This window comes from Lactuca sativa, chromosome 5 (assembly GCF_002870075.4).
Source record: "Lactuca sativa cultivar Salinas chromosome 5, Lsat_Salinas_v11, whole genome shotgun sequence".
In the NCBI taxonomy this organism is placed as follows: domain Eukaryota; kingdom Viridiplantae; phylum Streptophyta; class Magnoliopsida; order Asterales; family Asteraceae; genus Lactuca; species Lactuca sativa.
The window spans coordinates 359,885,070-359,957,158 of record NC_056627.2 but is presented as its reverse complement, the minus strand read 5'-3'; the positions used below and the strand labels follow the sequence as shown (position 1 = coordinate 359,957,158).

At 34.0% G+C, this 72,089-nt stretch overlaps 4 protein-coding genes and 2 non-coding genes across 7 annotated transcripts; 3 read left to right on the top strand and 3 right to left on the bottom strand.

Moving 5' to 3' along the window:
• Positions 1-7,139: 7,139 nt before the first annotated feature.
• On the bottom strand, positions 7,140-10,349 carry LOC111902488 (uncharacterized). The gene is made up of 8 exons (XM_023898314.1): positions 10,221-10,349; positions 9,124-9,432; positions 8,826-9,025; positions 8,379-8,729; positions 8,112-8,312; positions 7,969-8,039; positions 7,764-7,903; positions 7,140-7,698 (listed from the first exon to the last, which is right to left on the bottom strand). The coding sequence occupies exons 1-8, from the start codon at positions 10,261-10,263 to the stop codon at positions 7,331-7,333; spliced, it is 1,683 nt and encodes a 560-aa protein (XP_023754082.1). The 5' UTR covers positions 10,264-10,349; the 3' UTR covers positions 7,140-7,330.
• Positions 10,350-20,180: 9,831 nt separating this feature from the next.
• On the bottom strand, positions 20,181-21,005 carry LOC111902500 (uncharacterized). The gene is made up of 2 exons (XM_042902189.1): positions 20,749-21,005; positions 20,181-20,667 (listed from the first exon to the last, which is right to left on the bottom strand). Exons 1-2 carry the CDS (start codon positions 21,003-21,005, stop codon positions 20,181-20,183), a joined length of 744 nt encoding a protein of 247 aa, XP_042758123.1.
• Positions 21,006-25,853: 4,848 nt separating this feature from the next.
• Positions 25,854-27,408, top strand: LOC111902501 (uncharacterized). Its single transcript, XM_042902188.1, has 3 exons — positions 25,854-26,373; positions 26,566-26,861; positions 26,947-27,408. The coding sequence occupies exons 1-3, from the start codon at positions 25,854-25,856 to the stop codon at positions 27,406-27,408; spliced, it is 1,278 nt and encodes a 425-aa protein (XP_042758122.1).
• Positions 27,409-41,125: 13,717 nt separating this feature from the next.
• On the top strand, positions 41,126-41,211 carry LOC111902512 (small nucleolar RNA Z102/R77). The gene has a single exon (XR_002853845.1). It is a non-coding gene; the product is annotated as a small nucleolar RNA Z102/R77 (small nucleolar RNA).
• Positions 41,212-41,384: 173 nt separating this feature from the next.
• Positions 41,385-41,470, top strand: LOC111902513 (small nucleolar RNA Z102/R77). The gene has a single exon (XR_002853846.1). It is a non-coding gene; the product is annotated as a small nucleolar RNA Z102/R77 (small nucleolar RNA).
• A 5,000-nt stretch (positions 41,471-46,470) lies between these two features.
• On the bottom strand, positions 46,471-51,056 carry LOC111902489 (transcription factor EMB1444). 2 transcript variants are annotated; one of them, XM_023898315.3, is made up of 10 exons: positions 50,360-51,056; positions 49,651-49,803; positions 49,469-49,553; positions 49,244-49,285; positions 48,910-48,969; positions 48,069-48,806; positions 47,356-47,457; positions 47,116-47,256; positions 46,905-47,030; positions 46,471-46,820 (listed from the first exon to the last, which is right to left on the bottom strand). In XM_023898315.3, exons 1-10 carry the CDS (start codon positions 50,455-50,457, stop codon positions 46,740-46,742), a joined length of 1,626 nt encoding a protein of 541 aa, XP_023754083.1. In that variant the 5' UTR covers positions 50,458-51,056; the 3' UTR covers positions 46,471-46,739. The 2 variants fall into 2 exon arrangements, with proteins under 2 accessions (XP_023754083.1, XP_023754084.1); XM_023898316.3 differs by having other exon boundaries at positions 49,651-49,756.
• Between the last annotated feature and the right edge of the window lie 21,033 nt (positions 51,057-72,089).

The window sequence follows — 72,089 nt, the reverse complement described above, 5'->3', positions numbered from 1 at the left end:
GAAGGAACCTCAGACACTAGCAATCAACCTGAGGAAGAAACTCCTGTTGATCCAGCTGACGAGTCTGTACCTCCGAGACGTTCCACACGGGTTAGGAACACACCTTCGTTTTATTATGGTTTTCATATTACTACGGAAGGTGATACGTTTATTAGTGATAGTACACTAGTAAATTTGGATGAACCTAGCAGTGTTAAGGAAGCCATGGCAGGCCCGGAGTCTGCTAAATGGAAGGAGGTTATGGACAGCGAGATACAGTCCATGTATGACAATCAAGTTTGGAACTTGGTTGACAATGTACCAGGCCGTAAAACAGTCGGGTGCAAATGGATCTTCAAAAAGAAGACCGACATGGAAGGAAAAGTGCATACTTATAAGGCTCGACTGGTTGCGAAGGGTTTTACTCAAACTCAAGGTATTGATTATGATGAAACCTTCTCGCCGGTGGCCAAGATTAAGTCTATTAGGGTTATGTTAGCCATTGCAGCATTTCATGATTATGAAATATGGCAAATGGATGTCAAAACCGCTTTCCTTAATGGAAAGTTGGCTGAGGATGTGTACATGAATCAGCCAGAGGGTTTTGTCAATGCAGAGCACCCTAATAGAGTATGCAAGCTTAAGAAATCCATTTATGGATTAAAACAAGCATCTCGTAGCTGGAATCTTTGTTTTGATGAGAAGGTAAAAGAGTTTGGCTTCTTGAGAAGCGAAGATGAGTCTTGCGTGTATGTCAGAGCTAGTGGGAGTATAGTTAGCTTCTTGGTACTGTATGTGGATGACATACTACTCATAGGAAATGACATCCCAACCTTGCAGGAGGTTAAGTCCTGGCTTGGGAAGTGCTTTGCTATGAAGGACCTAGGGGAGGCTACCTATATCCTAGGGATAAGGATATTAAGAGAAAGGAGTAGAAGACTAATTGGACTTAGTCAGAGTATCTACTTGGATAAGGTGTTGAAAAGGTTCAACATGGAGAATTCCAAGAAAGGAGATTTACCGATCCAAAGCAATACCAAACTGAGTAAGACTCAGAGTCCGAGTACAGAGGCTGAGATAGCTGAGATGAGCCAATTACCATATGCTTCCGCAGTTGGCTCGATCATGTATGCTATGACTTGTACCCGTCCTGATGTGGCATTTGCTTTGAGCATGGTCAGCAGGTATCAGGGGAACCCTGGCAAGGCTCATTGGACCGCGGTAAAGAACATTCTCAAGTACCTGCGGAGGACTAAGGATTGGGTCCTTACCCTTGGTGGCAGTGATGACTTGAGAATATTAGGGTATAGTGATGTTGGTTTTCAGACTGATAGGGATAATTTCCGCTCTCAGTCGGGCTGGATCTTTACCTTAAATGGAGGGGCAATTTCTTGGAAGAGTTCCAAGCAGGAGACGGTGGCTGATTCGACTTGTGAATCAGAGTATATAGCAGCGAGTGAAGCAGCGAAGGAGGCGATATGGCTAAAAAACTTCATCGGAGACCTTGGAGTTGTACCAGCTATTAAGGAACCTATAGAGATTTTCTGTGACAACAATAGTGCGGTTACCTTAGCCAAGGAACCAAGAGATCATGGCAGATCCCGACACATTGACAGAAAATATCACTTCATAAGACACAAGATTGAAGAAGGACTCCTTGTGACAAGGAGGATATCGTCAGATGAGAATCCTGCAGATCCCCTTACGAAGGGACTGACGAGGGTTAAGCATTTTCAGCATGCGAGACGCATCGGGCTGAGGGACGATATTAGTTTTACAGATTAGATAGTTTTCCTGAAACTTGTAAAATGTAATCGACGTTTGATGATGAATAAAATTTGTGATTTATTTATGAGTAAAGTGTTACTATCATTGTCAATTATTTACTATTGTTTCAGTTTTGCATGTTTTGACTTCCAGAATAATTAATTTGTTCAAACCTCCACAATCGATCATACGTCGGAAGTAGGTATGAATCAAGATTGTCATGAATTGGGTTTGTAGATGCCTTAAAGGTGTTTAGGCATGGCAATGGTTGCTGCAACATTCATGAGTACTCATAAGTTATGAGTATTGGTATAAACCCACGCTCACTTGTATCACTTCATGGAATTTATCTCGAGTGATCGTGAGACGATAACATCATATAAATCTTTAAACCTAGAGATATGAGTTGTTACCTATGAGTTGGTTGTGCATTGATTGCACGTAAACGCATCAGTAACTTGATGTTATAAAACGTGCCTTTGTGTACAATTCAATAAGTAGTAGAACAAGCATATCAGTCGAAGTTTATCTGTTCCTTCTAGAAATAGAAGCGATATCCGGGCCCCTCGGTGATTTTGTGTTGACCCATATACCAGGCCTGGTCAGAACTAAACCGATGTGTTCAGTGAAGTTCTTCGTCAAACAAATCGGATAATCGAGAAACAACTGCTAGACAATAAGCAAGACATAGTTCCATGTGTTTGTCCGGCTGATATCATGAGAACAGAGGATTATGTGATCACTTATCTAAAATGGCGCTTCATAGTTCGACAGAGTCTTCATTGTTCGAGGGAGTTTTCGAGAGCTACGATTGTTGGTTGGTTCCTGAAGTTATAGGCAAATATAGTTATTAGACTTATCCAAGTGGGAGTCTGTTGGATAAGGTGTCTAAGTCCATAACTTATTTGGTATATACTTGACCCGACCGGCATGGTCCATTTGGGTTGCATCTCATCCAAACTATTATGGATAATTTTATGAGAGTTATACACATATGTTTATTAATATATTATGAGTTATAATATATTAATATGAAGTTACGTTATTTAATTAGTTTTAGTCTTAAATTAATTATGGATTAATTTAGAGATTAAAAGGAATACTAATTAAATTATAGGCTATTTGTTTTATATAGTGTGGGCTAATACTCATTTGTTAATGGGCTAGGCTTATGTGGAAGTCCATGGATGATCCATGGAGCTTTTAACCCATGGATCCTTGGAATAGGAAAAGACATGGGTTATTAGGGTTTCACCCTAACCATGCATACTATATAAGCATGCTTATGGAGCATGAAAGAGAGCCTAAGATAGCCTAAGAAAAAGCTAGTGTTCTAGTGTGTGTGTGCATGTGTGTGGCCGAAAATACAAGAGTGTGTATACTCTCTCAAAGTTTTCCAAGAGTTTGTGGTGTTTGTGATTCCATTTGAGGCATTCACACTATTGGTGCTTGGCCCTCAAACTCCTAAGAACCCAACACAACAAAGGTATGTAATCTCTTCTAACTCTTTTATGTTGAAATGTTCCCCATGCCATGTTAGATAGGTTATAAACCTTGGAAAATTATTATTTTGCATGTATTTAGACAAACATAGATCCAAGGTTTATTAGGGTTGCATGCACACTTAGGAAGTGTTAGATTGCTCAAAACCCAACAGTTCATAACAAGGCTTTTTTTTGTAATAATTTCTTTGATCGGAAGATATGTATATCTGATTAGGTGTAGCCTGAAAAATCATATTTTAATTTTTATAAGGAAAAAATATTTTAGAAATTGACCAAATTACAATGTCTGAGTTTGATGTTTATGGCTATGGCAATGCACTTTAATTGTAATGTTTATCAAATTTCTTTACAGAATTTAGCGTTGCTGGTACACATAGCAACTTATTGTTGCTTTTGGTTTTACATGATCAATATGAAAAGTGTCATATGAGCCTCCATGGGGTTTGTATACCGAACAAAGTAAATTTATAAAGCTACTACACAACATGTTTTAATCAATGAGTCGCATCGTGTTGTGATAAAACAAATATCACGTGGATCATTTATGTTAAAAATTACTATATTAAAACATCAAATTGCTCTAATACAAATATTAAATATTTTTATTTAATAAATTTGGTTCAAAAACTCAAAATGAATCTAACTAACATTTTTTATTAAAATTTCACCTAAAACAATACCATCTATCAATGTGATGTGTATTTAATTTATATTATACGCGTTTAACGCAGGTCATAATCTAGTTGCTTACTATTTGCCTTCAAATAAACAAAGTATAAAAACTTATTTATTTATACTTTCATCATTTTATTAATTTAACAACTTAACTATTGTCTAAAATGACTAAACAGTTACTCTTTTTGAGTTTTTGACCATTTGGAAAAACCATTTTCTCAATATCTAATTTTAATATCAAGGCAAAATACAAAAAAGAAAATCTGTGTTCACCTTTTTATCGATTTTGACATTGAAAGACATTGAAGTATTAATTTATATCAATATATTCATTAAACTATATTTTTTTGGTTTGCGATAAATAAATATAAACTACTTGTTCTTTTACAGAATGCCATTGATTTAAAGAAAAAAAATACACACACATTAATAAGTTGAGAAACTGCAAATTTGTGTTCACAAAATATCAATATTTCCATAGTTTATAATGGTATTTTGTGAAAATAAAAACAAACAATATAGTACTTATTCATGGTCATTTCTAAAAAACAATGATATTTTGTAAAAGAAAAGAATAGTTTGTTACTCAATTATAACATTGATCCTATTCATTATCGACTGAAGTATTGTTTTATTGATTTATCTTACAGATTTACTATAATAATAAAAAGAATTCAAACGGTAAACAAAAATGGTAAAAATATGTTGCGTTTTTGTATGTTGCCATTTTCTAAACATGGTGGGAAAAATGGTTTCTTTAAAGATGTTTTCGGGTGCTTTTTAAGGAAAAAAGTTAAAGGGATTTAAAATAAATTAGAAATAAATAGTGTTCTCGTTTTTCTAATGGAAAAAAAAAATTGAAAGAAAAGAAATGGACATCATTGATAATTTTCTTTTCTAACTTTTCTCTCAAAATGGAAAATTTTGGAGAGAAAGTAATCAAATACAAATATAAGAGTTTTTCATCATCAAACAAATATAGACCTTTTAATAACGATTATCTTCAACGCCTCACGTACTTAATTTATGTTCTCCATCATCAAACAACTTCATTCACCTTCCTTTCTTTCAAACTTGTGAACACGAAAATAAAAGACGATTTTTTTTCTTTTCTCTTCTTATTTTTTTTTTCTCTTTTTTTCTTTCTTTTATTAAACTGGAGAACACATAGTAAATGATCAAAAAAGATAACAATAGTTTCATTACTACAGAAAAAAAAAATTTGTGAAAGGCTACAGATGAGCTGGATATTGTATTATGTCCATATGAGATTGACGTAAACATTGTATAAATTCTACAACCAAACTTACATGATGATCATGATGGAAATTTTTTTAAAAAGCCACCGACGTGAAGGACCATGACTTGAGAGTTGAGAGTGGTGATAGAAATTGGAAAGCAATCTCAATCATTCACAGGTGTAATCCAGATTAGAGAAGACTAATCCCAATGATTTTTGGTCTAACACACATATACATGTTTTAATTAATATTATCTCCATGTGAAGGAATGTTTGACCAACTTTTAACACTTTGCATTTTGGAAGTATATATTGTCATAAAAATTATATCTTTGTTACTACAATAATAGTACAGTTATTATTATTATTATTTTATTTTTTACATACTTAGGCAAAATTATTCTCCCAAATAATGAAATCTTATAAATCAACATTAATGACTAATTCTTGAATGTCAAGAATTTAGTTTCGAAATAATGAATGAAATATGATAAATTTTTTCGAAAGTATTTTAATGTAAACATATGATCTACCGTCTAGTTCACATTACACACATTCAAACGAGACTAAAATTACATAAATGTCCTTGTATTTTTGAAACAACAACCAATCATCATATATTAATATATGGTATAAAATAAATAAATAAAGTGCAACAAACAGCTAGATGTTAATTTTTCCAGTTTTTTCAATTTTTTCGATTTAGATTAACAAACAAACTCAGTTTATATACCACGTGTGCAATAACACGAAGTAATAATTAGGTTTTTACCCACAAAAAGAAAAGTGGATGTATGTTTTGTTGGACTTAGAAGGAGCATTGTGTTTCATATTTATGATACAAGTATCGAAGGGCATTTTAACTTTTCTTGTACTTGTACCAAAAAGAGAGAACACTGTTCGCTGTTGGATAAACTTACTTTAGAATGTTCTGTGCTACCACTTCATTAAAAGCCAACATTCTTTTATCTTTATAAAGATGCACATTAGCGGTCCTGATTTGGTTCCGGACTGATCCTTCGTCGATTTTTCGGGACCAGTCTCTGAATGGTTCAGTATTTTTTTTAGACCAGTCCCGGATGGTTTCAAACCGATCTTTTTTATGTCCGGTCTTTTCAAGACCGATCTCAGTCTTTTTCGGTCTAGTCTTAACATGCACCTTTTAAAAGGTTCGATTTTGGGTTTTTTGCGATTCATTTTAGGTATTTTTATTTCAATTTCAAGTTTTTCCGCTAAGTGGTTAACATTAAAATTATATATTAAGATCTAATAAAAATAATACACTAAATTTTAATTAAAGAAAAAAGGAAAAAATTTAATATTTCATTAAAAATATGTAATTAACTCAAAAATGATATGTATACAAATTTGGATTCCGATCCTTCTTGAGACGAACCGGTCTCGGAACGGTTCATCCTTTTTTGGACCAGTCCTGAAGAGTCTTGGGCTGGTCTTTTTCAAATTTATTTTTAAGTCATTAGCTTCACATGAAAATCAAATTTAGTAAACTATATATCAATGTTTCTTTTCCCCTTGTTTAGAAAGCAACTGACTTAATTAGATTTTGACTTTTAAACTTCCGTGTTACCAAGTTTGCAATTTTTTTTAACAGCTAGTTAGTGATTAGAAGTTAAATTCACCTGAGAGACCTCCAATCTAAGAGTCTGCTCATCTATAGACTTATAGCTATTTTTTAATTAGCCCAATTTTGATATGTAAGCCCAGTTACATAATTATGATGAAGGTACTTTGTCTTTCTCTGTATAGCTTGATGAAATTAACTGGTCAGCCATATTTGAGTGTTTGTTTATTATTAGCTTAATGTGAAAAGAACGAGTTAACCGAAATAATCAGGGAAATGACACTTTGCCCAATACTTCCTAATTTTTTTACAACTTTGCCATTATCATGTACTTTTTAAGTATCATTAGTTCCAAACTGCCCTTTATAGAGAAAAAAGCAACACAAAACAAGGCCTAAAATGTTCTAAAAATATGATAAAAATCAATATGTACATTCAACTACATAAACATGTGAAAAACCATAAAACATATGCGTTTCTATTTTCTAACACTAACATTTTGTCATTTGTCATTTGTCATTTGTCATTTGTGGGTCCCACAAGTAAAATATAAAAATGGAAAACGTAAGAAAAACGAAAGCTTTACTTGGGGTAGTTTTGATTTTGAGGCAGAGGTATACCTTTTAAAACATCCCTCAAAGCATAGTAATGACTATCACACTTATGATCTGAAACCAAATTATTAGACAACAATATCCTTTCAAAATGTTCACCTGAATTTCTTTTCCAAAGTGTGAAAGAATTGAATCGGTTGCCATTATGTTTTTCTTCTTTCCTCTTGAGAAAATAAACACTTCCCGGAATAAAAAGTTCCTCATGGGGTTGGGGCAATAACGTCAAATCATCTCTTCTTTCCTCTTCAATCTCATCACCTTTTTGTCCAACTGCTTTTGAGGTTGATGATGTCATAATACTTGGTGTCACAACAGAATCTTTCACACCAGGAATGTCTGTTATCATCAAAACATAAGTCATTTTACTTTATAAAATAAAATAAATAATTTAGTAATAATACCGATAAATTTTGTCTGGCTTCCGAATTTGGTGTAATCAACTAGCTTCCTAGCTGCATCTTGTACAGAGGATACAACTTGTTTTGCATTACTAACCACATCTAAAACACTTTTCCAATCGTCCTTTTCAAATATGGTTTTCCTGAGAAATTCAAAAGGTTAAAAAAAAATTTAACACAAATATTAATCTTAATTCCCATTAGTTACCAATCAGTCTGAAGAATTTCATTCCTCAATCTCATCAAAGTAGCAACACTTAGCCTCGGGATTATATCATCCTGTTTATCAAAAAAAAAACAAGAATTGAAATTGATGCCAATAAAAATAAATATATAAATAAATAAATCAACCTGCATACAAACGGTTGTGACAAAATCAGAACAGCTATCAGCAAGATCTCTAGAAACACAAGGTGGTGTTCCATATCCAACAGCTGTAACAATCTCAGGGCTAAAACCTAATTCATCACATGTCTTTTTTCGAATCATAATTGCTAGCATTGAAGCAATTGCACCTCCAAGTGAATGGCCCACTAGTCTTAACCTAAATCCCTATAACAAATTATTAGTTATTCCATTAAAAGAAAAAAGAAAAAAGAAAATTAAGAAATTGAGCACCTGATGTTTGTGAAGGCAATCTTTAATGGTTCCCATTTCATGAGTGAGAAACCAACGAGCAGCTTCAGCAGTTCCAAAATGAGTGGAATACCCTTCAAAATTAACTTCCACATCACTTGAAGAAACAATGTCAGTGATAAAATCATACACAGTGTGGGTCCCACGAATCCCAAAAATCACAAGTTTATTGCGAATATCAACACCAATGTAGTATCCAGGTCTAAGCATGCTTGAATTCTTCACAAATTTTATGATGTTGTTTTCACGAAGCATGCTGTTTTTAGCTAGCCCACTAGCACTTTCCCTATATGCCCCTTTTGCTAGTTCAATATGGTATATAAGATCCTGCACCTACATAGTACATACACACAACAACTAAAAGGTCATGTTTTTATGTCAGAAATATGATTTGTGAATTTTAAGGTTGTGAGAAATTAAGAAAGTTACCACTGTGTCGGATGAAATCTTTACACCCTTCACATCTTGAAATGGATTTGTGGATGCTTGTTGAAGGTAGATAAGATATAAACCTATTGTAAGATCACTTAAGCTCCAATCTTTGACTCCAAGTTTGCTTCTTTGAATGCTTGCAAGAATTTCTGCAAGTGATCGACTACTAGGTGGGATTTTGGTTCCCTGTGCATTTCCTGTTTTAAATAGAATACAATATGTTCTCAAATACATACAGAACTTAATAGAAAAAAAAGACAGGGTGTTATAAAATAGAGAAAATTTGTAAACAGACCTGTGGGAAGAGGCCATCTACACAATTGTAATGCAGGTTCAAGTGCTTTTGTGAGCCAAGCAAGCTCTGGCTTCCACTTGTTGCTGATTGCATCTTCTTCATCAGAACTGTATTTGTTAACCTTAGAATTCGACTCTGTTTGGTTGTCATGTTGAGGTATTCTATTTCTAGGTGATACAGATGCATCATCTTTTGCATCTTTCATGTTTGGATCTTGTACTTTTGGCCATTGTGATTGAAAGCGTTTGATGACATTATATACACGGGGGTTATAAGGTTCCCTTTCCTTTATAAACTTGGAACTCAAATCTGCAACACCAAAAGTGAATGATATAAAGATTGAGAAAATAGAAATACAAACGCAAAATACTGTAATATGTTCTAAAAGTTTCCCTCTGAGATCATTATGAACTCATTGTTCTTGATCTTTGAAAGTTGTATCTGATAACTTTGCTTTTAAACTGATGTAGATATTTGTTTTTTGAGAACCAAAATTGTTTATACTAGTACACCCCACTTAAAAGGAGCTATAAAATGAGACTATGAGAATGACTTGTTGACTTTCAGGAATTCATGTATTTTTCGGTTTATAATAATTTTTAACTGGAGCATCACCATCTGTTTCAAGAAAATTTGCTAGAAATTATCAATTTTGGTAAACCGATATGTTCGATTCACATTGCGTTTCTCAAAAATCTATTGCAATACATATGTACAAAAGATGTCCGATGTAAAAAATTGCACGCAATCCTCATTAACGAAATATTCATAACAATTCTCAGCGATTGACATCTCAAACATTAAATAACACAATTTTAACTTGGTAGAATGTTCGTTTATAAGGAACAAATGGCGCAATTAGATCAATAAGTAGCTCGAGAAACCATTAACTCGACCGTAAAATATACTACAAACCGCACCTCATCCCTGTGATCAAAATTCATGATAATCACAAAGGAACGACTCATACGATGGCATTCGGTGCAGAATCGAATCAAACAAACGCATAGGGTTCATAACAAAAAAGTATTCAACCGTAGGATTGTAAGTACGGGTATTTAAACAAGAATATAGGTGAAATGAGAAGAAATACGTACTGATATTGTGCAACAAGCGTTTCATGTGTTTACTGGCGGCCATTGATGGTTACAAAAAGCATCGGGAAGCTTCAGTTTCAGGAGGTGGGATTTGTCTGAAAAAAAAAACCGACTTCGCCTTACGGTGAGAACTGCCAAAAGTGAACCGGTCAATTAGTTTGCTGGACTTTGACCATTAGAAAATGGGCTACCTTAAGCGTATGGAATGGGCCGGGTATCAACTATCAACCTTCTAGTAGACCTTTTAATTTTATATATATATATATATATATATATATATATATATATATATATATATATATATATATTATACTTGAGCCAACTTTGATACAAATATGAAAGTTTAATACATATCAATTGAAGGCAAACAGACAACAAGCTGCGTCGCTAGCCCTTTCTGGATGGCAAAATCAATTCTTTTGCAAACAACATTTGTGGATCTAGGAGATATGACATTAGAATGCATGACCCATTGGACTCTATTAAGGAGTTCCACCGCCTCTGGTGCGAGAAAACCAAATGTATCGAATGCAAAAGGAACAAACGCATGTTGATTTTCTCTACATGCATTCTCGTGCTTTACCACTTTGCACGCAGCGGCTTTCAAAGCAGCATGCTCAGTTGCGAAACCTCCACTCCCCAAACCAACGAGAGGAGAGACACCAGTAAGATCCACACACGCATGCTTCCCTCCTATCCATCCAAAGACCAAAATATCAGTCGATCTAAGTGTGGACCTGCCATCATGCGGGTCCGTCAAAAAGTTCATTGGCGCTTCTTTCTTCACAGAAATACCAGCACGCCGACAAGCATCAAAGAGAACATCTCGAACCACATCATGTCTATACTTGAAACCAGGGAGTTCTCTACAATGAACTGTGTGTTCCCCAAAGGTATCCAAACATGTCTTGCAACAAACTGTGCATATATTGTCAATTGGGAATATTGGAATCATGAGGCGGTAACAAATGATATATATATATATATATATATATATATATATATATATATATATATATATATATATATATATATATATATATATATATATAAGTTCATGTTCATTTGAGACCATTCTAATTTTGTAAGACCGTAAGACCAAATCTAAAAATAATTTTAAAATGCAAAATCAATGGAAAAATCCAAAAATTCTTTTTTTAAATATTATTTTCGGAACTTGAAGTAACTAAAAAAATAAAAATAAAATAAAAATAAAATAAAATCTCGTTTTTGTTGAAAAATACGTGAAATATTCTAATAAAATATTACACTGACATATTCAAAAAAATAATTTTAAAATGCAAAATAAAAGGAAAAATCTAAAAATTCTTCTTTTAAATATTCTAATAAAATATTACACTGACATATATTAAAGTTATGAAAAGTTTTAATAGTAAACAACCCCCTTTTTTTTGTCTAATTTGGCCCTCCGACTTATGTTGCTTGGTTTTTATCATTCAAGGTCCTTATGTTTTGCTGTATTTGTCACATTTTGTTGTATTTGTGGACCAGGGTATCGTTCCAAGGTTGGTTACTTCACCTGACTTTGGTTCGTCTGATTTATCCACCGCCTCAAATCTTCCCGATCCTTCCATCGTCCTTCTGCTTCTTTATCAGGGTTAACTCAACTGTCCACCGCCTCAGATGAAGACCTCGAAGCTTTGTATGCCCTCTATTCCCTCCACCATCGGCGATTAAAGGGTTTGATTGGGGTAAGTGCTACCTCTGACGGTCTCCGATTTTTTGCCTGCTTCCGCCTCCAGCGACACTGGCTTCGCCACAGCGTCCGCCATCAATACTGTTCCCACCTGACTCCTCTAACTGGTGCTCCTATTCATCGACCCCACCTTCTCATCGCCGATTGTGGGTGCAGCGTTGGAGACAGTAATACCTTATATTCGTCACTATTTTTACTTTTGTTTCTCTTTAGGGCTCGAATACTTCCCCAACCTTACTACAGCCACTGGAGTTGTGAATTGTGACCGGTGTTGTGAATTGTGATTCTCAACTCCGTTTTGTTTCATGTTTTCAGGTTTGGTTTGTACTAAAACTTTTGTTTGAGATTTCTCAACGATTGGTCTCATACTGCAATCAGGAGACACACCCACATGCATATTCCACCATAGTTAAGAAGCAGCGCTGTTAATGCCGATGGTGCTGTGATTTTCCAATTAACAGCCCTAAAACTTCTTATTTTATGCCATATATCAACCTTGAAGGTAAATCTTTGATTTTTATGTTTCATGTATGAATTACACTACATGCTTATCTCAAAATTTTCTGCAAAAGTAGCCCAAGATGATTTCTATAGGTGTTATATTAAAATATGTAAGAATATCCATGGATAATTGCTTCAAAGCAACTGTTATCTACAGAAAAATCAAAGGTTGGTGGGTCTCATAAGAAAGTAAGTTATCATCAATTTTTGTGTTTATAATTTTATAAGAGTTACATTACCCATCTCACCTATTCTATTCTCCATACCTTTCATCGGTTTCCGTTTCCAAAAATCCATTCATTGGGTTTATTCTTTCCTCTATTATCCTATCTTTGTCTAGGTTGATTATAGGGGGCATAATGGGTATAATAAATTGCCTCCTGGTATATTATGATTTTGGGCATATTTTTTATAGTATGATTTTTGTTATTTTATTAAATGTGTTTGATGATTATTTCAGTTGCCTATTGTAAAGCCTATTGTTATGCTATCAAAGCCTAATTCAGCAAAAGATAGTACATATGCAGGTAAATATGAATACCTCTAAATGAAAATATTTTGTTTATGTTTATGGATTTGTCATAAAATGAAGCTGCATAGTCAGTTTTTTCTTATTTATTAGATAATATAATTATTAGTGTTGTTATGTTGTTGGTTTCACTTTTAACCTTTTTTTTTTCAATGCCTGACAGGTAGGTGATGATTATTTGAAAGATCTTCTTGCAAACAAGGTAAAATACCTTTCGTTTATTTGTAATCAAGTCCATTGACTTTGTTACCATTTGATGTCCTTAAGTTGTAAAGTTCTTTTTTTCTGATTAACAGATATGTCTTTAAGTTATAAAGTTCTTTTTTGAGTTTCAGTGTCGTTTTTTTGTCATTAGGATGGACGTAGGGGTGATATTGGAATCCACAACAATAATATCCAACACACTATTGTGTTGTTTCTAATTATGACACAAGTTTGAATTTTTTGCGACAAATGGTTAACTGTGGTGTTTTATATGCATTACATGTTGTTCATCGCTTCTTGACGAAGTCTTTCACTTAGACGAGCTTCATAAATTGAGAATCAAGAAAGAATTCAGTAAGTTTCAATCTTTTAACAAGTTACAGTTTTAATTGCTTTTCAATTCCCATTAATGTTAATTTATTGTATTTCTATTATCATGAGTACATGTTGAACAATGGAGGTGATTTGGGATAAGTCATATAATTTTTTCTTTTTTTTTTGTGCCGTTTTTTACCAGCTTATAAGAAAAACTAATTGTATGAGGTAAAATGATTGAATTAGATAAGTCAAGGTTATATGGTTTATTAAAAAATTTGTTACATCGTAAATGTGTTTCAAATATAATAACTTCTATATATTTGTTCAGGCTCCATGAATAATATTTTCATGATCTATTGGCATTTGGCATTGCCTCTAACATAACATAATTACAAATTAGATCATCAAAACGAATAATCATTATGTTGCCTTCTCTTTTTGGAATTATTAATGCTATTTAAGAACAAACGGTTCGTTTACAGAAACATGTGTTAATAACTAGTTAAGTTAAAACAGCTTAGGAACTAAAATAATGAAAAGAGAGATATAATAAGATGTGAGTCACATACAAGTGGCCCACCTCATAATCATTCATAGATATATTTTTATTTCAATTAGGTAATAGATTTAATTTTTTTCCTCAAATTTCTAATTGTTTCAGCATTAGTTTAGTATTCGATTTTGCCTCTTCTTATTGTTTCAAAATACGAAAAGCAATATTTTTTTGTTGTAATTTTCCTTTTTAATAATCATACATACATGTCGTTAATAGGTAATTTAGTAATTATATATTTGTTCCAAATGATGGCATGTTTAATTTGTAGGCCAAATTACATAAAAACCACTTTATTCACCGTCTCATTTTAGGCCAACATAGACTGCTCTCTAAAGCTTCATAATCTATGAGAAGATGAAGCCACAACTGCGAGGTAAGGTTCATGTCCACAAATTGGTTATCACTCAGTCGTTTTTTTATTTTTGTTAAATTTTTTTAAGCTTTACAACTTTATATGGATTTTTCATTTTACTTTCGGTTGATTCTATGAACAGCTTCAGTTTATAATTTGTATTTCAGTTTGATGGAATGAATCTTTCATTTGGTTAACTTAGCAGACCATTTATAAAAAAAAAACAATGTTATATACTTAGGTTAAAAATGGAAGAAATATTTTTTGTATTTAAATGAGCAGTTGTTGCATATTAACCTCTACTATTATGACATTTTATATGCATCAGTGTATATAAGTCTGGACAAAATGCATTTATGTGGATTAGTTTATTTATTTATAAGTTAGCTCATAAAAAAACTTGAAACTCAGGAATTGGAGATTCCGACTCCACTTTTGTTGTTGTTGTTTTGTACTGTTGTTTTTTACTGGAAGCAAAGTGATAGAAAGTGTAATGGACAGGTTTCAAACTGATTTATAAAAACAAGAGTTCCTCTGTGGAATCTAAAGGTGGAAGAAAGGAACAAAGAGGTACCCTTTCTGAATCTTTTTTTATATAAATTAAACTTATCTTTATTTGATTCAATATAAAAAAAGGTAAATAGATGCTATTGGCTCTCAGGGATGAAGTGTATATTGATTCAACCATAGGAGATGGAAGGTAAGGTTCGGAATCTGAGGACAACAATTAAATCACTTAACATCCACTATCTCTTACGCTTCTTAAAGATTAAAATGATGGTTTGTTGTATGGTAACATTACATTCCTTTTTTATTTTTTATTAATCGACGATGTGATAATTTCATTTATAATAAATAAATTTTTTAATAAATGATATTACAGGAACAACATTGGACTTCTCCTGCAATGGAATCAACATTACATGCAGCAAATAAAACAAGCATTAAAAATGGCACCAGACCTTGCTGATATGTATTTTTCAAAAGCATTGCATGATGTCAATATACCGAGGGCCATATTGTTTTAATGAGTCTCCATAATAAATTACCCATTGGAATTTGAAGACCTTATAATGTATTATTGAAACATATAGCATTTTACTTTAATTCTAATGTTAGGTGCATGATTTGATCATTCAAGTAAATGAAATTGAAGAAGACATGTGAGAGATGGGGTAAGTATGAAGATGTTCTTTCTGTATTTATTGTAGATTGCATTGTAATTTCATTTAAAATTACTTGGATAGAAGATTGTATTTTCATTGTTTTCGAAAATCTGTTCAAATATAGCATTGTGCTTCTTTTAATAGTATGATCTATCATTACATTTCCATTCATCTGATTGATGGAAAATTACACACAACAACAACATGCTTTAATTTCGTTACCAATTTATGCAATGTACTTCATTATTTGTCTCACAAAACGAATACATTCCGCCTGGCGCATTGCGCGGGTAACCCTTCTAGTTGAAAAATTAAGAAATAATCTCTTAAAAATTTAAATATAGGTTATTTGATAGCCCTTTATTTTTTATCTTTTAATTTTTTTAAAAGGGAAAATGTGTAGCCCAACGAATTCTTTCTTTTTGGTTTAAAAGGTCACTGAACTTAATTTTCTGCTTTTTAGCGTTATAAAGTCGATATTGACCTGCTTATTTGGTCACCATTACCAATTATATCGAGCTACCACTGTCACATACCTATTTTATCTGATTTAGTTGATTGCTCATCAATGATGTGGCTACCTAGTTGGATGCCACTGTTTACAACTTGGTTCCTAAGGTTCTTACTTATCCTTGTATTGTGAATCATTCAACCCACATAAATGCATCATATCTTGCATTGTACAAGTGAATAACACCTTGTACTATACAAGTGAATCATACAAGTGATCTTGTACAAGTATAGTAGTGAATAACACAATATATACCAAGTCATTACTCTTATTCTCTTATTGACAAATAACCAAACACCTGGTGTGTAGTTTTTTCCCCTCGTACGACTACTACAATTCAACAAAACCATTTCCTTTGACATCTCGATGATCATATGATCAGAAAACCATTTCCTACCATCATCATTGGTAACAAGTCATAACATGAGCATACTACCAGAAGAAGTTGGATTGGATTAAAGAAAAACATAAAATTCAACTTTGAAGTCCAATTAAAGCTATATGACGGCAAACACGCTAGAGAATTTCTACTCAAACTTATTATCCTCTTCAATGAAAGTAATTTGCTTCAGATGACCTTAACCACTAACTCGGAGACGACAACCATTGGAGATTTCATGTTCAACTGATATCGTCATTTCTGATTCAGTGGGCTCCACCAACGACCAGCAAAACGAGGATGTTGAGTTAATGTGAAACGATATATCAATACATTTGGTGTGAAAGTTGAAATACTAAACACAGGATATTTCTCACTGATTTTTGATGATATTAAAAGAAGCCATAGTGGCTTTAAATACAAAGAAACAAAACAAACTAAGCTAATAAAATGGAAGACTACTAAATAAACGGAAATAGCTATGACTTGGTATATCACGTATGCACAACTCCACTTGACCAAGTCTGCTTTATTTGAATTCTTTTATTATCCAACGAACTACTAACTCCATCAAACCTTCCCTCAAACTAGAATAGGCTTCAAGGTCTTGTTTGACTTTAACATAACACACACCAAGTCTTTCCCTTAGGCCTTGAAACACATCACGATGCAGTGGCTTAGTGAAGATGTCAGCTACTTGCTCTCTAGATTCAACATACTCACCAACAATTCTTTTGCTTACCAAGTTTCTTAGGAAATGAAACCTCACGTCAATATGTTTGCACCTGCCATGAAAAACATGATTTTTTGACAGCTGAATTGCAGAGGTATTGTCACACTTTATCACACTGCTTCCTGTTTGTTTTAATCCCAGATCATCCAAGATTTCATGCAAATCACTTGGCAAGAACATGTTGCTGCTGCCACATACTCAGATTCGGTTGAAGACAAAGCAACAATGCTTTACTTCTTCGATGACCATGAAACTGAAGCTCCATCCCATAAAATTACATAGCCGGATGTGCTTTTCCTGTAAGTAAGGTCACCTGCAAAATCACTATCTATATGAATCTCCATTTTTCCTTTCCCTCCTTTTTGTACCAGATTCCATAATCTAATATGCCTTGTATGTATCTCAACACCCTTTTTGTTGCAGCAAGATGAGTTACCATTGGTTTTGCCATGAATTGACTTATGAAGCTTACCACAAACTGAATGTCTAGACGAGTGGTGGTGATGTACATCAAACTACCAACTAGCTGCTTGAATGAAGTCTAATCGACTCCTTTACTATTATCATGAGTTAGCCTGCTCCCTGGAACTATTGGATTTACAAATGCATTGCATTCCATCATCTTGAAACGAGTTAGAACTTCAACTGCATATTTCTTTTGTGAAATATGTATTCCAGCTGAGTTTTGTATTACTTCTATTCCTAGAAAATACCTCATCTTTCCCAAGTCTGTCATTTCAAACTCAGCTTTCATGGATGTCTTAAACTCCTCCATCAACTGCTCATCATTTCCGATAAAAACTAGATCATCAACATAAATGTTGACGTATAAAACTTTCTCCTTTCCTTGTTCTTTGACGAATAAAGTATGCTCTGTTTTGCTTCTCACAAACCCTTCTTTAGTAAAGTAAGCTTCTATACGACTATACCACGCCCTAAGGGCTTGTTTAAGTCCGTATATAGCCTTTTGCAGCTTATACACCTTATGTTCGTTGTTCTTTCTCACATAGCCTTGGGGTTGTTGCAGATACATGTCTTCTTGCAACATCCCATGCAGAAACGCCGACTTTACGTCCATTTGGTAAATGCTCCAGCCCTTTTGTGCGGCTAAAGGAAGCATCAAACGAATGGTATCCATTCTTGCTACTAGTGCATACACCTCCATATAGTCGATTCCACACTCTTGACCATATCCTCTTGCTACCAGCATCGCCTTGTGTTTCTCTATTTCTCCCTTCTCATTTAGCTATGTCTTGAAGATCCACTTCACACCAATACATTTTGAATCCTTTGGCAAATCAACCAAACACCATGTTTTATTTTTCTCAATCATTTCAATCTCACGATCCATTGCCATCTTCCATTTAGTTTCTTTGATTGCGTCTTCATAGCGAACTAGATCAGTCTGAACGGCTTCCATGACAGCCTCCATGGTATTTACTTCTTCTTCATTAGAGCTTAGATCAACACCATTCACATAATCCTGCAAATAAGTAGGACGTCTTCATTGTCTTCCCTCCCTAACTGGTGTATCTCTGAGACCAGATTCGTTGATTTGTGACTTTGATTCTGGTGGGTCATGTATTTCTGCACCATCTTCATCAATGAGAACATAGTCCTCATCAATAAAGTCACAATTACCCCAAGATATCTCTTCGTCCTCCAACACTGTTGTCACTTGATTCCACTTCCAACCTTTATCTTCCTCGAAGACCACATCTTTGCTTATAACAACCTTCATCGTTTCCGAGTTTATAAGACATTAAGCTTTTGATTCTTCACTGACACCTGTTAAAACACACACAAAACTTTTGTTATCTAGCTTATTTCTCTTCTCCTTAGGGATGTGCACATGAGCTAAGCACCCCCAAACTCTGAAGTGCTCAATTGTTGGTTTTAGTCCACTTCACGCCTCTTGTGGGGTCACATTTGAAAGAGCTTTTGTTTTGGTCATGTTCAACGCATAAAAGCTCCAACTAACTGCTTCATCCCATAACACCTTAGGCATGTTTTTAGCATAGAGTAAAGTGACAACCATATCAATCACGGTTATATTCTTTCTTTCTGCAACCCCATTTTGTCAGGGAGTAAAACTTATGGTTAGTTGTCGTTTGATTCCATGCAGTTTACAGAATTTTTTGAAGTCATTTGAGAGATATTCTCCCCCTCTACCGGTTCTAAGATCCTTGACCTTCTTCCCTGTTTCTCTCTCCACTTTAGTCTTGAATTCTGTAAAGCTTTCAAAGGCTTGAGCCTTTTCTGCCAATAAATAAACCCAACCCTTGCGACTGAAATCATCAATGAAATTTAAGAAATATCTCTTGCATGTGTGATATATGGGTGTTATTGGTCCACATATATCGGAATATATCAATTCCAATATCTCACCTGCACGCCATGAGCTTGACCTTGGGATAGCCTCTTTGGTCTGTTTGTCAGTCATGCAATCCCCACATATAGTAGTATCTACAGTGAAGTTAGGTAAGTCACGTACCGTTTCCTTTTGTTGCATGGTTTTCATGCTTGTTTTGCTGATGTGCCCTAACCTTTCATGCCATAATTTTGCTGCATTATCATCACTAGAATACAAACACCCATCCGTCTTTTGTTCAGGAGCTTTATTTGTATTCTCACTGAGTGGATACATACGATTGGTGCTCATGCTAGACTGAAACACCAATCCTCTGTCTCGGTGAAACACCTTACAACTATCATCTTGGAATAAGAAAGACAAACCTTTTTGTTGAAGTTGCCCAATACTGAGGAGATTGTTCTTTAGCTATGGCACAAAATACACATCTTGTATCACGTAGGTTGCTCCATTCAAAATCAGCTTCATGTTACCTTTCCTTCAACATTCATACGGGTGTTGTTTCCAAGTTTCACAGTGTTTGAAAAGGTCTGGTCTAAATCAACAAACCTTTCTTTATTCCCACACATATGATTTGAGCACTCAGAGTCTAGAAACCACAACAAGCCTTTGGTTTCAATTTTTTATTGAGCCATGAACACAAGGTCTTCTTCTTCACTTACATCAACCATTAACATGACTTCTTCATTTTCGTCGAACCCATCATAGTTGGCTTCTTTTGCATTTGGGTATCCGTATGCATAATGTCCTAACTTGTGGCAGTTATAACATTCAATGGTTTCTTTCTTAACAAAGGCTCGTCCTCTGCCTCGTCCTCTTCCTCTATAATTGCTACGACCTCTGCCTCGTCCTTTTGAATTCGAGCCCTCACCAACATCCATCTTCAAGGCTTGCTCTTCTTCTTTTTCATTATTCTTAAATTTATGTTCATGGACAATTAAGGTGCTCTGCAACTCTTCTATAGACATTTTGTCTATTTCTTTTGATTCTTCAATTAACACTACCACATACATATACTTCTCTGTGAGTGTACGAAGAATTTTCTCAACAATCTTAACATCAGTCAATGATTCTCCATTACTTCTCATTTGATTGGATATTGATAGAACCCTACCAAAGTATTCTGGTATGGTTTCGTTTTATTTCATCTCCAAAACTTCAAAGTCACATCGAAGTTTTTACAGCATGGACCTCTTTACCCTGTCGTTTCCTGCAAATCTCTTTTGCATGGATTCCCATACCGCCTTTGAAGTTTTTCGATCCAGGATTTGCTCAGACGTAACCCTATCAATGGCTTGGTACAGGTAGTGCTTGACCTGTAGGTCCTTCATGCGTAGCTCTTCTAGCTTTTTCTTTTCTGCTTCACTTTGGGCAACACCTACTGTTGGTTCTTTGATTCCTGGATCGATCAAGTTCCACACTTGCTTGGCACATAGCAAGTTTTCCATCATTTCACTCCAATGCTCATAGTGACCAATCGAACACCGGCACCTTCACCTTATCATCATTCATCTTGTTACTCTCTTTGATCGGAAATTCGCTCTGATACCACAATGAACTACTAAACACAAGATATTTCTCACTGATTTATGATGATATTAAAAGGATCCATAGTGGATTTAAATACAAAGAAACAAAACAAACTAAGCTAATAAACTAGAAGACTACTAAATAAACGGAAATAGCTATGACTTGGTATATCACGTGTGCACAACTCCACTTGACCAAGTCTGTTTATTTGAATTCTTTTATTATCCAACGGACTACTAACTCCATCAAAAGTTATGTTTTTATTTGGGTAAAATATAACCCTGTTCACCATCTTCAAACTCTAACAGCCACACAACACATTCTGTTACATTTTTGTGGTTTCCGATGAGTACATAAACCAGGGAAGTCCCTCTTTTTTTCTCTTCCATTTTTACTGATGTTGCAACCATTGGTAAAAGGAATCATTTTGATTTTGACAATCGAAGCTAAAATTTGCATTGAGTTTATCCTCTATCTATGTGGTATCGTAACCTAATAAATGAGTGCAAAGAAATTACATTGAATATGAATGGGAAGATGATTTAGAGGTGAGGAACGAGATGGTCAAAATATGAAGGAGAAATGGATTTCTACAAAAAGGCTAGAAAGATCTTGATGGGGGTGAAAAATGTAGAAGTAATTGGAAAATGCAGATGGTGGTACCAGGGGAGATTGTGATGGTTGGCAACAAAGATGGTGGGGTCGTCGGAGAACATACAGGCTTAAGGTTGTCGAGGTCTTGAAAACTCAAAATTTTCTGGAGAAGACAAAGTGGGAGTGTGGCCTACAGTGGCATTCTATTAGAGAGAGGGGGAGAGAGAGAGAGAGAGAGAGAGAGAGAGAGAAAGAGAGAGAGAGAAAGAGAGAGAGAGAGGGGGTAAACCACGTCATTTTTTTATCTATAAAACCGAAAAAAAAAGATTAATACTCTTTTTAACAGGTTATCAGTGACATTTTCCCTTGATAAAATCCTCTTAATATTTTCACTCTTTTTAAACCGAAAAGAAAGAATTCGTTGGCCTACAATGACAATTTCCCTTGTTAAAACCCTCTTAATATTTCAGATATGGAGTTGTATCTGAAAAGAAATAAGAGGCACGAGTTCCTTTTTTGTCTATTTCTCACATACTTACCCATAGTTATGCTCCTTGATAGGTGCATTTTATGTACCTATTTTGCATGTTTATTTCCATCTTTTTATAGAATTCTACTTCATAATTCTTGCATTTAGTTGATTATTAGGGCAATTGCATATTTCATTAAGAATGTCTGGTACTTCACTATTTTTGATTTATTTTGCAGGCATTATGGAGCATGAAACGTGGAGCATGGATGCATGGAGCTGGGATTCTTGGAGCTTTGGAGCATGCAGAGAAGATGAACCGGTCATTCCATGGAGGAAAACATGAAGACATAAATCGAGTCATTTTCTCATTATCATCATAGCAAATGACTACGTTTGAAATGCGGTTCTTGTCACACTGACACGGGTCATGTTTGTCCTTTATCGTCTCATATTTGAGCAACATGACTCATGGTGAAGCTAGATTGAAGATGGAGTCAACAGTGAAGACTTTTTGGAATTTTAGCAAAAAGCATGGGTCATACCAGAAACACATGGTCAAGACAAATGGCCATGCCAAAAACACATGGGCAAAAGGCATGGCCATGCCAAAAACGCATGGCCTCATGGCATACATGTGAACTTTAACAAAAGATAGGAGAAGACGTCATTTGAAGAAAGAACGGTTTTTGGAGCAGTTTGGGTGATTCTAGGAGAATTCTTGGAGCTTTTGAGAAGACCAAATCATTGCAAACATTTTTTATTTCATTTTAGTAAGCATTAAACATTTCAATTCCATCATTTTTCTAGTTTGATTTGTTATTAGCCGTGTGTGGCTAAGAAACCCTAGTTTCTAGTTCTTGTTCAAAACATGTTGATTGCTTGACTTGAAGCATATGATTTGATGTTTGATTTGTGATTCTATTCTAGTGATTATGTTTTTGTTTAAACTAGAACCCTTAGATTTGATTTGTGTTTGATTAACCACTTTCATTAATTGAATTTTTGTGCAGTTAATTAACTTTTAAGGCACCTAATCGTTCTATTAAGTTAATAATTGGTAACAAGCAATAAGTTTTCTTATTGTAAAACATATATCACATGTTTTCACACTTCCGAGCGTATGAGAAGAAATGAACATTGTTGGGAAGCTTGTACAAAACTTAATGCAGTTTTCCAATATAATCTAAGAGCGTGTTTAGGTTGAATTAGTGAAGCTAGGTCTAGTCAAAGAGCGTATTTTGGTTAGATAATTTGGAAAGCGAGAGGTATTAGAGCGTGTTGATATCTTTCAGTACCAACTTAGAATAACAATCACAAATTACATCAAGTCATAATCAGGTTAAATGACAACATTGAGAACTAGAACTGGAAGCACTTTTACAACTTGTTTACAAATCTATTTCATTTTCTGCATGTTTCAAAGTTGATTGTTATTTTTTATTATTTGACTTTTGCAAACAAAACCCCCATTTGTGACCAAAGTACCTTGTGCAGAAAAAGTTATTGACTTTTGTCCCGTGTCTCTGTAGTTCGACCCTGGTTGCCTTGTACTACTTTTTAGTGCATTAAAGCAGTGTATTTGGAGTCTATTGTACCCCTATTATTTGTTGGGTTTGACACACCTAACAAATTGGCGTCATTGTCGGGGACACGGTGTTACTAATTGTGTTTGCCTAGATCTTTTCGTACAGGTACACCATTGCCAATTGACTCAGAGATAGAAAGGACTCCAAAGAAGTTAAGGAAGCAAGCCAAGCTTCGTAAGAGGCAACCAGTTTCCGGTACTTCTTCACCATCTACTCCCCCAGTCATCAACATTTGGGAGGACATACCCCTCTTAAGTGTATCAGCCTCAGAAACAGAAAGCCCATCACTCTCACCACAACCATCTTCACCCATAAATACTATTCCACCATCTTCACCTACTTATAATAGCCCAAACACTACACCGACAGAAACCTCAACTCCTACTCATACCATGAGAGATAACCATGGAGGGAATCCACCTCCAAATCTACCACCCGAACAAACCCTTCGCCAATGGGCAAGGCAAGAAGTTACGCAACAACCTCTTTGCATCACCTATCCGGCAACCACAAATCTTCAATTGAAATCTGGTCTCATCCACTTAGGTGTTGTTTGTTTTTTGGAAAAAACCTCTTCAGACCTCTTATTGCTGCGCGGCGCAGCACATGCGCAATGCTTTTCATCTCGCAACTGTTTGTTTTTAGAAGTCTTCAGAGTCAAAAATTTATGTGCGTGCTCTGTTTGGCGCAACACTTGTACTGTCTCTTCCAACCTCTTCTTTTTCTTCTTCTTTTTTTGCTAAAAATTTTATTATATGTTGTTGAAATTTTATTTCACTTTTTTTTTCGTTTATTCTTGTTGAATTTTTATTTTTTATTTTTTTTATATTGAATAATGATAGATTCTTTATAAAATATCATTATTTTTTACTAAATATCTTTATTTTTTTTTTGTTGAAATATCATTATTTTTTTATTGAAATATCTTTAATTCTTACCGAAATGTTATACATTATTAAATTTTCCGTATTAAAAAACTATTTTTGATTTATAAAATTAGTTTATTTTATTTTTTTAATATCTGTAGCAGTATGCAAATGTTAAAAAAACAAACACGCTTCTTATTACAGTCTGCAGCCGTTTGGTCCACCTCGTCTACTGCAGAGGGTTATAGAGGTGGTCCGCAGACTTCATAAATTTTTGCTTCAGAAAATCAAACAGCACCTTACTCCCAACCTTTAGAGGCTTAGAAAACGAAGATCCCCATAAGTTCCTCACAAAGTTCCATGTTGTGTGTGTTGGCATGAAACCACACAACGTCAAGGAGGACCAAATCAAGCTTAGGGCATTCCCCTTTGCAGTGCAAGACTCAACAAAAGATTGGCTTTATGACCTTCCACCGAGGACGGTCAACACATGGGTGGATCTTGCACGCCTCTTATTAGACAAATACTTCCCAGAAATGAAAGCCTCGACCCTAAGAAGAGAGATAATTGGGATCAAACAACACGAGAGAGTATCCTTTCATACATATTGGGAGAGATTCAAGAAGCTTTGTGCCCATTGTCCAAAGCATGGAATTACCGAGTACCAACTCCTCCAATATTTCATTGAAGGAATGACCCCAATGGAAAGAAGGCTTCTTAATGCTTCGAGTGGCGGATCTTTACTCGATAAGACTCCAACCGAAATCCGCAACTTAATCAAGAATATGGCTGAAGATTCTAAGCATGCAAGCCATGATGAAGAATGGTACACGGATGCACCCCGAGGTGTAAAAGAGGTCCAAACTCCTCAAATTGAAGCTCAATTGTCCGAGCTTACGAAATTTGTAAGGATGTTGGCTAAAGACAAGGGTGTGCAGGCCACACCCTGCCCTTGTGGTATTTGCACTCAAGTGAGGCACCCAACCGACATGTGCCCTCAACTTCAAGATGAGGATTATGCGGAAGCCAATGCTTTAGGGGAGTATTCCGGGTCGAATCAAAGGGGATTTTTAGCAGCCAAGGGGTAATCAAAGATGGAACAACAATCAAGGTTGGGGAGGTAATCAACATGGGGATTATCAACAAAGACCATCATTTCCTCAACATCAACAAAGGCCTCCATTCCCACAATAAAATTACTAACCGAGGCAACCACAACCTCGTCCTCAACAAGTCGGGTCCTTAAGCATGTCCTTAGAAGACATAGTCAAAAGCCTTGCCACTAACACTCAAAGTTTTCAGCAAGAAACCAAGGCAAGCATCAAGAATCTTGAGCACCAAATGGCACAACTTGCTACTTCAGTTAGTAGGTTGGAATCTCAAGGAAAGTTAGCTGCCCAAACTGAGAAAAACCAAAGGCACAATGTATGTGCTATCACATTGAGAGGTGGAAAGAGTTATGATGACCCACCAATATCGGTTGATCAAGAAAAAGAAGAGGAGATAGTGGTGAATAAGTCAAGTAATGAGGAGGAAAATAAAGAAAAATCCAACAAAAAGAAGCTTGCCACCACCGAAGTCAAATATACTCCAGTCGCTCCATTTCCTGAAAGATTGGTGAGCACAAAGAAAGAACGAGAGGAGAGTGAGATCATGCAAATGTTTCAGAAAGTTCATGTCAATATCCCACTCCTTGATGTCATCAAACAGGTACCTAGATATGCTAAGTTCTTAAAGGAACTTTGCATATCTAAAAAGAAACTTAAAGGTAATGAAACGGTAAAAGTTGGTGAAAACATTTCAGCGGTTTTGCAAAAATAAGATGCCCCGAAGTGCAAGGATCCCCGTGTCTTTGCTGTGCATTGAAAATTGGGGAATCTTCATGTACCTCGAGCTATGCTTGACTTGGGTGCATCTATAAATGTCCTACCATACTCTGTTTACAAATCAATTGGTGTAGGAACATTGAGCAAAACCGGTGTAATCATTCAACTTGCTAACCGGTCGATAGTACACCCAAAAGGTGTGCTAGAGGACGTGTTAGTTCAAGTCAATGAACTTATTTTCCCAGCTGACTTTTATGTTCTAGTTATGGGAGATGATGACTCCCCAAATTCAAGTTCCATACTTTTGGGTAGACCTTTTCTTAAAACAACAAAAACCAAAATTGATGTCTACAATGGAACTTTATCAATGGAATTTGATGGGGAGGTCATTAACTTCAATATTATTGAAGAGAAGAGGTACCCAAATGATGTTCACTCTTTAAATTTTGAGTTTACTAACCATGATTTTTTAGATTGGGCTTTAAATAGGAACTTTGTTAAAAAAATTGGTCAAGGAGATTCCAGAAAAACTCAAGTTGGATAAAGAGATGTTGGTAAATGTGGAGTTTATAGATGAAAAGAAGAACATAAGGTTCCACGAAATGGGTATTCACCAAAAGCTAAAGATCCAAGAATTAGAGGAGATTAAAAATGAAGCATTTGAGAGCTCACACATCTACAAGGACAAGACCAAAGCATTCCATGATAAGTACCTCTCCCGTAAGATCTTTGAGATTGGTCAAAAGGTATTACTCTATGACTCTCGTTTTAAATGGTTTTTCGGTAAGTTACGGTCCCGGTGGATTGGACCGTTCATTGTTACTAATATATTTGATCATGATGCAATTGAGATTAAGAGTAACAAAACTGGAAAAGTATTCAAAGTTAATGGTCATAGGTTAAAGGTCTTCTATGAAGGTTTCCGAGAGAAAGACATGGAGGTTGACAGCTTGGAATGCCCAGACTACATTGAGTGAATCTAAAGGGCAAAGTCGAGCCAAAGACTTGAAACAAGGGCGGCTAACCGAGAGGCAACTCGAGAGTATTTCTTTCTATTTTCTTTATTTTGATTTATTTCATCCATGTTGTAATGTTTTTGCGTCTTTTCGAGGGTTTCGCACAAATAACTTTCCTATCTAATGGTCAAAGAAAATTTGGTTTTGAAAAAAAAAAACAAAAAAATCGTGAGTTTGATGTTTACAGAAAGAAAATGCATGGGGGAAGGCAAAAACTCACGGTCATTTTTTTGACCCGTGCCATGCCGTCGAGGTTTAAAAAAATTGCACAGGCTAGCTTCAAATTGCACGGGCTGGAAAGGAAAAACGCACAGCCTAGGGCTAGACCGTGCGTCCATATTGCAAGTCTGGTCCTCAAAGAAAAAAACTCACGGCCATGGTTCAAAAACGCATGGCCCGTGCATATTGTCGCTAGCTCCCGAGAATTACAAGAAAGCCGCACGGCTAGAAACTCATGGGCAAAGGGATTGAAAACAGAAACTCATGGGCAAGCTTTTGGTCATACACTTCCATGTGATTTGGTAATGCATCTTAATCAACTCTCTTCCCTCACAAACCTCACGATCGTGCGTTTGCTCCTCTCTTCATCATTATCGGCCGAAACCTCCAAAACCCTAATCAATTTTCGATTTTCTTCTTCAATTAATCCAAGATTAAGCCACCAAGGTATGTTACTATCGGTTCCTAACTTCACTTCATTCATCATCTAGGTCGAATTCATCATTTAATGGATAAAAATTGAATTTTTCTTCATAAACCCTAGTTCTTGATTTGCATAGTTTGAATTGATTCTTGTATTAAGTTTCGAAATTATTGCATATGGTTTGAAGAATAAGCTTGGGGAGGCATTTTGGAAAGAAAATTAGGAGCCTTCATCTCCAATTGGGCATTCCACCATTGAAGGATTCAAGCTTTCTTGAGGTTGAAGATGAAGTGAACAATACAAGCCAACACCACAAATCCAAGCGTTTGAACGGTACATTCCTTCCATATCTCAAGTTTTACACATTGAATTTAAGTTTGTTTGGTTAGAATAGTTGTGAATCCATTCTTATGCTTCATATAATTGTTCATTCGTGTTTGTCTAGTTGTGTTATCATCTTTGGGCACCACCTGTTTTTCATAAATCCGGTTTGTCATCATGCCAAAATGTAAAAACCCACAACCAAAAGAACAATTGGAATCCAAATATGGTGTCACCACCATTATTCACAACTCTCTTGAGCACCGTGAGCGATTCCTTCACCTCAAGGACCGCGAATACTCCCAACAACGGTTTGTAGATATTCCTACTCTCCAAGAACTAGGAGTTTATGATGGCGTCCATAGATTGTTTAGCAACATCGGTTGGGAGAAACTTCTCACTTTGGCACCAATGGAATCGTATAAAAACACAATCTTTGGAATTCAATGACAATGTCAAATGTCTCTCATTTCGTCTCATGCGTTTGCAATTTAAACCGAGTCTAGACAATCTTAATGGGTTATTTGGGATTTCTAAATTCAATACTTATGGTCCCAAATTAGGCTACATGCGAGAGAAAAATAATCTTTTCAAAACCCAGGTCAAAGCCTTTTGGAAGGAAATCACAGGACTTGATGGGTATGAGGCTCGATCCGCCAAAGCATCTCATATCATCCATCCGGTCTTAAGGGTGGCTCTCCGAATTATTGCTAATATTGTCTTCCCCCAAGAAGACGTTAGCAGAGCTGGTAAGATGGAGTTAGAAATTCTTTGGTGATGGTCACCAGCTTGAAGAGACCTCATTTTGGCGCCTTCCTTGCTTCCAAACTTCTTAAGGTCTCTACCAACGATTCTGCCCCTATTCATTGTGGCGGGATTATCTCCTATCTTGCCACCCGCCTTGCTTGTGCCGAGCTTTTTGAGAGCAAGCGCACGGATCTCAAGAAACTCACACAAGGCTCTAATACCATCACATCCAATGTCCTTGTAGCCTCATCTTTCTTCCGTAAAGAAGGTGATGGTAGTATCACATGGTTGGTGCAGGGTGAGCCACACCTTCGAGTTCCTGCTAGGGATTTTAGCTCTCTTCAAATCCAGTAGGATATCACTCAGACTCGGTGGTGTCTACCAAAGATCACTTCTGCAAATTCCATACCACGCACATTCGCGCCCATCCCGAGAGCTCCTGAGCGGTTGGTCGTCGACCACGAAGACGACATCCCTATTCCATCCACTCACTCCACTCCTCTCATAACAGGGGGATCCACTTTTGTTACCCCGGTGGAGACCGCACATTATTTCTACACCCGACGGGCAACTCAGTACCATGACACACATGAGGCGTTTTGATCACCTTGATCAAGCGGTTGTCGACATCCGCGCTGATTTGTCTGCAACCAACGCCTCCGTTCAGCAATTTACACAAACGGTACAACAAGCTATGCGGTTCATGTAGCATTGGGCCCCTCGTAGCTAGTAGATTGCCCTACCCTCTCCGAGCATCGTGGACGATGCTTAATCTTAAGCTTGGGGAGGGATCTTTGTACATTAGGTTCTAGTTTCCTCATGCATAAGTTGAAGTGGTAAATTAGTCATGACTTGAGATTAGAACTTGTTTGTTTTTCATTAAAAATATTGAAGCAACCTAATCTCACACGAACACGTCTCCCAAAGCTACTCGTGCAAAACAAAAAATGATAAGGTTATCAACACCGAAGCATAAAGACAAATATAGTTTAGCCTATGGAACACACGACCGGTCTTATGAGTAGTAAGTGCTCACTCATATCCAAACTTCAAATTCAAAAGAGCCATAAAATGAATATAAAATTTCAGTGACTCGAATTCCCCAACGCTCTAAAAAGTCTTTTCTACCTATTCCCGTCTAAATACCCTGCTTGGGGACATTGTTTCCAACTATACTTACGGGTCTTTGCGCGTTTACATCAGTCCCCCTAAAAGAGTCAAGACGGAAATATAAGGAAATAAGCCTGGCAAACAAAAAAATAATAATAAAATAAAAATTTTAAAAATTATTAAGTTAATCTATGGCCTTTGGGACTTGAATCAGTAAACCCCGAGGGGTGTTCTACACCTAATTGCCTAAAGTTGTATTGTTTGGCACTGATTGGGTTGAAAGTTTGCTACACGGGTTCCATAGAAAGTCATGACCTTAATAAAAACAAAAAATAATATAAATAGGTTTAGATATTCAAATAAAGCTAATCTGCGGCCTTTGAGGTTCGGGCAAGTAAACCCGAAGGATTTCTTTAAATCTAGCACACCAAGACCATATGGTCTGGATGTGTGGGTTAAAAGCCCGCTACATGGATTTCAAAGAAAGCCATGAGCTTTATTTGTAGGAAAATATAATTAGATAGTTTGTATATATTTGTGTTTATAGTTTAATTGAATAATATGTTTAGGAAAAATGCTTGGCTGCCCAAAGATTCCTTTGGACCGGACTGACTGTAAACTACTTTGACTGGTGTAAGTGGTTTGAAACGTGTAACCAATCTGGGTAAGTATTAGGGAATTTTTAGAAATTTTTTTAAGAAAAAGATTGTTGTTAGTCAACAAATAGTTGGAGTCGGTCATTGTCATGCTTTGCAAAATGAAAATGATTGAGCTCACATGTTTTCACGAGAGTAAGACCATAATTTGTTCCATGTGCTAACCCAATACCTGTAAAAGTGAGCAAGTGTTGTAACTTTTGATTTTGTTGAGTTGCGTTAGGGAATGGCTAAAAACCTTGTTTTACATGTTATATATCTTTGTGGGGGTTAATGTCAAGTTATCTCAAGGCCCGACAGGTACACCTTCGACTGTATGACATAATGAGGTTAATTGGATTGAATATGTTCGTTTTGTTTTGTTTATTGCATTAATGTTTGAAAAAAAAAAATTGTACATATGTTATTTTCATTAGTTCTTCTTTTATTGCATGCATGCACTCTTAATTCCATTTAGTCCTTTTCGTTCCTTTCATTCTTTTCATCCTAGTTTCTTTTTAGTCACCTATCGTTTTCTCTAGGTAGATTCTCAATTTTGTTCTTTCTTGAGGGCAAGAACGGTCTAAGCTTGGGGAGGTTTGATAGATGCATTTTATGCACCTATTTTGCATGTTTATTTCCGTCTTTTTATAGCATTCTACTTCATAATTCTTGCATTTAGTTGATTATCAGGGAAATTACATATTTCATTAAGAATGCCTGGTACTTCACTATTTTTTATTTATTTTGCAGGCATTATGGAGCATGAAACGTGGAGCTTGGATGCATGGATGCATGGAGCTTGGATTCTTGGAGCTTTGGAGCATGCAGAGAAGATGAACTGGTCATTCCATGGAGGAAAGCATGAAGACATAACCCGAGTCACTGTCGCATTTTCATCATAGCAAAGGACTACGTTTGAAATGCGGTTCTTGTCACACTGACATGGGTCGTGTTTGTCCTTTATCGTCTCATATTTGAGCAACATGACTCGTGGTGAAGCTAGATTGAAGATGGAGTCAACAGTGAAGACTTTTTGGAATTTTAGCAAAAAGCATGGGCCATGCCAAAAACACATGGTCAAGACAAATGACCATGCCAAAAACACATGGGCAAAAGGCATGGCCATGCCAAAAACGCATGGTCTCATGGCATGCACGTGAACTTTAATAAAAGACAGGAGAAGACGTCATTTGAAGAAAGAACGGTTTTTGGAGCAGTTTGGGCGATTCTAGGAGAATTCTTGGAGCTTTTGAGAAGACCAAATCATTGCAAACATTTTTGATTTCATTTTAGTAAGCATTAAACATTTCAATTCCATCATTTTTCTTGTTTGATTTGTTCTTAGCCATGTGTGGCTAAGAAACCCTAGTTTTTAGTTCTTGTTCAAAACATGTTGATTGCTTGACTTGAATCATATGATTTGATGTTTGATTTGTGATTCTATTCTAGTGATTATGTTTTTGTTTAAACTAGAACCCTTAAATTTGATTTGTGTTTGATTGGCCACTTTCATGAATTGAATTTTTGTGCAGTTAATTAACTTTTAGGGCACCTAATTGTTCTATTAAGTTAATAATTGGTAACGAGCAATAAGTTTTCTTATTGTAAAACATATATCACATGTTTTCACACTTCCGAGCGTATGAGAAGAAATGAACATTGTTGGGAAGCTTGTACAAAACTTAATGCAGTTTTCCAATACAATCTAAGAGCGTGTTTAGGTTGAATTGGTGAAGCTAGGTCTAGTCAAAGAGCGTATTTTGGTTAGATAATTTGGCAAGCAAGAGGTATTAGAGTGTGTTGATATCTTTCAGTACCAACTTAGAATAGCAATCACAAATTACATCAAGTCATAATCAGGTTAAATGACAACATTGAGAACTAGAACTAGAAGCACTTTTACAACTTGTTTACAAATCAATTTCATTTTTTGCATGTTTCAAAGTTGATTATTATTTTTTATTATTTGAATTTTGCAAACAAAACCCCCATTTGTGACCAAAGTACCTTGTGCAAAAAAAGGTATAGACTTTTGTCCCGTATCTCTGTGGTTCGACCCTGCTTGCCTTGTACTACTTTTTAGTGCATTAAAGCAGTGTATCTGGAGCCTATTGTACCCCTATTATTTGTTGTGTTTGACACGCCTAACACTCCTTCTTCTCTACCTATTTATCACATACTTACCTACAACTACACTCCTTCTTCTTTTTCTATTTCTCAGAGACTCCTTCTCGGTGAAACCTCTTGTGTGAGACCCACCTCTGACCTCATTGCTCCTCCATCGTTAATGCCGATTTTGCAGCGTCGGTGAAACCTCTTGTCTTACATCCGACGATCCACTTCTCTGCATCCCTTGCATCACCGCCTCCGCCATCCCTTGAACTAACTCCTCCAACGTCATCAAAATCTAGCGACATGTAAAACTTTCTTGCCCTAAAATCGATTTTTTTGCTGGAATAGTTTCCCCCTGAATACATCAATCCCCCCCCCCCCTGAAAATCGATTATTAGTAATACATTGATTTTTTATTTCTTTTTTGCTATCAATTTGATTATAAAACTCACATATCATTTTTGTTCTTGTTTTTTGCCTTGCCATATATCCCGATTACCATTGTGTATTGTTCATTTAATCAACATCAGATTGAATGGAAATTTAAATACTTTTTTGTAGATGTCACCTACTAAAATCATCTATTCATTTAAGCTTGTCTTGATTTATAGAAAGGTTGCATTTGAACTTGTTGCTTATATGATTGAAATTTAGATTAACCTATTGGTTTGAATATATTTTTTTAGGTGATTAGCATATGCTTGTAGACATGAAGACATTTTTGGAGTAAGATATTGGTTTATGTATAATTTGGATTACTTCATTAAAAAGCCTCGCTTCAATGTAAGCATCAATTAGGCCCAAAACTATGTGAATATCAAGATTATAAGAACTGTTTATAATTTCACACCAAATGGGATCTACTGAGTGATAAATATGTTATTTGCATTGTACAACATCAAAGTTGTCATGGTAGAATTGTCTAGAACAAAACCTTCAAATTGCAATCTAGCTACATAATTTGTGTTTTTGTTTTTTTATTAGTGTTCTTCGATTCAGGCTGTTTTCATATCTATTGTAAACTTGTTTTTGTAAAGGGTTAAATGTAATAAATAGCAATTTACTTTTATTTATTTCTCTATTATAACAACATATTTTCACCTCTTTCATTTAGAGCATTGTATTTTAGAAAAATAAACAATGAATTCAATAAAAAGAAATAATAGAAAGGGCGAAATGGTCATTTTTATAATTCAACACATAAATCTAGAGGTTCCAACCAAACAACATGTTAAAATTTCAAATCATAAGAATTCAGACCCTCTTAAAAATTCAGATCTTAAAAATTAAGATCCTGTTAAACGGCCCCTAATATTGAGGTTGAACCGGACTTTTTTTTTTCAAAGACAAGTCTCACAACGGTTCGATCTTTTTCTGAATAGGTCTCATATAGTTTTTTTTTTCAGATTAGTCTTTATTCGGTCCAGTCTTACGATCATGTGCGTCTTTTTTGGATTGGAGTTGGGTTTTTTATGGTTTGCTTCCGTTTTTTATTTAGTTTCGGTTAAGTTTTTCTGCTTTAGATTCATAAAGAGTTACATTACATAAGTTGCGGGTAGGAGTTAGTTGATTTTGTAAATAACCAAATTAGCTTGGAGTTGAGTGATTTCATAAATGTTTGAGCAAGTTAGTTTTAAGTTTGATGATTCATAAATGCGAGTCTGAAATACCCCTCTAAATATAATATCAATAGTGATGTTTGGTTTGGTATTATCACACTTAAAAGAAAAGGTTTAACTTAAAAAATAGTTGCAATTTCGAACGATATTGTTGTATTTCTTTTGTTAAACCTCGTCGATGGGCTGATGTTTGACAAACTTTGGAGTTAGTTGAAATGGCTTGGGGTTGTAGAAAATGTATAACAAAAATCATGGTGATTTGTTTACGAGTGAAGAAATTTTTAGGTTTGCACGTCTCCTGCTTTTGCATGTATGGGACCTCCAACTATAGCCACCAACCATTAATAAGACCACGTTCTAAGAGTAATATGCATTTGTACTTGTTTATTTTTACCATTTCCTTTGTTGCGTAACACGTCAATTTTTAAACCAAAATTTTCATTTTTAAATTACCAAAATACTGTTCATGAACAAAGTCATCCAAAAACATAAGTGTTAAATACAAATCATCATTCTAAAATATCAGAGTATCACAGACTGTCCCAGTGATAAATTTTCCAGCGAGTGTGTACAATCAAACATTCACCTTTCTGCGATCCTTAGAAGTACTTGACACACATAAATTAAAAACTGTAAGCATGAAGCTCAGTGAGTTTCCTAAGATACCACATACAACATAGCATAAATAAACAACCATAGATTATCAGCAACCCTGGGGACTATCAACAGTTCCAGTAGGCAAAAATATGCCCTATGGGTTATCAGAAACCCTAGAGACTACCTGTAATATCATTCATACATAACACCATAATACAAAAATAACAGTTAGACATAACTGGTCATCACAAATACAACTATTCAGCCATACAGGTAAGAATAAATGAGGAGACTCACCTGATACCGATGACAGATGAATCATACACCCGAACTGTCGGAACTAGACTCCGCCTCATAACACAACAATTAACCCTAATTAATAATGAAGGTCCTCAACTCGATTCACCAATCCAAACCTTACACTAAGCCCCTTAAGGTAAAAAAAAAGTCCATTTTTCCCCTCCCATGGTCTAAAACCCTAAATCTTGACCAAAGGTCGAAAGTCATCAAAAGTGAATTGCCCAAATCGTACGTTACTCGATGATCAGGGGGGTTCATGGTCTCACCTGGCTATGTTGGGTGTACTCTGTCTGACCCCAAATACCACTCCAAAATGGTCTTAATCATTAAGACGTGCATCCAAACACATATATGTCCTTCTTATAACGCCTTAATCCATAAAGTCCAAAACTTTAAGCCTTTGCATGGTTGAGCAGTGCTTAAACCATAAAACTCTACCTTAATCCAAAAGTGAATTGCCCAAATCGTACGTTACTCGATGATCAGGGGGGTTCAGGGTCTCACCTGGCTATGTTGGGTGTACTCTGTCTGACCCCAAATACCACTCCAAAATGGTCTTAATCATTAAGACATGCATCCAAACACATATATGTCCTTCTTATAACGCCTTAATCCATAAAGTCCAAAACTTTAAGCCTTTGCATGGTTGAGCAGTGCTTAAACCATAAAACTCTACCTTAATCCATACTCAATACTACCAAGCTCTTGCATTGATAGAAAGGGACCATAAAGTAACCATTTTTATGAATCTACAAGACCTAAAATGCATTAGAGGACAACTAATATACTATGGAGTACTCCATACTCACAAAGATCCAATCTTTGGGACAAAAAGCTCATAAAACTCATCCATATAGATCAAAAAGGAAACACATCAAGGTATAAATTTTATACCTTCAAAAGATGCATAATGTGATGTAGTCTTTGAATCTACAAGCTTGTAAGCAACACCTTCTTCTTCACTAGCATTCTTCTTCAACAAAGGAGCACCAAAAACACCAATAAGATCCAAACTCTCACGCACAAAGCTTAGACTTGAGATTATAGGGCTTATGAGGGAAGGGTGTCTGATAAGAAATTTTAAAGGGAGTTATAAGGTGGATTAAATAGGGAGAAAACCCTTAAATTTAGGGTTTAGAGGTTAGGCTAGTACACCTGGTGTACTACAGGTACGCCCAACGTACTAGTATGGCTTCAACCATTCGGGTTCTCACAAGTACGTTGTGTGTACCTCACGTACGCCCAACGTACGAGTTGAATTGCGATTCCTTAAACAACAAGGGACCAAATGCGTAAAATTAAAATAGGCTAAGGACTAAAATGAAATTACATAAAAATCAGATGTTACAAGTCTCACCTACTAGAATCAGACTTCGTCCTTGAAGTCCTCCTCGGGAAACAAATCAGGATAATGCTTGCGCATCTCAAACTCGGGCTCCCACGTCCACTCCAAGCCTTTCAGGTGTTGCCACTAAACTTTGACCAAGTTCACTACCTTGTTCCTCAAGTTCTTCACTCTCCGATACAGAATTTCCATAAGCTTCTCAATGTAATGCAGGCGATCATCGACCTGAATATCCTCCAAAGAAACCATAGTTGTCTCATCAGCTATACACTTCCTTAACTAGGAAACATGGAAGGTATCATGAATCTTTCTCAACCCCTCGGGTAGCTCCAACCGGTAAGCCACCTTGCCCACACGGGCCAACACTCTAAACGGGTCAATAAACCTGGGGCCCAGCTAGCCCATTTCCTGAAGCAGATAACACATTTCCAGGGTGACACCTTCAGAAGCACCAAATCCCCAACATGGAACTTTAGCTCATAGCGTTGCCGATCCATATAACTCTTCTGGTGGCGCTGGGTCATCAACAATCTTTTTCGAACTTGTTGTATAAGCTCGGTCATCTTAAGCACTATCTCCGTGTCATTATGTCGAGCACCACCCAATGTCACCTCAGGCGATGATGGTCGACGGCGACTCGCGGCGGCCATAGTGGGTATTCCGGCCAAAAAATTGCATAAACAACTTCACACCCATAAGTACACTCTCACACATACAAACACACAAACACACACACAACCGCCCCTTACGGTGGCTGGTGGCAGCAGAAAATGGTGGCAGCCACCACCATGAGGTGGTGGCGGTGGGTTTCTAGCCAAAACACTCATGCCAACACATTCAACTCACGAAAGCAACACATACATGTGATTGACTTGAGGCCAAAGCTCCCAACCACCGACTAGGAGGTTGTTGTCATCGAAACAAGAAGAAACGGTGGTTAAAGGATCACCGACGACCACAACCGTCAGTCACAGCGACAAACCAACGAAAAGAACAAAAGATGGGAGAGATAAGTCACGACTTAACCTTACCGATGACCATCCAGTCGTTCACGCCTGAACTTCGTCGTTCATGGTTCTTCTATCGGTCTCGATGATCTTTCAGGAGCATGCGAGATATGGCTCTGGGTTTCCGGCTTCGTCGGCAGTGGGCGTCACCGACGACAGCTGTGGCGGTCGATCGTGGCTAATCGGTGGCGGCTAAAGAAGGTTCACATGGTGATGGCGGCTGCTGCAACATATTAGGTTTAGGGTTTCTGTTTCACTAAAACGAGAGGGAAAGAAGGGTCGTCGGGTATATCCCGTGTCCTTCCAAACTTCGATCCAAATATCCAACTTCAGTCCCTCCTCACAGTTTTGTTTTCAATTTAAATCTAAATTTTACCTTTTAGCCCTTGCTTCCATAATTCCTTTCATAGTAAGTCCTAATAATTACCAAGCATACCCCCACTTCTAAAATCATTTTCAAATTAAATCTATAATTTACTAAACAACCCTCAGTTCTCAAAACTTTTCATAATAGGTCTAATACTTACCAAACACCCATCGTCTTCTAAAAATCTTTAAAAAATAAGTCCCGAAATTACACTTTAATCCCCGAATAATCCAAATTATAACATTTGGCCCCCAAAACCAACATCATGCTGAATATTATGGATTTTAGGGCTATTATTCATTCATAAATTTTATTTATTTATTTATTAAATAAACAGGATGTTACAATTACATTCCATGATCATATCGTTGCCATCAAACGCCACATGTTGTTATCATGAACTCCTTTTGAAACCTCCAATATAATGTGACAAATGGATATTAAGAGAACACCAAGGTCCAAGGGTTCCTTGCAGGATTTGTTAAAAGATATGGAGTTAATTAGAGAAAGCATATCACAAAATACCCATAATTAACACAAAATTAAATGGTAACAATATCTACTTGTTTTAAGGTACATACCTGTATGCCCATGAGTTCATGAGCCAACTCAACAGGTAAGGGTTCACCACCCAAAACTGATATTATGGATGAACCATCAGGTCTAATCATTTCAGCCAAAATCGATGGACTATAAACAGTCTGCATTCCATACAACACAATTTAGCATAAGGTAAAGAAAGGTTTGGGAGTTTAAATGTGCAAACCTGTGTAAGCAGAAGTATGGTCCTTTCAGAAGTGATTCTATGTTCAATACCAACTGATCATAAATCCTTTTGGGGGTGAAATACCAGAGGGGGCACAACCTGCTAACCCTCCCTAGCTCCGGCACCCCAATGATCATGAAATTGAAGATATTTTCCATGAAAAGAAGGTCATCGACACAACCTCTTTTACACTACACCTATTTACAACTAGAGTTACACTTACAGGTCGCCACTGGCTTAAAACCTCCCCTAAACCTCTACACAAAGAAAACCCTAAAAATCAAGACTGGTATAATTTATGTTAAAAAGGGCTCATTGACATTGAATCGACTGAAAGAATCAATTCACGCACACAGATACAATCATATACCTGAATTTTGAGTAATAGAAGAATCGACATAGCAAACAGACAGGGAAAGCGGAAGCGGAGTGACGATGAAGCATCATCGGGACCACCGCCGCCTCCACCGCCACCAGCTCCGCGGTTGTACTTGGCGGTAGTGACTAGAGATGGCTTGGCTAATAGGATTTTGGGGGCTTGATGAGAGGAAGCAGACGATGAGGCGTTTGGATTTGAGGAACCGCTTCCTCCACCGATTGTTGCCATTGCCGGCAGACTCCTCACTGTGTACAATTACTGAACAGAAGGGGGATTTTCAAGCGTACATACTTGTTTATCCGGAGAAAGCAGGAGCCCTCACCCAATATCTCCATCACCGACTTTCAGAATCAGAAAGAGAAAGAGATAAAGAGAGAGAGGTAGAGAAAGAGATAAAGAGAGATATATAAAGTGATGGTGAGGGGTGGGTTGTTTAGGCACTAATGGCGGTAGGGGCTGGTGGAACATGGCCGATGGTTTCTTTTGCCAAACATTAAAAGGTATGTTGAATGCTAGGGCAAGGTTGAAGAAAATTAGGATTAATTAAATACGTATTTAGTTACCAAAATTAAATAATAGGTAAGATTACATTAATACCCTTTAAGAATGATTGACTTATATTAAATCCTACAACCACACAATAATTACTTTAAATACTTGAACATCTCTTCTCTTTCTTTCTCTCTCTCTCTCTCTCTCTATATATATATATATATATATATATATATATATATATATATATATATATATATATATATATATATATATATATATATATATATATATATATATATGGGGTTTGGTTCAAATAAAACAAAAGAATTTTGTGAGAGGTGAAGATGTATTCCTAACCAATCATTTTTGTTGTCAACAAAAATCTACTAAAATACAAAAATAAATGGAAATTTCTGGAAAAAAAAATATATATTAATTTCGTCATTCTATTTAATGAACATAAAATAAAAAAAAGAAATTATTTTTTTCATACATTATATCGAAGTTTTTTAGAATTATTAAAATATTCTAATATTTATTAGAACATTACACTATAAATATTCAAATAAATTTTTTATATTATTTTAGTATTCTACTAGAATTGTTAAAATTATTGGAATATTCTACTATTTTATTAGATTTGTTAAAATATTTTATGTACATTTAATAAAACAAAACGGTAAATTATTTATTTATTTATTTGATAAAAATGATGAAAATAATATTTAAAAAAAAATTCAAAAGTATAATTTATTTTGTGTTTATTTTTTTATCTTCAAAAGCACCTAGTTGCGACTAACAGCTATAGCAAAAAAACCAATTTTGAAACTACTCCATATCTATGTTTTAAATTTTGGATTAAATCTACAAAAGAGTGTCAACCACAGGGACTAAAGCAGTAAATATGTTTTTTAAGGTATGAAAATGCAGTTTAGACTATGTTTTTGTGCCAATTGTGCATTTATTCTGAACTTACAACCGGATCCGCGGTCTATATAACCAAATGTAGTTAGGGTTTTGAAGCAAAGAAATACTATCGTTTGCGCCGCAGCATTTTCCTTGAACACACACAGTTTGAATATTGATTCAATAGTGTTTTATTTATTTTTTTGCGTTGTTAATTTGTTCAATCTTTGCTTATTGATTCGAAGTAATTCGATATGCATAGATCAAAGACTATTATAGCAATTTTAACACTATTCTTTTTCTTGTTTTCTTTGAATTTATTTCGAGATTGAAATGATGATGGAAATTGTTTTCCCTATTGGTTTGACTGTCGATATGATGGCACAAATGTATTAGCTCTATCTGATCTTTCTCTTTAAAATCGTTTTTGTTAAGTAATGTGATTTTTTAGATTTCATATTATTTTGGTCGTGTATTGGAAAATCAAGTATTTGTTGTCTTGATTTTTCAGAATAATCCCTTATTTATGAAAACACACAAAGATTGACATTATATTTATGGGCATTTTAATGGATTTGTGTTCAAGATTGACATGATGATGGAAATTGTTTTCCCTATTGGTTTGACTGTCGAAATGATGGCAACAATGTATTAGCTCTATCTGATCTTTCTTGATTTAGTATTTTGATTGATAACAGTTTTGGAGTTCTTGAGCTGGTTTTCGTCCTTCGTACAAAATGAGCGACATAACTTTATAATTATCAAATAATATTATTTCTAAACAAAATTTCTAACAACTAACAATGTCCATATTAGGTATCCTTTTTGAAACAATAAATTTTTTGCCGTCTAAACCTAAATCAGAACAAAAGATATTGAAGTTATTCGATTGTTAGTAAATTAATATATTTTGTTTAAAGTTTAAGCCCACATATGAGCAAATCATGTAAAGGAAAAAAACAAATCATGGAGGCTACAAAGCAGATATTGTAATCTAAAATCAATTAAAAAAAGTTTACATTGATCAGTTTTTAAGACTAAGACGAGATACAAATCAAATTCAATAATTCATATATAAGTCATCTTATGAATTACCCTTACTTTTTTGTACACATATATTATGCGTTATGTTTATTTGTTCAAACTTTTATTTTGAATATAAATCTCATTTTTTTTAATAATGCTTTATTGGTATGTTTTTCTAAGAACCATGAATATGATTAGGTGAAGTTTGATTAAGAAAACCACCATATAAGAACCTTTTTATTAGTATGCCTGGGAACAATTCCTAAGAAAATTTAGGAAAAAATGTTGGAACCTCATGGCTAAGGATAAGGTAGGATAAGGTAATGGAATTGATAGATAAATTCATAGACTTAGGTGGGATAGGAGAATTGATAAATGGAACAGAGATGATGATAGAGATCAGCCCTAGAATAGAAGAACAATTTTTATTTAAAGAATTATATAAGGATACAACTTTTAGAACAACTTTTATTTAAAGAATTATATAAGGATACAACTTTTATTTAAACGAAGCAAAAAAAGAATGCGATCTTTGTTGTCTAACAGAACAAATAGGTTCTAGAAGATTATTATCTCTTTATTTTTTTTATTGTGAACATTAACTTAAGTTGAAGTGGATCATGGATGAATATTTGACAAATGTTTGTAACAGTTGAAGTGGATCATGGATGAATATTTAACAAATGTTTGTAATAGTGTTTTGGTTATTTATAAACTATATAGACTATCTTGTGGGCTTAACATATTTACTTACATCAGGTGTTTTGGGCATCTGTTATCTTAGACATTGATGATCGATTATAATGAACTTTTATATATATATATATATATATATATATATATATATATATATATATATATATATATATATATATATATATATATATATATATATATATATATATATATATATATATATATATATATATTTGGGTCATTGATAATGATACCATATGTTTCACAGTTGTTGGTTGTTATGTATATAGTTTGACAATGGATTTTCGAAGTTAGCTGCTCGTCGATTTTTTCCATAATCTTCAATTGGGACATGGTTTAATAATATGATGATGTTCTCTCATGTTAGAAAATAGAAAGATCATTCGATATTGTAAGTATATTACAAATTAATAATTTTATTTAATGAAATTATTCAATGATCATGTTGAAGAATAACATAACTAATATGATTGTTCAATACCTGCATTAAGAAAAAATATTAATTTGAAAAATACTTACAATATCGGTGTGGTCTTTCTGTTTTCTAACATAAGAGAACGTCATCATATTACTAAACCACGTTCCAATTGATGTTTGACGGAAAAAATCTCCAAGCAACTATCTTCAGAAATCCATTGTCTTATGAAAAAACTATATATATAACAGCCAACAACTGTGGAACATATGGTATCATTATCAATGGCAAAAAAATATAATTATAATATATAAGTTTATTGTAGTAGATCATCAATGTTTAACATGACATATACCCAAAGCACTAGATATAAGTAGGTATGTTGAGCCCACTAGAAGATCGATATGATTTATAAATTGTCAAAGCACTATTACAAACATTTGTCAATTCTTCTTCTATGATCCTCCTCAATTTAACTTAATTTTCACAATAAAAGAAAAATGAAGCGATAAAAACCTTCTAGAACCTCACTCTAGAGTATGAAATATAGTTTCAATCAAGCCTCACCATATGAAGATTCATGGTTTTTAGAGCAAACATAAACCAATATAGCATTATTAAAAAGAAAAGATATGAGATATCATTTCAAAATAAGAGTTTGAACAAATAGATACAACACAAATTGTATACACACCGAACCGATTTAAGGAACAATTCATTAAGGTGACTTATATGAGTTGTTGAGTTTGGTTTGTCACTCATCTTAAATACCGATCAATGTTAACCTCTTTTTTCAATTGATTTTAATTGGACAAAGTATGAAATATAGTTTCAATCAAGCCTCACTGATCAGTGTTCGGAATTGAAAACTTTGTAGCTAGTTCAATTTAGTGCTAATTAAACCGTTTATTACCCCTTTAAATGTGTCACCAGTTTTCCAAAATTGAAGCGTAGAGATGTTTCTAGCTGATCAACAAGCAGCAAAATATTTCCTATGATTACATGGAGATTTAAATTTTAATCCCATTCTATTTCCTGCCAAATAAAGTAATAAACACATGAAAAATAGCGGTGCATTTAGATTCCGATTCCATTAATCGTTTCCAAATGATTTTATGCTTATTTGATTGGTGGCCCAATCCACAACGGGGCATCAAAGAAGCATACATGGTGTTTATAAGAGGAAAGACATGTTTAATCAGAGCTGTATATCCAACCTATTAGGGAGGAGGGAGTCGTTCCCACTGAAACCACTGAACCCATTGCCACGTCAATTTTTCTCTTTGATTTTTCTTCATCTTTCCGAACCCACAACACACGGAAATCCTATATTTCTCAACCCACTCAATTAAAAAAAATACTAAACAGCTAAGATACAAGTCTTAAAACATATGGTACAAGAGAAAATGAGAGAGAGAAAGTAGAGAGAGAGAATGAAGTGGGTTCGTGAAACCAATTAAACAATCCGCCGAAGAGGGAGTGGTACCGACGGTAACTCTATTGCGAATTAAGATTTTACCTTGATTATTTTGTATATTTTTTTTAATTGATTGGGTTGAGAAAGATAGGATTTCCGTGTGTTGTTGGTTCGGAAAGATGAAGAAAAATCAAAGAGAAAAGCTGGTGTGGTAGTGGGTTCAGTGGGTTCGATGGGAACGACTCCCTCCTCCCTTAGGGAGGAGGGAGTCGTTCCCACTGAACTCACTGTCATATCAACTTTTCTCTTTGATTTTTCTTCATCTTTCCCAACCCACAACATGCGGAAATCCTATCTTTCTTAACCCACTCAACCCACTCAATTAAAAAAAAAAAAATACTAAACAACTAAGGTACAAGTCTTAAAACACATGGTACATGAGAAAATAAGAGAGGTAAAGTAGATAGAGATGATGAAGTGGGTTCGTGAAACCAATTAAACAACCCGTCGAAGAGAGAGTGGTACCAACGGTAACTCTATTGCTAATTAAGATTTTATCTTGATTATTTTATATATTTTTTTAATTGAGTGGGTTGAGAGAGATAGGATTTCCATATGTTGTGGGTTCGAAAAGATGGAGAAAAATCAAAGAAAAAAACTGATGTGACAGTGGGTTCGATAGGTTCAATAGAACGACTCCCTCATCCCTAATAACTCTTTCCACATTTTCCTATTTTGACTTTCAATAGATTAAAATCCCTTCAAAGATTTTGTTTTTAAATTAAAGTGTTCATTTTTTTTCTTGCTAGTGTCAAATGGATACATACATACATATAAGGGAGGAGGGAGTCGTTCCCATTGAACCCACTGCCACATCAACTTTTCTCTTTGATTTTTCTTCATCTTTTTGAACTCACAACACACGGAAATCTTATATTTCTCAACTCACTCAATCCACTCAATTAAAAAAATATACAAAATAATCAAGGTAAAATCTTAATTACCAATAGAGTTACCGCCGGTACCACTTCCTCTTCGACAGGTTGTTTAATTGGTTTCACGAACCTACTTCATCCTCTCTCTCTACTTTCTCTCTCTCATTTTCTTTTGTACCATATGTTTTAAGACTTGTACTTTAGTTGTTTAGTATATTTTTTTTAATTGAATGGGTTGAGTGGGTTGAAAAAGATAGGATTTCCGTGTGTTGTGGGTACGGAAAGATGAAGAAAAAATCAAAGAGAAAAGCTGATGTGGCAGTGGGTTCAGTGGGAACGACTCCCTCCTCCTTAACATAGATTTGCAATTTATACGTAGATACATTGATAGTTTAAATCTTTAATACATATATTATTCATACATACCTCAGATAAATACATCACTACTCTCATCTCATATGAATAGATTGATAAACATTTTGAAAGAGAATTTCTAATCAACAAACACAACTAAGGGAACTAAAAGGTGCTGTTTGGAAGAAATTCAAAATTGGAAGTGTTTCATTGAGAATTTAGTGGAGGATCTTGATATCGACTTTTAGAGGTAGTGGACGAACTTGCATTTAAACACAACCTTATAAAAGTGTAATAATATGTTCCACTTGAAGCCGCAATTCAGAATTAAGATCAACACAACCTTATAAAGAGTAATTTAGTGGGTGAAAGACGCAATTAGGTGACACATCAATTTTTTGTTCATATGGTATTATTATCAATATCACTATGTCCAATGAAGACGAAGACTTACAAGATGATGATGCTTTTGCTTAAAAAAAAATACAATCGAAATAACCAACTCAACTAGACAAAGATTAGACAACTTTTTTTTTGGGGGGGATTATTTGTTTCTCATCGATTTGTTATTATCATTTGATCAAGTCTTTTTTCTTTAACAACTAATTTTTATGTAACATTCACAAATTGCTTCTTTTCATTATATGATGTATAGTCCAGGTTTTTTTTATGATTATATGCATTCTAAGGTTTTAATTCTTTACAATCAAAGAGTTTCAATCTTCAATTAAGGTTCATTTCAAGTTATTGAAGTTGAATACCGAACACACTTCATCATTTTTCTTATACATTCAAGAACATCTGGACTTGTGTTCATGCAAAAAGGTTAAAACTTGATCATATAAAAGACAACATAGCATTGTAGTTTACAATCCCAATATAAGCCTATACAATTGCTCGTTACATGTTGATGACTATACAAACATGCATAGTTTTTTTTTTCCCCAAAGACACAAAAGACCTAAACTTGAAGGCAATACATATATTATTTTCGCATCAAATTTTTAAATAAATAAAAAAGAGCTAAATTACAACACGATATGGAAAAAATAAACAAAAAACCAACCCAACTAAGTTTAAGTCTGTGTCTTCGATTGTAATATCTGAACAAGTAACCAAAGTATATCCATCCGATGAACATTTCTGTTATTCTCTCCCTGAAATCATGCATCAACGCATTAAAATAGCAAATAGAAACAAACTTCATTTATTTATTTTTATACACACAATAGTTAATATACCTCGACAAGAAAACACATCCGAGTTTTATCACATTCGGGTTCTGTTACGCCTTTCAAAATAGTGAGACCCAAACTCCTAATGGCATCTGCTATCTCAAGAAAATGAACACCTTCTTCACACATCATCTGCGCATTTGATCGAATGAAATTTTTTTAGTTTATTTCTCAAAAAAAAAAAAAAAAAGATTTTCACCGCCAATCACCGCCATACCTCCACCAGCATTTGGCCGTTTGTACCAATGTTTTCTACTGTTACCGGACAAACTTTCATCTGATCCCCAACCTCCATTGCCCAACTTGAACCCTGTTCATGACTTGATGGACCTCGTATGCCTGCTTCCTTTCCTAGCAACTGCAAAAAATTTGTTTTGACTTAATACAGAAAGAACGACTTAATAGAGAAAGTTAGGGAAACTTGGTTAAATATTTATCCAGAGAGCAAAAGCATTACCTTAGATTCAGCATATTTATCGATTTTGTCAGCATGTTTTGTAACACATTGCATGAAGAGCATGTGCTTGATTGTTCTTTCCAGAAGCGAATCGATGCTGCACTGTGTCATAAGTCATAACTACCCCTTTTCAGTACATCCGGGCCCCACTTTTTACACAATACATGACACAACAAACAGTCTTGTACTGCCTTTGACATGCATTGGATTGGGACTAGGACTGACATTGATGTTGATGGAATATAAATTACAGTTTCTTTGTCCTATCCAAAAAGATAGAACAAGGTGGGACAGAGACTCCGCTCTCAATCTCTCGTCTGTGCAAAAGACGTAAATACCCTCGTCATCCACATCACTAAAAATAGCCCTAGAGAACCAGTCCCATCCTGTCCCGTGTAACTACACGGGACAGGACCGGAAAAGCTTTTTAGGGTTATTTTCGATGCTGAGAAGGATGAGGTATTTACGTCTTTTGCACAGACGAGAGATTGAGAGCAGAGTCCCTGTCCCATCTTGTTATACCTTTTTGGATAGTACAAAGAGACTGTAATTTATGTCCCATCGACATCAAATGTCAGTTACAGTCCCAGTCTCAGTCTAATGCATGTCAAACACAGTACAATCTGTTAAGTCCCATGTAACATGTAACAAACAGAACCTTAAAAGTTCCAAAATAGAACATAAAATAAAACATTATGTAGGGAGAAAGTTACCTTAGCTCCATTAGGAACAAGCTCACGGAGTTCCTTAATACGATCTTGAATAAGTTGTCTATCTCTGGGCCTGGGCCTACTACCTTCACCGGGTTTAGCCCGTTTCTTGCTAACATGCACCCGTTCTTGTGACTGCTCTAATGGTTCACTACACCTACTATGACTAGCCGATGAGAACCCTAATGAAGAACCATAAGTATCAAACGAATAACAACCTGAACCGCTCGTTTGCATGTCATTGAACCGCGGGTCGACCCATTTCACCGAGTTACTAAACTCACTATCGCTTTGACAAACATTGGCCACAACTGCTTCAAGAAGATGTTCGGAACCCGAGTTGGGTGTCAAATGATCGGTATTTCTCATTCCGATTCCGGGCATCTCATTGACCGTTTGACTATTGTAATTTTCATTTTGGTTAAAAAATGCGGGTCCTAGTGCTTCGTATAACTCGCATCCGGCTGGGAAATTGAAAGATGTATTCATGGTGTTGGTTTCGGTTTGGGAATCTGTATTTCCGGAGTTCATTAGCGTTTGGAAATTTGAAGGAACGGGAATTCCTGATTCCGGGTTTCGATCGGGATTGGATATTGTGTAGGATTTGTTGATTCCGAAGTTTACGGAAGTAATTGTATCGTTATATGAACTAGTAGTGCTAGGTATGCATCCGGTTAAAGAAGTTTGTAACTCAAGAAAGATCTCTCGGATGTCATTCACCATTTTCAAATCCTCAGGAATCTGTTGATTTTAGACAAAAGTATAAATTACCTAACTATCTATAACTTCAATCAAATCAAATAATTATTTAATGAATAGAAAAGAAAAAAAAAATTGTTCTTACATTCTTTAATGAGCCAAGTTGTACAACTCCATGAGGAATAACACCCACAACAACAATCGTCTGCATAGCAAGAAGAGATCAATTTATTTCACAAATCATGAATCATTGCAAGAAATAGTTTCATATATTTGTTAATTTACCCAATTATAGCAAATTCTTTTAAATACAAAGCAATTCTCATTGTTATAAATGGGTAGATTTTTCGAAGTAAAATATCCTAATAAGAAAAAACTAAAAGTGGAATGCTATAATTGGGTAGATTTTTTATTTTTCATTGTAATAGAAAAAAGAAAAACAAAAATTGGATGCTACTTGTTGTAAAGGCCATACATACCCTAATCCCAGCTTGCAGCTGAGTTTTCCATCCATCATAATCCTGAAAAACACCAAATTGCAATATAAATTGGGTTAAATACAACATTGCATTTTAAAAGATCTATCCACTTATAGCCATGTCATCCAAACATATAAAACAATTTTCACTTTCTATAATTGAGTATATTTTTCAAAAGTATAATATTCTAATAATAGAAATTAAAAGTAGAATGCTATTTCTTACCTCAAAGGACAAGCTGGGATCATTAACAAGCTGATCACCAGAAACCCATAGATGTTTATCTGTAACTGCAACCTGCCCAATGATTCTATAAAATAAAAAGTATCATGAGAATTTTTTTTATCATAAAGATTTTTTAAATGAAAAAGAAAAAACATTTTTAGTGTAGTGATAATGTGGTATACCCTTCCCCGAGAGAATATCTGTGAAAAGACATCTTTGCCACTGCTAGGTCAAGAAGGTCTTGTTCATGCAAATTTCCAATCATTGTATCAAACGGTTTTTTGCTCCCTGAAGGATCATTTTTGTCATAATAAGCATCTTCACAAGTCAACATCCTACAAGAAGTTCATATCACAGGCAATTGTGAACATCCTAAGGTTTATGAGGTAGTATAGGCATTCATGGATAGTTAGGTAATTTCACATCTATCTCAATAATCAGTTTTTATTAAAGTAGCTTCTTTACATGCTTCCTCCAGATCTGAATATTTTGACCCAAAATAAACGAAAAACTAAAATCAATATTGTCTAGATAAATGACGTTTAAAAAAAAAAAAGAGAAAGAGAAATTACAGTATGCTTAGGAAAATAGAAAAGGTTATGACTTAATGGAAAAAGTTTTTGACTTTCTTTGTTAAGATTAAGTCATGTCCTAATTAATTCAAAAAGAAATGGCACCTAAACAAATTAATATATACGATCCATGGAAATACCATCGATCCCACATCAAAAAACATAAAAATTGATTCGTATTTATGATCCCAATGACGATTCACAGAATAATTAGATGGTTTTGAGATAACGAAGATCAAGAAACAGACCCAGTTAACAATAACATATTTGATAGATACAATAAGTGATTAACGAACATGTAAAAGTAAAATGATCTTACATTCGAGCTTGAGGATTCAATTTCCAAAAAACAGCATAATTCCAGTCGGTGTTAAGACAGAAATTCTTGAGAGCTTGATGTAATGCGCTAACCCCCATCTTCTTTCAACAAAATTCTAAACAATTCCTAATGTAATTACACCACCAACCTAATGAATTATGAACTTTCACACCCCCAAAAAAAAGTTAAACCCTAATTTACACCTAGCTCCCCCTGTAAGAGCCTCTCCCTGCCTGTTTTCTCCGTAGCCCTGCTCTCCGTTTTATTGGTGGATCTACTGTTAGAATAAGCAGACTCTCCAATCCCATTCTCTTTCCCCCAATTACTTAAAAAACCCTAACCCTGACAGAAACCTAATGTTTCTTCAAATTTCAACAAATTTGAACCAAATTTATAAGACTGACATTCAAAAGATCAATACCCACATGAAAAACTACACAATTCAAGAACCCCTCCATTTAAATTCAAGAATTTTAAATTGAAAAGAGATATCTTCTTGGATCTTCCGATCAACAGTTTCAAAGAATTTAACTGATATCAAACGACATCGATGAAATGAGGGGAAAAATTGAATGTTTGTTCACTTTTCAGCATTAACTTTTCTTCCAATTTAGAAAAGATACTAAAAGAATTGAACTTTTATACACACAGAAAGAAAAGGAAAGGAGTAAAATCTGTGTAATAAGTGAGCTTCAAGACTAGACTTATAAACAGAGAGCGGATATTATTATTCTTCACTTAAGTTTAACAACCCACCCTCCAACTTCTAATAACTTGCCAATTGGTACAAGAATTGAAACCATATTTGCGAATTGACCCCAGTTCACCTAAAGCTTTTCAAGAATGATGACTCACCAAAAGAAGTGTCAGTTTGTGTGTACATAATCTTTTGATTCTCTACACTCATTTTTGTGATGTTATGAGTCACCTTTTATAGATGTTCTCATTCTTATGGCAAACAATATGATGTTTCAAGTTAGAAAAATGTTTCCTATTTCCCATCATCTTTCTTACTCACCCTTTCACAAAATACCTGCTCACCAATGATTTTTATATGTAAAAGTTATGACAACAACAAAACACCTCTATTCGGATTCTTTATTTATAATTTGTGTTTAAGTGGTCATTTGACTTGCATAATGTTTAGTTAGGTGGCAATATGGATGGGTCGATGAATCGGATAACAGTAAAAACGAAACATTTCCACAAACTTTTTTTAAATCTATTTCTAGAATTTTATATTATGATTAATATGTTATATATTGTTACAAAATCTATATTGGTACAAAATCCATTTGACTAGTTTTTTTTTGTAGTTGATCTTTTAGGTTAATTCATTTCAATTGTTCAAATTTAAGTTTAACTCATACCAACAAACTTACAAATAACTAAATCATAATCGTCACCTCTATGTTCAATACAAGAGTGATCTATATAGTTAAGGGAAGGTATATGTGTATTGTGTGGACACACTAAATTTCTTTTGTAGTGTAAAAATAAGACCTGAAAAAAAAACTTTAATAAAAATACATGTAAAAAAATTGTAATAACACCTGAAAAACAGGGTTAGACGTTTTAACCTTATTGTAAACGGATATCACCAATTGTATTATCAATTATATTATTGTAAACAAATATCATCGGTTGTATTTTGGAAAATTTTGTGGAGTTTGTTAACATGGAATTATATTTATAATTAGTAAGTTGTTATTTGGTTAACCTGATAATTGAGTCAAAAATACTAGTTGATAAAAGACCAGTTTACTAATTTTTATTTATTTATTTAGGTTTAGGTTTAGAAATACTAGTTGATAAAAGACCAATTTACTAATTTTTATTTATTTATTTAGGTTTAGGTTCAAGAAATTCATAAACTTTGTGAGATGCAAATTCAGTGCACTTAACCATCCTTGAACACCTCTAAAGTTAATGATGATTACATTTATTCTATTTTTTCTTAATATAAATAAATTATTAAGTAGAAGTATATAAAACGAATCAAACAAATTAGGGTTTCTTTTGAAGAATTCGACAAAGAGAGTATCATGAGAGTAAAGGGTTGTTTCTGATGGAATTTTAAAGTTACAACAATATGCACAATGTGAAAATCATTTAACAATTAAGAATAACACATACAACCTAAAAGGATCTTTGTCTCATGTAACGTCCCGAAAATCCAAGGTAAAATTTTCATTTTTAAAACAATAATCTATATAACATTTCGTTCCCAAAATCATTCAAGGTGAAAAATAGTATTTAAACATCACAACAAAAGTTATCAATGTGGAATAAACTCTGGGGGGACGTTGTGCAGTCACGTTGGACCCTTCCCTCTCGTACCGGAAATACCTGAAACCATAAACATGAAATCATAAGCATAAAGCTTAAAGAGTTCCCTAAAATACCTCACACCATACATATCCTTGGGCCTAACCCTCACATTGGGCCCAACCCATAACAATGGGCCTAGCCCTTCCTAATCAATGGGCCCGACCCAACATACAAATGGGTCTAACCCTTCCAAATCAATGGGCCCAACCCAACATACAAATGGGCCTATCCCGTCATACCATGGGCCTAACCCAATATACAATGGACGTAGCCCGACATACCAATACAAGGGTTACGAAGACAACTACCATTCTACATAACATATCCTAGTGGGCCGACATTTGTGCCTTCGACCCACAAAGTACAGTGAGGATACTCACCTGAATCACAAAGCCGACTAACACCCAACTCAAAGCCACGCAACCGCCGCTACAGTGCTCCTATCACAACATACAAGCACCAACCTTAGACTACATACTGAAATCAGCCATCTTGGCCAAAATTCAACCCAGGTCATAAGTCAATGGTCAAATTCAAAGTTAACAATCCCTAATGTCAATTATTCAGCCTCACCTTGTGACCAACCCTTGGTCACGTCGTGAGAGCTCACTCGGTCCGATTCCAACTCATCTCAACTCCACTCAGCCAACTCAGAAAAGAAAAGTCACTGGAGCTAATCTCACGTCGTGACCAGCTTCCTCTCATGTCTTGAGCTCCAAGAAGCTTAACGGAAAAAGGGGTCATTCAACCCTCACATTGTGTGTCATACCCCCGAACCAGACGACAGAAACGTTCAGGGGCGTGTGCGTGACTTTAACCTTGTAGTATCATCACATAGTATATAATTGAAACATAACATCATCATCATCATCACACATGTAATATAACAACATACAATGTTTACATCGAGTATTGTGTTTAAATATTACATGCCAAAATAATTAAAGTATGATGGAACAAAATATAACAAAACATCCATTAAATTGTTCAGCCAAACCTGCTTCAACGGTTTCCTGAGAATACAAGTTAATTTAAAAAGGCCAACATAAAAATGTTGGTGAGTTCATAAGCATGTTTGAGAAAATGATTTGTATAACTTTGTAATCACAAGAAAATCCTGTATTTCCTTAAAATAGTTTAGTATGTTTGTGCCCGATCTTGTATTAATGCATGTGTGTTTTTGTTTAATAGAATTCCAAAAGTAAATGAAGAGAATATAAAGAGAATGTCCCCAGACAACTCTATGTTGCCTACAAAAGAGAATGCTGGTAAGTCAACCCCCGAGATTGAGTACCGGCGCGAGTATGTTCCCGAATAATCCAAAGAGAAAAAAGAGTGGTCTCCCGTAAATTTCATAATGTTAATTCCTCTACGTGAGTCGTTATAACCATGCTAAATAAAGACAAGTTCGCCTGTCTTGGCGTTTATGAACACCGACGGAAAATAGAATAAGGTTTTTGTCACCCTAGACTGGTTTAGTCTAATTGTAGCGAACAGCTTAGGTGTGGGGTGTCATCCCCATATAGATCTATACACAAACCCCCCCCCCCTCTCCCTCCAAGAGACTCTGGTTATAACTACATGCTATGATCGTACACTAAATAGGTGTCAACCGACACGTCTCACTGGATGCTTAATCGAATTTACACAAAGAGAAACATATAAAACTCATTCCAAGCCCAATGAATCATGTAAGCGAACAACAGAGGCTCATTGAACACGTAAGTCATTTTTAGGCCCGAAAGGAATGAGATTATATAACATGGGCCTAAAATATATGTAAAATGACAACCAAGGCCCATTTCATATGTAAGGTATTTACAGGCCCAAATAGCACGCAAATAGTATCCAAGGTCCATCGAGCATGTTAATGGGTCAATGAGGCCCAATAAACATATAAAGAGTATTCATGACCTATCAAGCATATAAATGAGCCACTAAGGCCCAATAACATGAGAATGGTAAAAATTAGCCTGTTTGTTATTATTTTGCTAGTATTAGCTCAATTATTTGCTAAAATGGCATAAAAGGCCCACTTTTTTTGTAAAAATGACGTTCTTGGCCCATTAAGCCAAAAATTTACAATTAAGGCCCAATTTTAGTAAAAATAACATTTTAGGCCCCTTTTTGGACAAAAATTGTATTTAAGGCTAGTTTTTGTAAAAATAACATTTTTAACTCACTTTTATCAAAAATATCATTTTTGGCTTGATTTTTGTGAAAATATACATTTTCGGCCCATTATAGAAAATTTCATCTTTTTGGCCCAAATTTTCATAATTTCACAACTTTAACCCTTTTTATAAAAAAATTACGTTTTTGACAAAACTTTCTTGAAAATGATAATTAAGCCCACAAAAGACCCAAAATTACAATTTTTGGGCCCAAAACCATGAAAAGCCCAAATAAGGCCCATTCATGAAAATACTTACATTTTTGGTCCCTATAAGGTCTCAAATGTCGAGATTATCCATTTTCAGCAAAAATTTCCTTTTGAACCCCTTATTAGCCATGAGTTACATAAATAACCCATACTTTGTCATATTTGTCGATTTTGCCCCTTTCATGAAGTTTTCTTAGATTCAAGTATCCTAAATGTATTTTAAACCTTTTCTTGTATGATAAGTTGAAATAAGTGTTATATTATACCAATATCATCATCTTCTAGTAGATCTTTAAGTTTATGAAGTTTACAACACATAAACACATATATAACTAAAGAAAACACACAAACTCATGCATACACACATAGATCTACATAAAACAACTTGTATTCTCCCCCAAAACAAGTAAAAATCGAAAATAAGGGGTATGAACTCATTTTGCTTTGAAGTTTTCAGTTTTTGGTAAGGAAATAAGGAGATCTCGGCCCTAGATGTGTTCTTGATGAGATTTTCGAGCTCTAAGACGTTCTAAGAGCATAGATCATGAAATGATGTGGATTAAGAAGAGATTTTTGGTGTAAACTTGAAATTAAAACTATGGAGTCAAACAAAAACTTACCAAGAGTGATGAGCTTTGATGAAGAGTTCTTGATGTGCCCTTAAAATTCTCGAAAACTAGGAGGATGGAGGGGGAAAGTTCTTTGTGCTTGAGAGGAAAAAAAAGAGAGAAAATATTAAGTTTTAAGATGAAAAGTGATGTTGATGATGAAGGCTCTATGGCCGAGAGTGAGAAGAGATAAGAGAGAGGGAGGGAAATGTTGAAGTGATGTTGCATGGGTGTATGTGATTTTCTTGTTATTTGATGTGTTTAAGTATGGAAGTCCACCATGCAAAGATTAGGTGGCACATGTATGTTTAATCTCTTTTTTTTGCATAGTTGGGCCGAGAATGAGGAAGAGAAAAAGGGAATGAAATAGTTTAGGCCCTTTCTTGACTTAGTTCAAATTTATGAGGCCCAACATGAAGATTTTTCGGCCTATTGGGCCCTTATGAGGGTTTACGACCCAATTAAGCCCAATAATATAGTTTATAGCCCATTAGGGCTTATGAAACAATTTATGGCCCATCATGTCCCATTAGAGATAAGATGGATCATTCTAGGCCCACATGACCCAAAATACTTTAGTTTCATGGATGTGGGTCCAATTAGATCCCAAATAGGGTTCCTTGGCCCAAAATAGCCAAATTGAAAGTTTACTGGTCCATAAGGCCCAATAAGAGGATCCTAGTCCATAATAAACTTGAACTGAGATTTTTAGGGTTTTCAACCCATAGTTGGATATATGAGATGTATTGTATTAGATTTTGAACTTGGATATATGAGATGTATTGTATTAGATTTTGAACTTTACTTAGGGGTTTTGATTCAAGTAGATGATTTCATTTTAGCATATATCATGATATTCACTTAGAGTAAAAGCCTTATAATAGCTGATGTTTACATGAAAATAGAATCTCATAGCTCAAAATGCTAGTTGTGACATTGTGAGACCCTTTGTCTCACGTCGTAAGCACAGTCTGAAGCCAAAAATCTAACAATTTAAGTCTTTAATCCATTAAGCCTTTTACCCTAACTTTCCATTCATTCAAACTTGCTCGACCAAGGAGAGAAGTGGGACAAAAATTAGATCTAGTCACAAACAATAATAAGGGTGGAAGCTTTGACACTTACAAGGGTCCAGAAACAATATGAGGTGATAATGATGATGATTGCTTGCAATCCTCTTTAAAAGATCACCTTCTCTTCTTCTTCAAACCAAGAAAGGCTCCAAAATAACCAAGAATCAAGCAATGGATGAAGGATAGGGGTTTATGAGGTGGAAGAGGGTTGGGAGGCTGATAATGAACCCTAGAATGGGTTTAGAGGTGCTTAAATACGAAGGAAACCCTAAAATATCATGCGCTTGGGCTGTATATATTCTCACGTCGTGAGCCTTTATGTCTCACGTTGTGAGACCAGTCCCGAACAAAAGTTTTCATATAACCCATGAGGCTCCTTGTTTTCTAAAATCCAACATTTTGACTCCTTGAAACCCTAATTCATTTTGTTGGGTCACTTAGTTGTATATATTTGATTATGCAAAATATATATTGTATAGTTATAGTTGGTTAGTTAATCTGAAGATATGTTGATGGAAGTTCATATGTTGAAGAATAAAGAACATTGCCTGAGGACTGAAAGACCCTAAAGACTCTATCAGCACCAAAGGCATGAAGACATCATCTACTGAAGATTGATCAGTTTGTCCAGATGCTGAAGTCTATACACTAATGACATGCTGATCAGATGATACGCTGATGATACTCACTGATGGTCATTCACTATCTAAAGTTGAAGTTGATCGGCCTGACCCTGACGCCGATAACTGAAGTTGAAGCCAATTCTCTGATCATCTTCTGATGTGCTGGTGCTGATATCCGAATCTGCAGAAGATCTAATCTGATACATTCCTTATTTACATGTTCAGATTATATTTAGATTCGATTCAATCCCTTGATTGAAGGGATTCACTAGATTAGATTAGTATATATACAACATTAGGGTTAAACCCTAATGTTTAGCGTCTTGTAAATTTCTTGGTTTCATGACCGTCTTTGTGACGACCTTTCTTCTTAGTGAAGAAAAAAACTCTTTCTTAGTGAAAGATCAATTTGGAGAATCTCTTGCTTTCTTTTCGTTTTCTGTTCTTCATTGTTCTTTCGTTTTCTGTTCTTCATTGTTCTTTATTATTCTTTCTTGTTTATATTTGATGTACGAATCTACAAAGGGTTTGGGACCTTCAATTGGCATCAGAGCAGGATAACACATTTGTTCTAGGATGTTGAAGATTCAGAATTTCATTCCCATTCAGAATCTCGAAAATCAGAAGAACGAAAAGAAGAATATATCTTTTACATTCATCCAGATATGAAGAATACATCATGTGACAACCTGAAAATTTCTAGAGCAAAGTAAGTCTGAACTCTAACCAGGTACTAGTAAATTCACAACACACTTGATGCAATGAAACTTTGGAAACCAAGAGAGCATGCTTATACAAGTTCATATGTATATACACTCTTGAAAGTCAAGTTATAATGAACCTTTAAAAGACAAATGAAGTCAACAAGCCATCAAAAACTCAAAGGAGTCAACACAAGTTCAAGTAATATGTCTATGAGCATGCTATAGTATAATACTTAAGGATTTCAAGTTTTAGAACCTTAGAACACCCTTGGACCAAAATCAATTACTTTAAAGATGTTAGGACCGAAATCAATCCCATAAAACTAGTGGCGAATTTAGAAATGAAACTCACAAGTGTCCACTTAAAATAGAGTTATAAAATTGAATAACAAATTTATATTTTATTTTAATATATATATATATATATATATATATATATATATATATATATATATATATATATATATATATAAACAAAGTACATTTGTAAAAAGATAAAATGAAAATTTAGAAATTGGTAAATTTAAATGTTTATTGTAATTTGAACCATCACCCAAGGGTTACTACACATGATGGAAGCTATGACCTATAGTTAATTATTAATTTTAGGCTTTGACTTTTCAGAAACAAATTAAACTTTATACTGCATCTATCCACAAAACACCAAACTAAAATAAACCTAAGAGAGAGAAAGAGAATTACCTTAACATAGAGGAGTCGAAGATCAGGAGATGGAGCTTAACTATGCAAATGAGGTGAAGGAGTCAAGGAGAAGAAGACTGCAGGCGTCCGTCGGTCGATCAACATAGATAGATTGCTGACAACAACGAAGAGAGATTACGAAGGCAGAGCCCATTTACACCAAAATTTTTGTAAAATTTTGTAGGATTTCTAGCTAGTTTTCACTCTTCCTCATTCTATTATTTTTTTCCTAGAAGTTATACGGAGTATTTTAGTGTAAATGATTTATCTTTTGTGTTCTATTTATAGAAACGATTTGGTTTTGTAACAACCTCTTAAATCCATGTTCCTATAACTTTTACAAGTTTTAAGAGTTAAAATTAAAATAGATTATGATTGACATGTTTGAAATATTAAAATTATGGATTAAGTTTTGTTTTGTGTTCAAAGGGTGTCCAGTTTGTGATTTTCACGGGTGTCCCTCTGAAATTTATTATATTCCTTGTATATAAATTCTTAAAATTAGGGGTGTCCAAGGACACCCTTAAGAGACATGTAGCCTCGCCTCTACATAAAACCCACCATGACCGAAAATACATTCCTAAAAGTCATTAAGGCTGATATCCTTCCAACTAAGGACCGAAATCTATATCTTGAAGAGTAAAAAAGATGATTTCGGTCTTGATGGACCAAAATCCATTCCAAGTTAGCTGAAATCTCAATTAGCATTAAGGTAAGGTGCCACTTGATTGTCAGATTAAGTTCCCAATACAACATAATACACATTCCAATGTAACCATCCTATCAACCTCCTACTTCTCCTTCCTATTTAAGATACAAAATTAAAAATATTCTTATTCATTTCTCAGTAAACTTTTCACTCCATGTTTGCTCTTAATATCGAATCCCTCTCTAGTAAACCAAATACTCTCAAATTCTCTTAAATAACCTAAGCTTTACAAATAGAGAACTCTTCTAAGTTAGACTACAAGTATTGTTGTAAGTTCTTTTCTTTTTATCTAGTAGTTATTCAACACATAAGTTCTTGTTTCATCAAATATTCACACATTAATATGTGTTTAAACATTAGGATACGACTATCGTTTCGTGTTCTATATCGAAGTCACCGTGTTTATCTAGTTATCTAAACGCGACTACATATTAGGTAAGTTCATACCCCTATATTTTCAAGACTCTTTTTCTATGTTTTAGTGGGGGGATACAAGTAAACATGCATGAATATTTACATTAAAACTCAAACATTTAAATACATTATTTTACCATTTTTACGAAAAGTGTTAAATACACGAAACGGTTTTACTATCAATCACATATGATTCCACAAACAACATTTTGCAAAACTTTACATTATTCATACAAATATATATATATATATATATATATATATATATATATATATATATATATATATATATATATATATATTTCGAGTATTTTGCAAAACTTTACCATTATTCATACATACATACATACATACGTACACACACACACACACACACATATATATATATATATATATATATATATATATATATATATATATATAGTTTACGAAAATTTACCCTTTTATAACTCGTTGAGCAAAGGATAAAATTATATAAAGTACATATATAATTGTTTTACGAAATTTTCGACGTTATCCTGGAAATATGGGATAATGTCATTTACAAACGTTTTCATTTCAAAAACACATACACTCGTTGATTGGAAATTGTGAGACGCTGTCTTCAATCGTACCTATCTGAGGTATATTCGCAAGTCCTGTATTTATAACCGGAATCTCTGATACGAGAGCGTGATACTTGTGTACAGATCTATACACGACTGATGATCCCACACCCTGGTTGTTAGCTACAGCCAGATCGACAGTTGTGACATCCCTAATTTCACGGCTAGAAAAGACCGATTTAATTTATGCTTTTAAAATAAAATCAAAGTAATCTTTTCAAAGATGTGTTGCGGAATTTGTCCCTAAAACAAAACATGATAAAAAAAACTTATCAAAACATTTCTTAGAGAAATATGTATTTTCATTATATATCAAAACCTCGGGATGTCATGTTCTGATACATACCAAAAGCATATACAGTACATCATAAGCCATGTAACAATTATTTACAACTACTGGCCTATAATCCAAAAATCCCTCTTCATCATCCAGACTATGCTCTGGGTCCACTACCTGTAGTATAAAAGGTTGAGTGGGTCGGGCTTGGGAGCCTGGTGAGCATATAGGATTTTCAACCCACAAATAATAAATTTATTACTTTCATCAACAACAATAAATTTATTTATTATGTTTAAACATCAAACAATCAACCCAATTTCACACCCCCATTATCTTCTTTACTCTTAAGGATCCACCATAAGAAATCAACTAGTCCTCGTTCATTCATTCCTAAGGATTAACCTAAGGAATAAGCACGAAGTCCACTTTTTTTTTTGCCTATAGCGCAATTGTTAATGTTATTTATTAGGCGCAGCTGCCAACAACATCATTTATTCTCTAATTGGCACAACTGTCAATATTATTTATTAGGCGCATCTGCCAACAACATCATTTATTCTCTAATTATTCTCTAATTGGCACAACTGTCAATGTTATTTATTAGGCGCATCTGCCAACAACATCATTTATTCTCTAATTGGCACAACTGCCAATGTTATTTATTAGGCGCAATTGCCAATAACATCTATATCATCTTTCATCCCTCATTCTTTATCTACCCACGTTTTACCCAACATATTTGTAGATATAAAATACCTATACAGTTTAAAACCTGTATAAAACATTCATTCATCATCCATCTCAAATAAACAAACAACATATATACACATAGCACGTATTTTATATAAAATACTTCATATATATGTGTAAGATGAAAGTGACTATACACTCACATTATAAGACGACGGTTAGACAACACTTCGTCCCTTAAAATAATCGTTTCTGTTAAAACCGGGATGTTTTCTCAAAAACCGGGCTTCACGTGGGCAGAGTTTTGTCTTAAAAAAACTCTTTTCTCGGGATCTTCGGTGCGTCAGGGATGATACCGGGACTTCAGGGGGTGTAGTAAATTGAGAGAGTGTAGAGGGTGTAAAATGAGAGAATTCTAAACAAAAATACGGCAACCATCAGTTTATATTTATAGGGGCTGAAACATGAATTACGCTGGGCGTAATTCTCATGTACGCGGGGCGTAAGGCGTTGCGGCTCAGTACGCTGGGCGTACTCTGATACGTGGCTCAGGACGTGTCGAGTCCGTAAGATACATGTCGCATGCGAGGGTTTGGGCGACGTGGCCAACTCCGGTTCACACACACGATTATGTTGGGCGTACAAAAATTTTCCAAACTTCTAAAATCCATATCTCTCGCATACAAGCATCATTTTTGACGTTCTTTATATCCACGCGTAGGTGAGACTGTGCTCCACAACTTTCGTTTGGATTCCGTTGGCTAATTTTGACTTTATTTTTAAAGTTATATTTTTAACAGGCTAGGACAGGAAAAGTCTGTTAAAAATTCATAACTTCTTCATCCGATGTCCGTTTTCGTCTATCTTTTTTTACCGACGAACTAATATCAACAAGATCTTCGATTCTTGTTAAGGTTGTTTCAGCTAAAAATCTTTCGATCTCATATTCGAACTTCGGGCTGCATACTGGTAAGCCGAAACTTAGAAAAATCATAACTTCCTCATACGAAGTTAGATTAGGGCGTTCTTTTTATGCATACTCTAGGTTTGACAAACACTACAACTTTCGTTTAGATTGCTAAGGCTAAAAATCACTTTATCGTAAACTCACTTTTTTTTACGTCACACAGCGTCGTGCCTGTTCTGTCGCGAAACTTCGACAAGTCATAACTTCTTCGTTATAACTTGGATTCCGGTATTCTTTATATCTTCGGACTCCTTATTTCAACCACTACAACTTTCTTCATAGATATCGAGGTTATCTATCATTTATTTTCGACGCTTATTTATATCTTAAATTCATTAAATTATAATAATTAAGTATAAAACACATAATACTTAAATAATACATCTTATTATTTCTAAACAAAATACAAAGGTTGTCCTATACTATTACATCATCTTTAATGCTTATCTCAATAACACGGACATTACATCAGGTTATGGGTGACAAATGTCATAAATATCTCGGCGTCTAAAGAACCACGAGGCATGCACCGCATCTTAAAAGCACAGTTATAGAAACTCACATAGTGGAACGACTATACGTACAATTTACACGGAAATACGAATCTTCAAACGGTTTTATATACGAATAAAACTATATATTACTACTTTAATGTATGGAAATCACAGGTACATTTCGGTTTTGGAACTTTTACAGCTTACATCTCATTTATTTGAAAATATCGGATTTTATGGAAACAAACATGATATCTTTTTACGGAAAGGCTTACTATTTTCATATAAACTCTTATGAATTCACCAACTTAATTGTTGACACTTTTTCAAACAACTTGTATTCTCAGGAAATCAATAAAACAAGTAAACACTCCCTTTTGAGGATAGGGTGCTAAGGCGTCAAACAAGTCTTTTTGTCGTCATATTGTAATTGCCTTTTGAAACATGTAACATTTACAAAGATGTAACTTTTATAATTATATATATGATGGTCATGTTTGCTTTCCTTACTATTACTCAATTGTTATGATACAATACATGAAAGTCATCCATCCTCGGACGTTTCCGCCATCCTGGTTTGGGGGTGTGACACATCAGATATTCAGAAGAGAGAGTATGGTATGTTTTCTTATCCTTAGTATTATCTAAATGTATCATGTATGTTTGGTCCATATAATGTTTCTCAGATGAGAGAAGAATTTCTAATAGGAAGGATCAACAAAGATACAAATCTTCTTGATGAAGAAGAATACAAGGAAAGTTTGAAATATAAAAGGACAATTGATGAAAATCCTTTATCATGTTTTCATGATTTGATGTATGATCCAAATACACTTCTATCGTTGTTCTTCACTGTTGAAATTGATCTGAAAGACAAAATCATCAATCAAAATCAAGAATATATTGAAGTATTGAAGAAGGAACTGATATAAAGGAAGAAAGAAATATCCAATCTGAAGGAGAAGATTAAAGAAAATGGTGTGAAGAAAAAAAAAGTATCTGAATGTTCATCTTCAAGAAACTCTAGTTTTCATCCAGATGAATATCACAATAGCTCTTGCACTGACAAGTCTCACGCTGATAACCCTTACACTGAGAAAGTTCACACTGTTACTTCAACTCGTATTGCAAAGACATCAGACGCTAACAAATCAGTTCACCCTGATAAGGTTCACACTGACAAGTTAATTCAAGCTGACAAGTCGAGTATCACTGCAAAGACCTTTCACACTGTCAAATAAAATGATCTCAAGTTGTGAAGACTCCATCTCACCTTCTCAAGACTCATGCTCCAACTCCATCTTCAAACATCAAAAGATCTCTTGTTGGTAAGTTTTCTAATGTATGTTCTTGGTTCAATAACTCTCCTTACAGGGCATCATTCGAAAATAAAAGGAAGTCGAATCACACTAAGCCAAAGAAGGTATGGGTTCTAAACAAGTCATCTCCAGATCCAAGGAAGTTGAAGCAAGTGAGGGTTCCCAAAAAATTGTCTTCACAATCTGAAATAAATCCATGTAGAGAAGTCAGACAAAAGAAATGGAATTTAAAGTGTCTTGGAAAGTTTGTTGAAGAAAGTTACAAAACGAAAAAGGGAGTTTAGAGTTGTGAATCTGACATTTCTTTATCTGGTCAAAGGCATTAAAAAAGGGAGGTATGTTTCAAAACCCTATTCTCAAATGGGTTCCTAAGTCTTTTTGTTAAGTATGATGATATGAGAGACTCTGAATTTTCAAAATTCATATTTTGATGTCTCTCTCATTAAACAAAAAGGGCATGAAAAGGTATGTCTATTTTTTGTTTCTAATTTTTATTTGAATGTAGTTAGATTTAGTTCGTTTAATATGTTTACTTTAGTTTTCTAGTTATACTTTAAAAAATTCAAAAGTTTTATTTTCTAAAGGTTAAATTAATTTTAATTTCTATATTTTCTTTCTTAGTTGTAGTGTTTCTCTGAGCTTAAGCATGCTGATGGTATGAAATATGACATGATATTTTTTTTTAAAAAAATTTGGTTGTGTGTTCTTGTGTCAAAAGCTAGACAAGTGTCAGATTTATTGCTTTTGAAGAGCAGGCATCAACAAAAGTTGCATGGTCTCGTAATATCAGGTCAAAACCTACTAAAATGCAGCATGTGTGTTAGGGGTCAAAAATGGCATTGACCAATTCCTCGAACGATGGTCGTTGTGCCGCAATCGAATGCCTGGTCCTAGAGGGTTGAATGCGCTATATGGGTTAGGTTATGCCATTTCTAACACCAATTGGTTTTAGATCAACTGGTAGCGCTGATGTCCAACAATTTGCTTAAGAGATTCATATCTTAAAGTTCAATTCATGAGAATATACCATATTGAAAATGGAGAAAGTGATCACACTTCACTCTAAAATGGTATAATTTGGTTAGTCTTAGTCTTTTCTTCGTGAACCAAGAGAGTTTGTTGAAGGGATTCAATAGGTTAATCTTCTTAGTCTTTTAAGGTTGGTTCCCTCTCTACTCTTCCTAATTGATGATTCAGGTAATTTTTTAGTGAGGGTAACTATAAATTATATTGATGAGCACTTGTTGATTGCAACTTCTATGCCTATTTCATAGAATTCATTAACTCCCATAAAGGTGAATGTTCTTGCTTGGTGGTTGTGGTTGAATAAGCTCCCTACAACGGATAACATGGTGAGTAAAGGGCTTGACATCGCTTTACTTGGTTGCCCAACTTGTGAAGTGGGATTCAAGTATGTTAATCATTTATTCTTTTCATGCCCCATTGCACTTGCAGTTTGGTCTTATCTTGGAACTTGGTAGGGTTTGCTTATTCTAAATTTTACTTCATAATATGATTGGTTAAACTTGTTCATAGCTTTGCATTTGAGGTCAATGATGAAAAGGTCATTAGAGGCTACTTGTTTCACGACTTGGTGGTATCTTTGGATTCATCAGAATGCAATGCTTGTTGGTAATGTAAACCTAAAAATGATTATTTATCTTACTTACTCATGCGTTCTTTTGGATTTTTAATAGAAGAAGGAAAGTCAAACCGAATTGTATTGGTTGACATCAAAACTTAATCTTTGTTTTTTCTATGTTGTAATATTTCTTTGTTTTGTCTAACTTCTTGCTAGCTTTATAATATACTAGGCAAATGCCTGCGCGTTGCGCAGAAACACCTATATAGTTGAAGTCTTTACAAACATATGATTTTTTTTAATATAACAATAACGTTGTTGTTAAATTTGATATAATAATTTCTATATACTAAACTGATATAATATATTGATTATTTTGAATCATATGATAATATATACATTTATTATAACTACATAATCTCAATTGTTTGAATGACTTCTACCTGCGAATTATACATGAATAAAATTAAATATAATATATGATTTGATGTTATTTATAGTTGTTTTTATTATTAATTAATTTTTTAAAATTTATTTGCTTAATGTTTTAATTTCTATCATTATAATTATTTAAAACATCAAACATTGTTTTTTTATTTTAAAGCTAACAATATAATCATTTATATAGAGTTGTTTTTAACTATTGTTATTGTAAGTTATTTTAAGCTACTTATTTGGAAACTTTTAACGATTATAAAAATATATTTAAAAAATATTTTAGTTAAATTGAAATTACAATTTAGTTTTTGCTTTTATCACTACAAGTTATCACTTTTAACTATTTACAAAATATTCTTTAGTTTTTTTAAATGAAACTGAAAATTATATTTGAGTTGACATTGTAATGCGCAGAAACACCTATATAGTTGAAGTCTTTACAAATATATATTTTTTAAAATATAACACTAACGTTGTTGTTAAATTTGATATAATAATTCGTATATTAATTTGATATAATATATTGACTATTTTGAATTATATGATAATATATAAATCTATTATAACGTTATAATCTCAATCGTTTGAATGACTTCTACTCGCGAGTTAAACATCAATAAAATTAAATATTATATATGGTTTAATATTATTTATAGTTGTTATTTTTAACTATTTTTTTAAAATATATTTGCTTAATGTTTCAATTTCTATTATTATAATTATTTAAAACATCAAACATTATTTTCTGATTTTAAAGGTAACAATATAATCATTTATATAGAGTTACTTTTAACTATTGTTATTATAAGTTATTTTAAGCTACTTATTTGAAATTTTTTAACGATTATATAAATATATTTAGGAAATATTTTAGTTAAACTGATATTACAATTTAGTTTTTTGCATTTATCACTATAATTTATCACTTTTAACTATTTACAAAATATTATTTGTTTTTTTTAGTGGAACTGTAATTTATATTTAAATTGACACTGTAATGTTATATTTAAATTAACAATTTAAGTATTTTGTCCAAACTGTTCAAAAATTGTAGCTTTAAACTGATAATGGTTTACATGCAACAACATTTTAAATCTAATAAATTAAGTATAATATGTTACAATTTAAAGAAATAACTTTATAAATAGAAGTAAAGATATTATTTTAAAATTGAAATTTAGTCTATTTATGATTATACTTTAGGTTTGATATTTATTTAACCTTATTAACCAACTTACAATCATTATTAGAAATACATTACAATTTATAACTTTTAACTATTTATAAAATAATCTTTGGGTTGTTTAAGTTAAATAAAATTTATATTTAAGTTGAGCCTATAATTTTATATTTTAATTAATAATTTAAGTATTTTATACAAATTGTTCAAAAATTATACCTTTAAAATGATAATGATTTACATCCAACAATATATTAAAACTAATAAATTAAGTATAATATGTTAAAAGTTAAAAAAACATAATTTTATAAGTAGAATTAAAGATATTATTTTAATATTGAAATTTAGTTTATATATAAATACACTTTAAATTTGATATTTATTTAAACTAATTACCAAATTATAATTATTATTATAAAGAAATTGAAAAGTCATGGGAGTTTCAAATGAATGTGGTGAAAGAAAAAAAGAATGAGAGTTTCAAATACATGATATTCAAGAAAAAATGATACCTTATAAGTATGTATGATTTGTTGTTTAAAAAATATTTAAGATTTTAAAAAATTTTCCTGTTGTTTTAAACTGATTATTTTCTTCAAAATATATTATTATTTCAAACAAACCCTAAGAAGAGTGTTACAACTTACAACAACCATGTAGGAAATATGTGACTTAAATTGGTTCAATATGTTGATTCAAATGGGGTTGACAGTATCAATTTAGATTAAAAAAAAGATGTCTTCTTTTTGGACAACTATATTTGTAATAGGACATCTATTTATGGTCGTTGTGAGTATTCGTCTATTCTCATGAATATTTAATTATAATACGTTGTATTCACGTATTCGTCTATTGTCATGAATATTTACTTATAATATAACATCCTCAAACTATTATAGAACAAGATTAAAGAAAGACAAAAGTTAAAGACTTTAATCGTAAATTGTTTGAGACTCTAAAACAACTTTCTTTTGTGGCCATCGTTCAAGATGCTTGATTTTATCTTCTTTTAGTTGTAAAAGAAACCAAACATCATAAATGTCTAATATGATTAAAAAAGGAAAATGAAATGATACTTGTTGGATTTTCCATTAAAATTATTAAACTTGTCAAGCTCTTAATTGGGCATGGGATTATTAGTGTTCCTGTTTTGCTAACAATAATCATATTGTATGTTACCATATTTAATTGGAGTTGTAATGACCCAAAATTTGAAAGTATATTTTAGTGCATATAATATCTTTTTGTTTTATTCAAAAAATTTGGTTAATATAGTAATAATATAGTTTTATTAAAAGTTTTATAATATAATTGAAGATTAACAAGTTGTCAATCTAATCTGTCTATTCTTCCACCTTAATTGTTTTTATTGTTTTTATCGACAAAATAAGTAAAACAAAATACAATATGACATCATATGAAACAATAAACAATTTGTGTAAATGAAAATAAAATGTAGAAAATACTTAGTCAATTATTTGTATATTTACCAAAAAAGTTAGGGATCGAAAGGCATGGTTAGTGATGCTAATGATGATGAACCATTTGTATATTTATATATAAAAAAGATTGTGGCTGAAATATAATTGCAATCATAAAGTACAATGATGCCATGCTTTTTAATTTTTTAGTATTTAATCGATTTTGGTCAAAAGAATAGTAGAAATTTTTGTTAGAATTTGGACTATGGTTGATGAATAAATTTTCTTTATTTCGAATGACATAATCCATTTTTTACCTAATATCACTCATGAATTTATCTATATTTGTTTTTTTTTGGTGACAATGAATTATGATCTAAAAGTTATTAAGAGCTAAAAGTTTTTTATTCGTTTAATAATGAATATTTAATAAATGATCAATTCGTGTGAAATTTGTATATGAGAAATTTATTAAACTAATTATTTTAAGTGGATTATTTAAAGAAAATAATCATATATATATATATATATATATATATATATATATATATATATATATATATATATATATATATATATATATTAAAAATGATTATTTTCTTATGAATATTTTACTCTAGAGAGTTTTTAAAATTTTGAACTTTTCTATTTTTTATTTTTGAAAAAAAAATATGTTTACTTGAATCCAAAATGATAATTTCGAAGTATTTAATAATTAATATATTTGTTTTTCGATTAAGTGTAGGATTTTATGTCCTACTATCGTAAATAGTTGCTTAACTTTTTGTTAAATTTGAGTAAAAAATATTTTTTTTCTCAATATTCCGGAATTGTTCATCGGATTCCGGATTTGTTCTTGAACTTGAGAGTTTTTTTTCCCGAACTCCGAAATTTTAGTTTGAAATCTGATATGTCAATCCAGAATCCGGAATATCGGTCTAGAATTTGAAAAGTCAATCCAAAATTTATTTTTTGTCAGAAAAATGTTTTTGTTTAATCCAAAATGTATCAATCCGAATCGATGGTTATTTTGGAAAAAATAAAATAAAAAATTAAACACACATTGTATTATAGTCAGTTTAGGTATTTCTCTTGTCTTGTGTGTTGTTAAATTATATAAATTTCAAGATACTTGTAGCATTAATCAAAGGTTTGCTAAGATTTGAAGCACCTATCAGTCTACCGTATGTAAGATTGGATAGTGATAGCCTAACAATTGTCCAATCTCACAGCGATCTTTGTAAGCATGTGCATGCCCTAGAAAAATAAATATATGATATATTTTAATGTAAAAAAGTAAAATATTGCTTTTATAATGCATACAAAAACAAATCAAACAAACAATACATTGATTGTACATCTACATCATAAAAAAAATTATGAAGATAAATACTTAATGTAGACTAACAAAGTTTAATATTATTATTAATTGAGATGTACAAGATACAATGAAAGAAAAAAAAACATAATATATAGACAAACTAATTAGGGATTTATAGCTAATGAGCCAACATAAAAACAAAGCCCAAAATCTTATTAGGCTAACATCCCCCCTCAAACTCACAGTACAACAACGATAAGCATTGAGAGTTTGTAAGACAGAAAATGAAATCGAGGAGTAGTCAATGGCTTCGTAAGAATATCAGTGATCTAGAAAGTGGAAGAAATATAAGGGAGATAGTTCTCTTTTGGAGATAATGTTGTGTGAAATGACAATCAATCTCAATGTGTTTTGTGCGCTCATGAAACACCGAATTCTTGAAAATCATTATCACACTCTCGATGACAATCAATCTCAATGTGTTTTGCATTCAAATGTCAATATCTGCTCCATGATACAGCCACATACACATTTAATTCATGTGACCATATAATAATCTATTGTCTCTTATTAAAACCATCACGAAGTTTTTCCATATATCTAACAAACATGTGGCGGATGGTGACATTTGGCCTCATTTTTCCGGTGTAGCTAATAATTGTCACATTTGTTATGTTTAAACACGTCTAAATGTTTCAACTATATTACTAATGGTCATGAAATACAACTTAAAATGTCACTAAAACAATGGCAGAATTTTAGCAATAACCTTTAGACACAGTTTTAGTCAAAAGTGTGGCTGGGCGGTTTTGGCAAAAGTGTGACCATAGGTTATTTTTGTACTAGTGCTCGTTGTCACAATACAAAGGGGTAGGGTGAGAGATATGAACGCCCATATCTGCAAGAAGTCATCTCAACCAAACAATCTCACAAGTGGCGATGACTATGGCTCGATAATCAGATTATGTAGAAGATCGAGAGACAACATCCTATTTCTTACTCTTCCATGATATCAACGAGTCTCCAAGAAAAACACAATAACCAGTAGTGTACTTACGATCATAAATATCACTATCCCAATTAGCATCACTATAGGCACACAACTTAAGACATGATATAGATGAAAACACAAGGGTGTGAAACTGAGTACCACGAAGCTATCTCAGAATACAAAGAACAACTCCCCGATAAACGGTAGGAAGGACAGTGACAAACTGGCTAACCACATGAACTACATAAGCAATATCAGGTCTAGTGACAATTAGGTAAACCAAACTCCCTACAATCGTACGATAAAGGCTTGGATCTGATAGAGGACACCATCAGTTAGAGAATACTTTGCATTACTCTCTATAGGCGTATCAACTGTTTGATTATCCATGAGTCATGCGCGTTCAAACAAATCTGAAATATACTTCGTTTGAGATAGAAGATAACCCTATGGAAACTGAGCAACTTCAATCTACAAGAAATAACTTAGCAAACCCAAGTCTTTCATAGCAAAATGGTAATCCAAATCATGCTTTAAAGACTCTATACTATCATAATCATCACCGATAATAATCATGTCATCAACATATAAGGAAAGAATAATTCGACCTGCAGCCGTACATCGAAAAAATAGAGTTGAGTCATGGTTACTTGGTTGAAAACCAAGCGGATTAATCATTATAGAAAATTTCTCAAACCAAGCACGAGGGGCTTATTTGAGGCCATGTAGTGTTTTTCGAAGTCGACAAACTTCACCTGGTTAATGAGCAATATCAGGAGGAGGAGACATGTATACTTCCTCATGAAGATCACCATTCAAGAATGCATTCTTGACATCCTTCTAATAAATCTTCCATTGGCGAATGGAAGAAACTGCAATCAAGGTGCAAACAGTT

Excerpts from the sequence above, each read along its gene's own strand:
- LOC111902501 (XM_042902188.1), top strand. The coding sequence starts at position 25,854 with ATGTCCTTAGAAGACATAGTCAAAAGCCTTGCCACTAACACTCAAAGT. Across the intron at positions 26,374-26,565 it reads ATCTAAAAAGAAACTTAAAG|GAACATTGAGCAAAACCGGT; the intron begins GTAATGAAACGG and ends CAATTGGTGTAG. Across the intron at positions 26,862-26,946 it reads AGAAGAGGTACCCAAATGAT|GAGATTCCAGAAAAACTCAA; the intron begins GTTCACTCTTTA and ends AAATTGGTCAAG.
- LOC111902500 (XM_042902189.1), bottom strand. The coding sequence starts at position 21,005 with ATGGAAAACTTGCTATGTGCCAAGCAAGTGTGGAACTTGATCGATCCA. Across the intron at positions 20,668-20,748 it reads GGAAACGACAGGGTAAAGAG|GGTTCTATCAATATCCAATC; the intron begins GTCCATGCTGTA and ends ATACTTTGGTAG.
- LOC111902489 (XM_023898315.3), bottom strand. The coding sequence starts at position 50,457 with ATGGGGGTTAGCGCATTACATCAAGCTCTCAAGAATTTCTGTCTTAAC. Across the intron at positions 49,804-50,359 it reads TTGAATCCTCAAGCTCGAAT|GATGTTGACTTGTGAAGATG; the intron begins GTAAGATCATTT and ends AACTTCTTGTAG. Across the intron at positions 47,458-48,068 it reads TTGTTCCTAATGGAGCTAAG|TGCAGCATCGATTCGCTTCT; the intron begins GTAACTTTCTCC and ends CTTATGACACAG.
- LOC111902488 (XM_023898314.1), bottom strand. The coding sequence starts at position 10,263 with ATGGCCGCCAGTAAACACATGAAACGCTTGTTGCACAATATCA. Across the intron at positions 9,433-10,220 it reads ACGCTTGTTGCACAATATCA|ATTTGAGTTCCAAGTTTATA; the intron begins GTACGTATTTCT and ends TTGGTGTTGCAG. Across the intron at positions 7,904-7,968 it reads GAAATTCTTCAGACTGATTG|GAAAACCATATTTGAAAAGG; the intron begins GTAACTAATGGG and ends TGAATTTCTCAG.